Here is a 70,832-nt window from a genome sequence, read left to right on the forward strand (position 1 = left end):
ATGAGTAAAAAAAGAATAAAATTAATATATTTATTGGATGCAGAATTTGTTACATTTATCGTAAATAAAACTAAATGTAAAGAGTGTTAGACAAGCGAAAGCCACTGATTCCGCGGGTACTGGTTGCATCTCGAATGCTGGAACGATCATGGCCGCAGTGTGGAACTTGATTGGTTTCTTTTGCTGTATTCCATTTATGCCGTAAATCGTTTGGGGATTAATTTCGACTAAGATGACCATATGTAGTCATTACAATATAGTAGGAACGGGTGCAATCATCTGCGAAATAAGTATAATATGTATAGTAATTAAAAATACCTTTCAATATAAATCTTACAAGGTGGTTGACTCTTTTGGCCTTCGTACAAGTCTGGTCTGCAATTTTTCTGTTCAATTGTTGAACTGCTCCAGCGGCGATCCGGTGGCCATTCCGTCGCTAACAGTAGCAGTGAATTCATCGCCATTCAGGTCAACCGCATAATATCATTTTCCTCAGGAACCGATTAAACTCGAAACCTGTGCTACGGACCATCCTAGTCCTCATATCGCGCTTATCAATCACTTATCTTCGCCAATCCTCGCTGTGTCCCTGTGTGAGGGGTCACCCGAGATACTTGGCAGGAAAGCCTTAATTGTTGTGCTGTTCGCGTTTGCTTACCAATTTTTGAAATGCTTCCATTTTCCGGAAATAAATCAGTTATTTCATTCATCGTTGGCACTTTTTGGTGGAATCCCCCGAGGATTACATGAAATGTGACTTTTGTATCGAAACCGAGAATCGCTGCCGGGTTTTTAAATTAAATTTAGCCAAGAAAAATATCATTAAAAAAAACTGTCTGCTACTGGCGGTAGAAAAAGAAAAGAAATAACCGGTTGATTCGCGCGCATTTAATTAGGTCGAATTTTTTTGTTATTTTGAGCAATGGCAGCCAATTGGAAATGTCACTCTGGTAGCCGTCTGGGTGCCTTCTGGCTGAGGCAGCCATAAATCCTTGCGGGTTCCTGCAGGCGGTTGTTGCATTCGAGTTGGAATTCATTCAGGATCCTGAACCGGTTCCAGAATGGGTTTGATCGGTACTATGAGCCGGAGTTTCTACTGCATTGTGCCAGAAAAACGGCTTAGTTGACACAAACGATTCTGATTCCATCGGTTATGTCCCTTAAGCCGGAGTACCAGGGGGTTGCCACCCCTCCGGGTTTGACCCGGAGACTCCGGTTTTTGGGAGCGATCTCCGGGCCTCCGGGTTTTACATCAATTTCTCCGGGTGTGGTGGGAAGAAGCATAATTTCATTTATTTGAAATTAATTGATTCTGTGCAAAATATGTAAAACGTCTAAGTTAACTATTAGTCTGGTTCAGATTTATTTTGTCCGATTAACGCTTCGTTTCAAGGTGGCGAAGATGAGTTCACCAAATATTGCTAATTTCTTTCACAAAACAATGAAAATGAAAAACAAACCAAATTTACTACAAATTAAGGAAAGTAATATTTCGTTATATGCTACAATTGAAATGTAGCATCCCACTAAATCGCTCAAAATGGTGCAAAAAAGTTATTTTGCTGCAATTTTACCAAATTACTTCACTGTGGGGTGCTTGTCACCAGCTGCACCAAGGTATGGCCGATTTGTTCTAATCCAACTGACTAGGTCAACATCAAACGAGTTCTTCCCGTGTTGTTGCTGCTCCTGCAGCGACCCTTAACTGTTAACCGCTTCCCATGTGATGCCGCAGCCCTGCCTCCTTTGCTATCCTTTTCCTGTTAGTCCACAGCGAGACTAGCTGGTGCTTTTGTATTCTTGGCACTTAGTCAGGGAAGTGAAATACTACACCAGAGTAAACCGACAAAACCGTTCTCAAACGTGAAAAATTTACAGCTTTACTGTAACGTAGTAATAAAGAGATTAAAGTGCTCTAAAATACCGAGCAATCACTTTGATTCCAATTTCCGCCCCCCCAGGTCAGTGAAAATCTCCGGGTCAAAGCCTCTCCAGAGGTGGCAACCCTAGGTAGTATAAAAATGCGAGATTTTAGTGTGCGTATTTTAAACGTCACCAACTGTCATCGAGCTCAACAACGCGTCCCGTGATGTTCCCGTTGGTGCGGTGGACATGGATGTATTCACCATTTCAGAACAATCGGTTCACTCTGCAATACAAAAAACGAAATCGTCGTATGCTCCAGGACTAAGTGCTGTTCTGAAAAAATGTTCCGATATTTTAGCCACAGAGAACAGACGTCCATCTTCAGCATTCAACTTGTGTAAAATCTCTAACGGTTTCGAAGGTAGTTTGGACATCTAAACCAGGTGCGCTACTGTCGTCATGTTTTTTGTGGCTGAGTGCGACAGAATTGACAGCGGTTATTCCTCTACCCAGTCAAACTAGTCCGGAACCGATTCGGACTTCCAGCATGAATTCCAGCTCAAATGCGTCAACCGATAGAGTCGGAATCGGTTGTTTTCTTTGAGCTAGATTCCATGCAGAATCCATCCAGGATTTCGAACCGGTTCCGGAATCGATTTGACGGATAGTTGGGATAGGTTGGTGTGGCGGCGCTAGTGTTTTTAGTATATTAATTCAAATGTTTACACACGTTTTTTAAATATTTTTGTTCGATCATGGATGTCTGTTCTCTGTGTTTTAGCGATTCCACCGACGCACCTTTTCAATGTGTCACTTCAGCAGCAAAAATTTCCCGATGATTGGAAGTGTTCAGTCATGTTTCCGGTACACAAGAAAGGTGACAAAAGCAACATCGAGAACTACCGGGGAATCACTTCGCTGAGTCGAGTCAAAAAATTTCGAATCACTTATCAACGAGGTGCTGTTCTCTGCTAGTAAATATTACATAAGCACTTGTCAGCACGGATTCTTTCCCGGTCGATCGGTGGAGACGGTCTCCTTCACATCCTTTTGTACGGAACAAATGTCCAAGCAACTGCAGGTGGACACGATCTACACAGATCTTAAGGCTGCTTTCGACACTGTTAACCATGAGATACGGCTAACGAAGCTTGATAAACTTGGATGCACTGCCCGATTCTGCCGTTGGCTTCGATCATACTTTGTTCGCCGTAAAGTCGTTGTTCAAATTGGTGACAATGAATCTGAGTCCTTTTCCAACCATTCTGGAGTTCCTCAAGGTAGTACGCTTGGTCCGCTACTGTTTTCACTGTTCGTGAATGATGTTGTTTTCGTCTTAATGCGTGGAGGGAAATGAGTATTTCTAATTATAATGAAAGAAGCTGATTGCCGTGAGCTACAGTATCTCGTTGATACCTTTTATAGTTGGTGTAAAAGAAACATGATGGTTCTTAGTGTTGCTAAATGCTTTGTTATCAGCTTTCGTCGAACGAGGAACATGTTTACTTTCAACTACAACATCGCTGGAACTCAGCTGCAACGCGTTGATCATGTAAAAGATTTGGGCGTCATCCTTGATGAAAGGCTAGCGTATACCCATCACTTCTCAACGATCATTGACAAAGCTAACCGTCTACTAGGTTTTATGTTCAAAATATCCAACGAAATCCGGGCCCCTATGTGCTTCAAAGCGTTGTATTGTTCACTGGTGCGCTTACAGTTGGAATTCGCAAACGCCGTCTGGTGCCCCTACCATGCAATTTGGAGCCAAAGAATTGAAGCCGTCCAGCGCAGATTCATAGATTCATGCGTTACGTCAATTGCCTTGGAATGATCCGCTGAACTTGCCACCATATAAAGACCGTTGTCGATTACTAGGACTGCACACTTTAGAAGATCGTAGACACGCGTCGCAAGCCATCTTCGTATCTAAGCTTCTTCTCGCCGAATATGATGTTCCCGATCTCCTATCACAAATTAACCTCTACGCATCAACCCGTGTCCTTCGTCCTCGAACACTGCTGCAGACTAAAATGCGTAACATTAACTACGCTGCCAACAGCCCGATACTAGCAATGGTCCGTCGCTTCAACGATTTTACCGACATCTTCGACTTCGTCATTAGTTCTGCACAGTTTAGAAATCGTTTGTTATAACTTTAGGTTAATTATTTGTGATTTAGTTCATTAAGACTTATTGTCAGATGGACGTGAATTGTTAAATACATAAATACATATATTAATACTGAATGGATTCAGTGAGGGACTCAAATGCAACAACCGATTCCTAGTCAATCGGTTCCGAAATCGGTTGTTGCATCTGAGCTGGAATCCAATCTAAACCACCCAGTAAAGTTCAGCCGGAAATGAACTTGGAGTTCTGGCTGGTTCCAGTTCGCATTCCGGCTGCAGTGACACAACCGATTCTAACTAGAATCGGTTGTGTCACTGGAGCCGGAGTACGAACTGGAACTAGCCAGAATTCCGGTTAATTTGCGGATGAGCTTAACTGGGCAGCTCCGGAACGAGAACCAGCCCCCTAAGAATGGTTGGGTTTAAAATCGCCCAATGACTGACATTCGTTGGACGACGTCCAAATAACCGTTCAACAGACCTCCATCGTTGGATTCGTGTTGGACGATTTTGAAACATTGTATTGGGATTCTCAGTGGGAGTGAATCCCCACTGCGAAGCCCAAAAAATTAACTTAGAAAAAATGCATTTAATTTCCATTTTTGCATCAACTTTGCACTGCCTCGCAGAAAAGTTCACTTAACAATCGTCCTACGCTGATCTACTTTGTTCGATGTTTTGTTGAATGTAGGGCTGTATTTTTGTAGGGTTTTGACGTCTTACACGCAACGCAAAATGCATTACGAATTTCTATTTTGATGGATTTAATTTCGCTGATTTTTAAAAATGCATCAAACGTAATCTGCCCCTAGGTACCATCCAAACAATATGTAGAATCGTTGGACTATATGGGTTAAAGTTCGTGTATAATTTTTTTTAATATGGTAACTTATCTACGATTCATATGGTTTCACGTCTGGACGCTTAACAGCGACTAACCTGCCGAGTCTAGCATCCTACTTAACAGGGAGTATGGAATGTCGCACTCAAACTGATTTGATTTACACCAACTTATCCCTTGTTTGGCATTTAATAATCGAAAACTTTTTGAAATTTTGAATTAACGGTAGCTTTGCTGTTGTTTCGGTCCTAGCTCCACGATCGAGATATGGAGATTGTCACGTACTTATTTTTACATCAGGAATAGCGGGTGGAAGCTACTTGAGACTGTTGATGCTTCTGCTTTACTTTAATGACGTGTATTTAGTCCTCACCGGTCCAGTACAGACGATCTCCAAATATTTCGTCTCATCCGGTCAATTCAGGATTACCGATTTTTCCAAAAATATCAGGAAACCTTTGCTGAATGTGGTGTTGCAAGAACTGAGTGGTGTGTAAATCCAAAAAGGGCTCGGTGATTGAATTTTAATGGAAGACTTTCTGGCCTACCATACCCCAAGACTTTTAAACTCCTAAAAACCTACGAAGAAGGCACAGTCGATTGAGAGGTAACGATGGGAGGCAGCCCCCTTTCGGCTCTCCTTCCCTCTAAGAACGGTTGGTTTCAAAATCGTCCAATGAAGGGCGTTCGTTGGACCAATTTGGACAACGTCCAAATAACCGTTCAACGAACGTCCATCGTTGGACCCGTGTTGGACGATTTTGAAACAATTTTTTGGACGTTTCAGTGGGTTGTTTTTACTCGTCTGATATGGTCACCCTACGTTTACTGTAAAAGTAGAGTGGATAATTCTCAGCCCCGTGAAAACTGTTTGTTGCCTGAAGCTGCCACCAAATGCCAGTAGCGCTAGCTATGCTTCAAATGTTCAAGGTCTGTTCACATGAACTGTACGACACTGTTTAAAAGTTGAATTCAAAACAAGTAATTAATAACAATATATGAGAAATCACGCTTTCTCTTTCATCGTTGTTCCTCCACAAAATCCGAACGCTTTTATCACCTCAGTAACAGTTAAGCACATCAAAATGAAGTTTGTTTGTATTCGATAAGTTTCATTTCGAGTAAACAACATTGGCTCCTAGTGATGTGCACGTTGCTTAAAGCGCGTTCGCTGTCATTTTTGGCAACTATCCGAGCCAGGAAGCCAGCTTATGTTGGCTTCACTCATTTTTCAAAGAAACGTCAAAACATTCACCCTCTTGGTAATTCTGAATCCCTTCTGCACACTGAAACTAATCGACACGATGAAACCTTATGAAATTTAATATCAATTTTTCAAGACAATCGTTTTTGGAATCGGTAATTGCATTTAATTACGAATCTGTTAGGGTTTCGCTTCGTTAAGGCCAGAAATTTTTCAGGAAGCGCGAGCGAAATTGGAATTAGTTGTTAACTAGATGGACCAGCAAGCACTTCGCCTCCAGAATAACTGCTTATGGTCCTTAGGCGTAGGCTTCGATGCTGAGGTGCTGGGTAAAATGTTCTACGCTAGGAGTCCAACAGGTGCTTCCTTCGTTGGCGAGACGAGACCGACTTTTAGTATACTAACTCTCTAGGATAAGTATGGCTTTTTTTTCTTGGGAGTCTTCCATAGACTATAGAAAAAGATTTGATTTCGTCCTTTATTGAATTTCCTCCCAGACAAATCGTCTTCGCCGGAAAATTTCGGATCCCCAAAAGCAAACGCAGTGTCCTCTTCTTTGGTTATATTCAGTAAAAAATGCATGAATCTTTATTAAATCTCACGTTACAGAAGTGAAATAGCTTCCTCCCTAACTTGATTCTCTTCACTCACATCATCGATTGGATCATTCAATACGTTATAGGCGAGTGATTAGCCATGGTCGCCATATTTAGCCGCGCACCTCTTTTTCTTCTTCTTTGTTTCCCGGTTTCCCGTCAAACTTTACGTTATGGTTGTCAAAAGAAACGATCTTTTTTTTATAGTTCTGCATGAGTGAACCCGAAAGTGGTTTTAACACATCTTATCGATCAGTAACTGATCAGCTACAACTATTTCCTCCAATAGCCTAACAAAAAAAAATAAAACTACTACCAGAATTTGGTATGTAATTCGTTGATTCAAATATAAAATAGTGATCATCTGCACATCTAAAATAGAATGAATATAGCTCTCTTCGTTAAAATTATACAACAATAAGAACAAAGCGTCAGACGTGTCCTTTTTACGACAGTTTCGATAGGATCTGTGAGTTCATGCAGGTGCGTATCTTGTAAATGGTTGCTAGTTTTGTTTCTTAGAAGATGACTAACTACTAACTGGAAAAGTGAATGATTTTCTCGTGTACTATTTGAGTTTTCTGTTTTGCTCTATTTTTCGAACTAACTTTCTGTAAGAGATAAAATGTTTGGCCTTTCTGTTGGTCTTTGTTTCGTGTTTTTTTTTGCTGTTTGCCCCAAATCAGAGATATCATTTGAGTGATCTGTCTAACTAGCGGGTCTGTTTTTCTTTCTCTGTTGTAACTATTTGCAGTTTTGCAATTGTTTATTTACATTTAATGTTGTTCGTTTTTGGTTTTTGCTTGACACCTGGCGCGGCTTCGCAGGTGGGAAATAACAACCTCGCCATAAAAGAACATAAAAGTGCACTTCATTCTTGCAGGTGCCTTGTCTAAAAGTGACAGCCGTTATTCAACGGTCAAATGACAGCTGTCAAGCAGGTTTTTTTTTCTGTCTCTAGTCTTCGTTCGATCTTCCGCCGCCCCTTCTCTGTTTAAAACCATTCGTTTGGCGCTGGCGAAAGCAAGTGCGGTGCAAAGGTAGTATCACAAAGTACAATTGTTTTTTTTTAATAATCGATATTTTTTTTAAAGATAGTTAAGATGAAACGTCTACTACTAATCGGTAAAATACCTCTTTGTGCTGGCATGTTTTGGTTTTTGACTCTCCACTCTCGTACGTTCAGTTTGACAAATGTTGCTGTGGGTTTTTGGACAACGATGTGAACACACATCTAATCAATCGAAAGAAGTTGTTTTATTTTTGGTTTTTTTCTTAAGTGTGTGTTTGTTTATACTTTGGAGGTTACATTGAAGGTTACAAAAATGGGTTCCTTTTCCCTTTGATTGGCGAGCTGTTTCGCCTCAAAGTTCCGCACGATTCGACATCGTACGACAAAATTGTTACAGTTACAAATCAAACGCCATCTGCCGGCCGGATGACGTGGCAAGCGAGGGTTTGTCCTAAAACGACCAAACCGATACGGCTAAGTACACCTCTTATGATGCGTGTGTGTGTGTGACACATTTTGGCTTATTATGTTGATGTTTTTCTCACACTTATTATGTATTTCGAGGTTTTCTTTTGTTTCTTTTTTATTTAACTGTCTTCTAACGAAATTCTTGATTTTTTTCGATTTTATTCTACTGAAATGTATATGGGTTAGGGAATGAGATGTAAACACACCGAGGATTATGATGATTTTGTTACCTATTTCTTACATTTCGAATTCACGTCGACAGGATACGATGTTGAAAGACTGAATTTAAAAGGCTTATGCTTTTCTTAATATCGTCCGATATTTGTGTTAAAGAATTTGGACAGTCGAAGGTTAAGTGTTACAACTGAGCGAGAAGCTATTTACGCTTTGATGGACCATCCTCTAACGGCGAAAAGTCGCTTTCGTTAATAGTTTATTTTCTTGGCTCGTGCTAAAAAAAGCCAAGACTTAGCTCTTAGTTGAAGCTGTTGAAACGTTAGTATTAGATGTTGGGAAAATTTTTTTAAACGTGTTTCTGAATGGTTAAGTTTTAGATTTAAATGGGTAGGGAATATTATTTTCACTTAGGTTTAATGGTTTCTGTATGTGTTTTTGCTACCAACCCTGTAATGTTTTCGTTTCCCGAAATACAGGAAAATCGCCAATCAGAAATAATTTTCGAAACAAAGCTGTCCTCTGGCACAAATTGCTCGTTCACAGTTGTTTTTATTTACGGTTAAAGCATATCCGAAATTATTTATTTGTGTAAAGCTTTTTTTGGGCCATCTGGTAATACCAATTACAAAACTAAGTATCGTGTAGCTCTTCGCTAATTGTTAGTCAATGTAGATTTAATTCTCATTCTCATACCTTTCGTTAAGGGTTATCCTTAAATTTCATTATTACACAGTCTTTGACACTATTTTTAATGTGATACATCTATCTGATTCAAACTAATCTTTCACAGTCTCGAACGCAACGTTCGAGTTTCGTTACTAGCGTCAAACAATCAAACGGACCGATAATGATATGACGATGACGGTGCGACCAAGGTGGGACCAAAAAACTTTTTTTTTAACAAAGCGCGTTTTCAAACTTTGGTCATATATTTTCGAATACCTTTGTGTTATTTTTTTCGAGTGAGCCTGTACCTCCGGAAATGCTATTCCAATCTTCTTCTATACTGGGCCGACGCACTTGTCGTACAGAATATCTGTCACTCGGTACGTCAAATGACAGCCAGCAGCTGCCATTTGACGGACCTCGTGTTGGTATAAAAATACGCTGATTTATAGCTTTGTGTTTAGTTTTTTTTCTTGTTTTGTTTAGTAATATGTTTACGATATAATTTTTCATTAACATTAAATGTGTGTGCGCGATTGAGTTTACAGTAATTTCCTTTCAAAGGTACTAATTTTATCATATCTTTTTCGTGTCTCTTTGCCTAGCTTGGCCCTTATCTACTAAGCTTTCGCGGGTCTTCCTCGACTGCTTGTTCGTTTTCCTATCAGTATAAAATATAAGTTTTACTGATCCAATAAATATATTTGTTTTTTGTTTTCCTAAAATAGAAAACAAAATTGAAAATGGTCTCCGATTAGTATATTCTACCAATTATATTAATTTTTGTTTAGTTTTTCTTTTCATTCAAAATAGACAATGTATAGATATTTTGTTACCGATTCTTTGCTTTATCGCTTTTATAAAGGATACGTTGTATGATTTTTAATCTTCCTCAACCAACAAGGACAGAATGTATATATACGGAACAGGTACAAAATACGAGTAAGTAGCACGAATCACTAATTGTTTCTGATTTACTGTACCTTTTCGGGACGTTGCTTAATTTATGTATGTCGTTCCCAAATGAGAATTTCAACCGAAATTATTGTGGGAATAAGGATTATCGGCTCTGTACGCTATTTTGCTTGCTGCTGAGATTCTATTTGTAACCAAACGAAGCGTCAAAAGTGGTAATGTAATTTTGCCATACGATGAGGCAAAAAATGCGGTATACTCCTCTGCTCGCTCATCCTTTGTTCTGAGTTTTTTTCTATTCTTAACAAGCTTTTCGTGTTATTTATTTATATATAGATTTCGACATAGAGAAAATCTCTGTTAATCCAGCATTTTACGCATTGCAAACTCATAGCCTAGAAAACAGGCTTCCATGTCTAATCAAAGCAAAGCCTTGGTATTATATTCCGTTGCGGAGCTTGACCTTCTGTTTCGACAGACTTTGCAGCCGATTTTAAGCATACAGGACAATTGCAGGGCTAGTATTACAATGCGGCTGACCACGAAAAATTCTTACAGACTAGGGCTCGAAGATACGACGATGTGCTCATGGGACCCTTGCCCTTGGAACCGTCAGACCACGTCCAAATAAATAAGTAATAAATTCATTGGAGTGGAAAACACCAGCCCTTCCATACCTAGGAAGGGACTCATGAATTCGAAAACACTTAACGTCAAATGCAGCCAAGGTGAACTGTCAAATGCAGCCAGTCCGTTTAAAATATTTGAAGCAGAATCGAGGCAGACTGAGAGACTATGCGCGACAACAGATAAAATAAACAAAAATAAGACAAAGAAAGGTCGCGTCCCAGCTCCACACCAATACATCCAAAACTAGAGATAGGCCGAATTAAATTGTCCATCTGATTAGCTGTCAAGATCCTAATCACATTTCAGTTCACTATTCCCCTTCGAGAAACCAAAAAAAATACTAAAATGGAGCAACACCCCGGTCATTCGGAATTTGATTCGGAATCCTGAATGGAGTCAGTATGGATTCCAAATCAAATGCAACAACCGATTCTGAAACCGATTGAGTCGGAATCGGTTGTTGCATTTGATTTGGAATCCATAATGACTCCCCTCTAAGAACGGTTGGTTTCAAAATCGTCCAATGAAGGACGTTCGTTGGACCAATTTGGGCATCGTCCAAATAACCGTTCAACGAACGTCCATCGTTGGACCCATGTTGAACGATTTTGAAACAATTTTTTGGACGTCTCAGTGGGTCCATTCAGAAATCCGAACCGGTTCCGGAATGAGTTTAACTGGGACAGGTCAAACGATGAACGTCTGTTGGAACGGTTATTATTGAACGTCGTCCAGCGTTGGTCCAACGAACGTCCTTCATTGGACGATTTTGCCCGGTCAACGTGGCAAGCAGAAAGTTAGCAAAAGTTGAGCAAAGCGAACTTGATGCTAACAGAGTTTCTGCGAGCATTTTGCGCGATTTGTGCGACAACCCACTGAGACGTCCAAAAAATTGTTTCAAAATCGTTCAACACGGGTCCAACGATGGACGTTTGTTTCACGGTTATTTGTACGTTGTGCAAATTGGTCCAACGAAAGTCCTTCATTGGACGGTTTTGAAACCAACCGTTCTTAGAGAGAATTCTGGCAACAAATTCGCTCAAATGCAACAACCGTTTCTGACAGAAGCGGTTAAACCAACCGAGGCTGCTCACTTTTATCCATAATCCAGCCAGAAATGTATGGCCAAGATCTCTGCACGCTTCCTGCCACATCTTTGTCAGATGTTTTGCTCGATTCGTGCTAAATTCTACCAGTTGGGAATTGCCAGGATCATTGCACAGTTTATGTCCGAGCTATGCCAGGGTTTTGCTCGGTTCCTGTCAAAATTTGCCAGAAAACGCGAGCGAAACCGAGTTCGCCCTAGCTCAACTAACCCGACAGGATACGCGCAGAAATCTGACAGGGCTGCCAAACCAAGACTTACAGAAATCTAGCACAGCGGTCTCTGCCAGAAAATTTGCTCACTGGGTGAAACCAACCGTTCTTAGGGGGATACTGCCCAATCACCGTTTACCCTGACAGAAGTTGAGCAAAGCGAAATTTATGCTGGCAGAATTTTTGCTAGCATTTTGTGCAATTTGTACGAGAATTCTGGCAGTAAATTCGCTCAAATGCAACAACCGTTTCTGACAAAAACCATAATGCGTTTAGTCAGAATCCTGTCAGGAATGTAAGGTCAGGATTTCTGTTCGATTCCTGCCACAGCTTTGTCAGGTTTTTTGCTCGATTCGTGTTATGATTCTGCAAGGTTGGTGTCGCCAGAATCTTTGCACGGTTTATTTTAGAGTTCTGTCAGAATTTGCCTGAAGACACGAGCGAAACTGAGTTCGCCCTAGTTCAGCTAATCCGACAGGAAGCGCGCAGAAATTTGGCAGGGCTGCTAAAAGAATAACAGTTCGGTCTTTGCCAAGATATTTGATTACCGGGTGAATCCATTCAGCGTTCCGAACCGATTCTGGAAGGTTAGTTTAGCCAGCCAAACTAGAGTGATTTCGATCACGGTTCCTGGCGAAATTCTGACAGGAGCCATATGAAAACCTAAGCAAATAGAAACCCGGATAACTTCAGTCGGAAATGAACAGAACTCTGGCTAACCCTAGTTAGTATTCAGGCTTCAGCCGCAATATGAACTAGAACCAGACAGAATTCTGGCTCTTTTACTAGGAAGCATACAAAATCCCTAGCTATAGAGTTCTTCGCAAACGATTTCACTCACACTAATTGGGGGTTTGTTTTCCTCCCGCTGCCATATGTAAAACTGTCAGTGAATTTAAACATTTGAAATAGCTTGTTTGAAGTATTTTTCATGGTGTTTAAACGCTCTGTGTCACTGTAAAACTAATTCCGGAGACGTGCAAATCCGGTTGGTCGGGATTCATCATACAAATAATCCGACCGAAAAGCTATTTTAGTTTTGTTTTCCTCCTCCTATCAGAACATTTTGACAGGTGGAGGAAAACAAATAGTTTAACACACTAACACAGTTACAGATTGGCAAGTACTCTATATCTTCCTTGCAAATTATAGCAGGAATCGAGCAAAATGCTGGTCCGACATTCCTGGCATTTCCACTTTGTTAAACTTCTGTTAACTTACCAATCGTTCTTAGAGGGGGGCACGGTAACTGAGAACAAGGGTTTTAACGAGAATTCAACCAGAAATATACCTCCAAGATTTGGCTATCACCTGCCGAAATTTTGTTAGAATTTGTGTTCATTTCGCGCTGAGAAATCCGGTAGTGTTCCTGCCAGCACTAACCCAGTAAAGTTCAACCAGAAAATGAGCTTGAATGCTGGCTGGTTCTAGTTCGTATTCCGGCTCCAGTGATACAATCGTGTCTAGATTGAATCGGTTGTGTCACTGGAGCCGAAGTGCTGGCTAACGGTAGGCTATTTGCCAACTCGGATGCGCTACATGCCCTTCAATTTGTCGGCCGAATGAAGTGCACTAGATAAACAAAGCACAAGCGAGAGCATGCGAATTGCTTAGAAAAAGTTTTAAGCTTAAGCCAAACATGAAGCGCCATGTTCAAAAAATGCGAAAAACAACCATTTCAGCCGCCAGAACATTTGTCTAAGCATTGAAGTTGACTTTAAATCGTATTCGCAAATTACATTTGTTGCTTGCAGCAATTAGAACGTCGAGTAGAGTAAAAAGTCAAACGTATTCAATTCACCTGACCAAAAGGCCTTAGTATAAAGGTACGCCAAGAGTGTGCAGAAAGTGAAGCCGAAAAAAGTCTACCTATCGAGCAAAATTAGAATCCAACTTTGCTGCAGAGATATCAGAGATGGATTGCAATTGTGCTCGATAGGTAGGCTTTTTTTGACTTCACTCTTTGCGCAACTGTTCTCTATAGACTGTGGCCTGGCCATGTTCGTCCGCCGTTTTTGACTGGGATACTTCTGACAGCCGCAGACCCGCTTGCAAGAAAATCGGACAGCTAGCAGAAATCCGTCAGGTTTCCGGCAGCTGTCCAAATTATGAAAATGCCAGATTTCAGCTATGCTCCACACGCCACCGAAAAACTACCTAAAATTCAGTACTTTTGACTCAATCTCGTGGTATCGTACAGGAAGGTAAAATTAGGTAAATCGTGTTGAAGGTAGTTTCCACTTAACTACGGCAAAAATAATAACTTAACCTTGAGTTTAATTTACTTAAATTTAAGTTGAATTTACCTAATTTTGAGTATACCCCAAACAACTTATAAGTACCTTACTGCACGGAAGACCTCGGCTGAGTCGAATCTCTCGTTTTGTTTTTGACAACACTAATAAGTGCGAAAGCGACGCAAAGCTCAAAAGTACCTAAATTTAAGTTAAAAGAACTTATTCTGTAGGTTATTTTCTGGTAGTGTGCAGCCAGTTACGGCAGGCAGATTCGCCTCACCGGTTCTCTTTTGTTTATCTTTGTTTAATTTTGGCCATATTTACATTTTTGATATCATGTTTTCAAGAAGAATCGATTTAGCAGATGAAAAAAAAGAAGAAACAGAGATTTTGTTTTAAATACGGTAAGTAATATGGATTTCTTATCTCCAATTACTAAAGACATGTTTTTATTATAAAAAATACATAAAATTTAAAAAAAAAATAAAAGAATTCTGCCAGAAACGGTTGTTGCATTACAGCCGGCAGGCTGACAGAGAAGGCTGGGGAAATTCCGCCAGGCACGTCCGAGCGGGAAGTGAATTGACCACAACCACCCGGTCAAACCACTCGGAATTTGATTCGGAATCCTGGATGGAGTCAGTATGGATTCCAGCTCAAATGCAGCAACCGATTTCGAAACCAATGGAGTCGGAATCAGCCCCCTGCTAGGCAGCCATTTTGCCTTTGTTAAAATCAAAACAACCCAATGCTATTGCACGGGCGACATGGGCCTAGAAGCGGCTAGGGCCATCATATGTTGACTACTATCAAAGTCTGTATATCTCCATAGCGGATGGCAGGAGTGAGACCCCCCTGGTCAGAATCGATTGTGCATTTGAGTTGGAAACCCTATAAGAACGGTTGGTTTCAAAATCTGGCGTGTTTTTTGAGAAGGGCCAACAAGCATGCTGTCAAAATTCACTTTGAGAGAAAATTTCGGACAAGCCGTAACTCGCCGAGAATGGATGTTGACATTTTATGAAAGAAAAAAGTTTTCTCTTTCGTCTGTTGCTGTGATTTATAAACGGCGATTAATGGTTTGTCCAGAATTTCCTCTCAAAGTGAAGTTTGACAGTATGCTTATTCCTCCTTCTCAAAAAACACGCATGAAATAGTCCAATGAAGGACGTTCGTTGGACCAACGTTGGACGACGTCCAAATAAGCGTTCAACAGAGGTCCATCGTTGGACCCGTGTTGAACGATTTTGAAACAATTTTTTGGGCTTCTCAGTGGGTGACTCTATTCAGAAACCCGAACCGGTTCCGAAACCGAACCGGAACTAGTGAATCAGTTCGTTGTTTGACTCTATACAGCGCAAATTCGTTAGTTGGGAGCTCGTTAGATTGGTGGTCCGTTAGTTGGGTGTTCGCTAATTGGGTCGTGCCCCAACTGAAAAGCAACTGGATGTCAAAATAAGCATACAATAGGTAAAAATGTGAGCAGTTGCATTCAACACTCATCTGTAAGGAAGTAATGTGCTATTTAAATTTCAATAAAGAAAACTGGCAATTCTGTTGATGAGCAGGCAGGGATGCCAAGTGTTTTTCCAGAAGATCTGTAATATTTTTTTAAAAAGTGGAATTGTATAGATGGCCAATTTTTTGAGGAAGTTCCATCTATGAGCTGTATTTGGATATTTTTTTTTGTTGTCAAACAAATATGTCTTGACTAACTGAAAATTCCGTAGTTGCGCCCACTCGGAATTCATATGCTTAATTTTCGGCATAGAGAATCCGTGAAATAGATGAAATTTGAATTTCTGAGGTTTCAGCATTTTGGATAGCCGGAACTACCAGCTGATAAAAATTCAGAAAGTTTTGTTAACTTTCAGTGAATAAATTTTGATATGTGGTGTTTCCAGCTATTATCAAATAGTGGTTTAAAAATCAACGAAGCCTTCTTGTATTTTATTTTGTTATTTTTCATATTATCTGGATAAGTCTGGACAAAAACTCTGAAATCTGGATCAGACAAAAATAAATCTTTATGTCTGGACGACGCTAAAAAATCTGGAAGAATCCAGATAAATCTGGAAAGTTGGCATCCCAAAATCAGTTATTAGTCTAATCTTGACTCGCACAGATGCTCAGCTCTCAGGGGAAGCATCGTTAGATTACGACACTACCATTCTCTATTGATAGTTTTCGACATCTGTCAATCGAATCGCGTTCATTAGTTGGGACGAGGTCGTGACGAATCTGTGCTGTATTGGTTTTCAATTTATGTTTACAAAAAAGGAAAAGTTTTTACAATTTTCTTTTGTTTTTTGTATGTCTACGATAATGGAGGTGCGATCAATAATGCTGGCGCATTTGCAGACACAAAATTAGCCAGAAAAAGTGTCATACCTGTAAAACCGGTCATGGCCAGTGAGAAATCAATTATTAAAAACTGGGATATCTACCCTAGGACTACTCGTCCTAGTAGCAGGCGAATTAAATAAATTAAGTTTTTTTTTATATTTTGAACAAAGCTTCCAAACGGCAACTACACAATGACGAAGAAAAAAGTTATAACTTCGTGCACGTGGGCGAGTTTTGCTTGTCATTTCGAGATTTGATATTCAAAACGTCAGCCTAGCCGCTATGAGGTAGGTTCCTTCCTGGAGTGATATTTTTAGAAGCTGCGGAACCTTTTTGATTTGACAGTTTGGAGAGATAACGGGGAAAAGTTTTCCGTAGCCAACATTCAGTGTAAAATCCCAGCCCAAATCAGGGCCGGTGGAAAGCGTGGGTAGTATGGGTAGTACTACCCACTCGAAAATAACCGAGTGGGTAATTACCCACTCGAAATTTTGAACCATTTCAAAAAAATTAGATGTATCACGCACTACACACATTTGAAAACATCGATGTACCACAATTCCATTTGCATAAATGAACGTGACTTAATGTGAATGTAATGTAAGCGTGTGCATTGCGAACAGGGAAAAAATCCTTACTAATGGACCCCTCACTCTATGCTTTCTACCCACTCGGGCGAAAAGTGTTTCGCCGCCCCTGGCACAAATCCCGCGATCAATTTCCTAAGGTGATAAACTCATTTGAGACCCCTGCCTTGTAATTCCTGCCACATAACAATAAACTCCTTTGTATGTTTTGGAAAAATAACGTGTTGACAATTAATTCGTATTTTGTTCACAAGAAATTTGGAATGGATTCATATAGAAAACAAATAAGAATCTTGTATTGTCAAGGGTCCAAAAACGACTCAGGTGACACAACACAAATTAACCAGAAAACTAACTCAAATACCGGATACTCTTCTCATTAGGTAATTTAATTTTTTACAATCAATATCTCAACAGCTCGAATTAATTCTCATGCCGTCCTTTTCGGTATTATCGAATTCCGCACAGCGTTGTTCGCGAACAAGCTCGATCGATCAACATTTCTAAAGTGGCGTTTGTGTCAAACTAGCGTTAGCAACTAATGTCAAAATAGGGGCTGCATCAATATTGCGAACAAGACTAATATTCCCGCCGTTATGAGGCATTTCCTATTTATCAAACCAAGGCGTAAGCGTTTAGGAAAATACCGAAAATGTTGATGAAGCAGATATGAAATGGATGTGCTCTGATTCGATAGAACTTGGGCATAATCTGAATGCGACATCAGTTTCTCTTTGTTGATGTTTGGTTATAAGATAAAAACCGTTCTCGGTGAAGCTGGTCGGACTATGACAACAGCAGAATTTTTTCCAATGACAACGCTAGTGCACTTTTCCACTGGTTCATTTGGTTAGTAACAGAATCTCTCGCTGGATAATAATAACTCACTGTCCATGGAGCAAACAAGTTTTCTTCTTAAAGATGAGGCGACAAATGCATATAACAATTTGGATGCAAAGCAAACCTGTGTAGTCGGTAAAAAATAAAAAATTTTCCGTGGAATTTGTAGAAATATACGGAACTGAAGTATTCATCATATTTAAATATATATCTGAAATTTAAAAAAAAATCTTTATAGCACCTGATTACTCTTAGATAAAAAACCTTTCGAAATATATGTTCCAATTCGTACTGTTTCTAAATTTGTGCTTTCAGTTTCCTCCACTCCGTAAAATGACGCTATATGCTTATATAGCACTACCTAATCTGTCCACTCTAAAGTTTCCCCCGCACTGGTGGTTCAAAGTTTCCTATCCAATTATCGAACTGCACGCGATTCTGCAGCCCACTTTTTTTTTGGTTTATGTCAAAAACACCTAACGCCAGAGATTGAATCTTATCTAAAATTGTGAGTTACAATACGATTAAAACATCCAAAATGGTTTGGCTAAAACTAAAGCTTTCACGTTGATCCAACAATCAGAACTGAATGTCACAACTAGATTGGGCACACTGAAACATCAAACTTTCGTATCACTTTCACACCTTGCATTCACTACACAGCTTCAAACAAACTCTAGGTCACTCCCTGGCATCAGCAAGATATCGACGGCTACCGAGTCCCGATTACCTCTCAGCTCCTGCTCATGCTCCTGCTGCTGCTGAAACGGTACGACTGATTCTCCACCAGTAGGAGAAGCTAGCGTTCCGCCACCAGCACTGTAGGAGCTTCGGCGCATTTTTTGACTCTTCGGGCGTCCACCGCCTGACACGACCGCCACTTCGACGATATCCTCGCTGACAACCGTACTCTGCCGAGGGGAGAGCCCTAGCTAGTTAAATCAGGAATCCACCAGGACGTGCCATCGTGTCACCAGTTCCGAGCGTGGATTCATCGCATCCCGCATGTCGCCCCAGTGGGCGTTCTCCTCCGGTCCGCTGGAATTCAACCCCAGACTGAACCAGCCGACCATCTCGTTGCGTTTCATGTTACGCTTCGCGTACACCGACACCATCAGGGTGACGTCGTTCAACTGGAATAAGGCCACCTGAAAGACAGGGGGGGACAGTTCGAATTAGAATTATTCAGTGGGGGAAGTGTCCAAGTTAACCGAACCGAACCTGAAAGATAAACGTCTCCTTGAACAGCGGATTCGGTTGCCCCCGACGAGTCGACGTCTTTGCCCTAGCCATTTCCTGGCCCATACTGCTCACCAGACAAAGTTTCACGTACGTATCGGGAACCTTGTTCAGGGCTAGGTTCCGGAACTGACTGCCTTTCACAATCTGTAATAGAAATGGATTAATTTCGAGCTAAGTTCAAGAAGTTTCATAACAAACCTCCACCGTTAGCCTTCCAGTAGTTCCGTTGTAGCCCAGTCCAAGCAAAAGTTCGGAAACACCTCCATGTTGCATGGATGTCGTTGAACCCGTACTATCCGATCGCGCCAGACTCAGCAAGTCACTCGTAGATCCGTTGTTCTGTGTGATTAAAAATCAAAATTTAGTACCCAAAATAACCCCCGAGAAACCCGACTTACGGCAGCATTCGCCCTCGGTTCCAGGGGCAGCCACAAGTTCGTTTCCAGCTCTAGATCAATGTTGGCAAAGCTGATGATCGCTTCTCCGATCAACCGCTCGCGTCGCATTCGTTCACACCCGTAAACACGAATCCGCAAACCCATCGAATTGACCTCCTCCGGATTGACCCGATGCAGCAGGAAACTCTCCATAAACTGTGGATTCTCTCCGGAACGGATCTTAGTCTTATGTTTCTGTTTTTTGCTAGGTAGCATCAGTAGCCGCACCTGGGTGTGCGTTGTCGACTGGCTGGCCTTGGCGTTGATCTCTCCGGTTACGGGTACCGTACTCGCACTGCTCCGGGACGGAATTCCTCTAGCCTGTAGGACGTGAACGGTCATCTTGCGCATCGGTGCATCGTACAGGAGTGAAACTTCCAGCACTCCGTTCGGACTGCTGGTTGAGGTTGGACTTTCTGGACCGGGTCCGATTGTTCCCGTGTCGGATTTAAGCGACTTCAGATCACTGGTGTCAAACAGAGGTTCCTGCGAAAGTACCACAATGCACTGAGATAATGTTTTGTTATTGTTTGTAAAAGTTATCCCTGTTGTCTGGGTGTTTACTCACATCTTGATTACTGTTGATGTCCGGCACGTCCTCCAAACTGTCCTGATGCTGAACTGGTAATCGGCTGTACTTCGTGGACTCGGACGTTACTCCAGCATTGTTATTCCCAAACTCCTTACCATCAGTAGAAGCCTCTTTCACTAGACTATTGGCACTGCTAAGTGGCCTTCCAGTGGGCGACGGCAGAATTAACCTTCGATCCTTCTTTTCCCCACCAACCAAACCCGTATTACTCTCGACCGAGGCTTCCACGGAGCTGTTCGAGCTGCACTCACTACTGGAATGCGGCATACCGACCTTACCCCGTTCGGCCAGCGCCAACGGATCCCTCGATGAAGCATTTCGATGATCGTGATGATGACGCTGATGATGATGATGATGGTGGTGACCATGCTTCTTACTATCCTTTCTACCCAGGTTGATCAGTTCCGGTTCCTCACCACCCGATGCCCCTATGGTGACATGCTGCAGACCGGTAAGACTGGGTGCTAGATTCGGATCACCCCCCTGAGGACTCAGGGCACCGGCACCGTACCGAGAAAGTTGACCACTGTGTAAACTACAGGATTGCTGTAGCTTCAGCCGTCGTAGAATCTCCTCCTCCGAATCGGAGCTGGAGTTGCCGTCGTAAGCGAAGCGGCTGCCTGCAAAGGGAAAGGGGAATTAAAGGGGGTACAGGTTAAACGAGGGGCTTGTCCGTATAGGAAGGTGGTCTTCAGTACTTGAAGCAAATAGGCACTGCTATCTAGTGTTAAACGACCAAAGAGAAGAAGTGAAATAGTGCAATCTAGTCGTGATAGATGTTCCCCTGACTTTCAAGCTATTACACGAATATATGGTGAGCTCCATGGACACAGTCTGGGCTCTTTCCCATCTCGGGTGATTACTAGAAGGGTGAGGGATAAACTAACAAGACATTTGAGCCGCTCCCTTTCTTGTGTGGGACTTGTTTATTAGCAGTTTGTTTTTTTCTGACTTCGGGGAACGGAACTAACGAGCATGATTTATCGTTCCTATCAATCAATTTAGTTTCTCTAATTACTGCAAAAATGACGCTTCTAGGGTAAATAATGAGCTGATACAGCTAAGGTCACGTTGTTAGCAACCAAAAAACATAACTGACAAGTGATTTGACACACACACTCAATCTGGCTCAGGAATATGAAATCCGATAACTCAGCAAGTGACATTTGTTTATTATTTTCAGCGAAATATTTTACTCTCAGTTGACAGACGTCAATTTTACCGAGTTTTCAGCAAAAAATGATTGCTGCGATCTCTGCTATTTAAAGCCAAAGTGCTAAACCCAAATATTTATCCTAAATCGAGAAATTAATAAAATACAAAATGGGAAAATATTCAACCCAGAACGACTAGTCATCAAATCCTCTATGGGGGATATTTCTACCACATGCCACCCATTCAATATTGATCATTTATGCAGCAAGTGGCACTGTATCAACTCAGCTTTCCCGAAACAGCAAATAGAAACACAAAGCGCTCACATGTAACACTCAATGCCGGAGCCACAATTTCTCTTTGTTATTTTTTCGGCAGCAGTTCGCTTTGTTCGCAATAACAAAAGCGTATTATCGGCGGAAAGGCGAAAAATAGGCAGCGTATCGACATGCAAACTTGCTAAAAGTATCACCGGGTGTAGGCTGGATTGGATCGTGTGTCACGTTTACAAAACCGACCCGCTGTTGATCCCTGGCCGCACTCGGGATCGTTTTTGTACACGTGAAAATTTACACGAGTTTACTCGCCCGACATACAAACGGCAGGGGAAAAAATGCCAGGAAAAATTCAACATGGACGCTCGCACGTTTCGAAACGGGTGGATAAGCGTTTTTTTCTCTTCTTTCCTCGTGGCCTACTGTTAACTTTCGTTCAACAAATCACACAGCATATGCGGTGGTGGTCTCGGTGGTCGCACCAAAAAAGGTATAGTCGACATTTTTCACGCTAACATCTGGCGTCGGTATCTACGACAGCAGTGTTTGCACACCTGTGGGACCCTCGTGCTGTCACTGGGAGAACTGAACTCGAACGTGCTGTATCACAAGTGGGGGGTCAGCTGCCAGAGGGTATAAATGCAAATAAACTATTATAAAGAACAGTAAACAAACCGGATACTGCAGGCAATAACGCGAGCGTAATAAATTTATTACCACCGCTGGGTGAAAAGCGAGATAGAATCGAATGGCTGGAGGTGGTTAAAGTGTGTTTTGTAGGGGTAAAAGCTACGGTGTGCATAAAAAACAATATATGGTACTTTCACAGAGAACAGACATCCATGATCGAACAAAAATATTTAAAAAACGTGTGTAAACATTTGAATTAATATACGATAAACACTAGCTCCATCAAACCAACCTATCCCAACTATCCATCAAATCCATTCCGGAACCGGTTCGAAATCCTGAATGGATTCAGTATGGAATATTGCTCAAAGAAAACAACCGATTCCAACTCTATCGGTTGATGCATTTGAGCTGGAATACGAACTGGAACCAGCCTGAATTCCAGCTGAACTTTACTGGGAAACAAGAAGGGGCAGATCACAGATTAAATCCGGTGATTATAAGGCTGATAAAATTCGGGAATTAATCAATCCATAAGACGTTTGTTTGACAATTCAGCGGTGGGTTCTGTCAACAAATCTACTCCTGCGAACAGGAAAACTCGCCCGACAAATGTCTTTCGTTAGTCCTATTCGTTTGATGTTGTATCGAATCAACGATATTGTCGGACGTCGCACCCCTCTGAGTAACGCCAGAAAAAGTAAACAAGAAATAATCAGCTAATCAGAAACATCTCATGGATTGTCTAATCAACGAAACTCAACTTAGTCGGTTAATTAATTGGTCGACATCGAAGCACTCAATTTCGTCGAACCACTGAGAAATTTTACTGGCGTCAAATTTTATCTGGGATGGTGGTGCATTTTCGAGCAGACTGCCACTGGACGTGTTTCATTTCCATTTCTGCTCGCAAGCGCAACGACACCAGTGCATTTCACAGCACCGGTGATTTTCTATTACAAATGGATAAAGCCGACGGGAACAAACAGTTCGCGTATGGACAAGACCGAAAGACTGGCTCTTATCGTTCATGACAGATGAAAATTAAAAGCTGGAGTACATAAAAATTAAAGAAAACCCAAATATAGAAAACAACTCCGCGAAGGAAATCGTCAGAACTGACAGATTAGAGAGAAGACAGTAAAATAGGTAGAAAGTCCTTCAAGACGCGAAAATTATATTCTGTGATTCTTTTTATTTGATTCTTGGAATTCGCCTGACTTTTTTAGCTGTACCTATCCACTGAGAAGCCCAAAAAATTGTTTAAAAATTGTTCAACGCGGGTCCAACGATGCACTTCTGTTGAACGGTTATTTGGACGACGTCGTCCAACGAACGTCACTCATTGGACGATTTTAAAACCAACCGTTCTTAGAGGGTAATCGGTAGAATTATGACGGGCCAAGCAAAACCCCCCGCTCGGTTTAAAGGCTGCCTCAACCAGAAGGACACCAGAAGGCTGCCAGGGTGACGTTTCCAAAGGCTGTCATTTCTCGAAATGACAAGAAAATTCGCCCGATCTAAATGCGCGCATATCAATCGGTTTTTTTCATTTCTTTTTCGTCTGCTCTCATTGGTTGCTGTAGCATAAGAATTTATTGGATTTTTGTGTGGAAAGTGCAAAAAATTATTTAATTTAATTTATTTTAATTTTATTTAGCACGAATCGAACAAAACATCTGACAAAGATGTGGCAGGAAGCGCGCAGAGATCTTGGCCGTACATTTCTGACTGGATTCTGGATAAAAGTGAGCAGCATCGGTTGGTTTAACCGCTTCTGTCAGAAACGGTTGTTGCATTTGAGCGAATTCGTTGCCAGAATTTTCGCACAAATCGCGCAAAATGCTCGCAGAAACTCTGCCAGCATCAATTTCGCTTTGCTCAATTTTTGCTAACTTTCTGCTTGCCACGCTGACCGGGCAGGTGAGGTGCGCAATTTCGCCGAACCGGTTCAATTTCGTTTTTTTTGTATGAAATTTGCGCTCGACTTTGCCATGTGTGCATTTTTAATGCCAACCATAAGAAGGAAATTATATTTTGCTTAAACTACGGTATGTGGTATGAATTTTAAGATTCTAATTGAGATATCTGATGTTTGAAATAGGCACACTTAGATCTATCAATTATTTACTACAACCCTACCATTAAGCCCAGAGGTTTGGTTACCTCTGAATTCGCCGTGTACATGATTTGCTTTCCTCCAAGTTTAATCGTCAAAACGGTTCAATACCAAAAAGCAGCTACCTAATATAGTCATGATTTCATTATAAATATAATTGGCCCCAGTTAATATAACCGACAAATGTGTCCTGGGAAAATATCCGACAGGAAAAGCAAAACAAAACAATTAATAACCGTAAGTCGAAGACTTCCCACTAAGAAGCCCAAAAAATTGTTTCAAAATCGTTTAACACGTTTCCAGCGATGGACGTTTGCTGAACGATTATTTGGACGTTCAACATTGGTCTAATGAATGTCCCCCATTGACCGATTTTGAAACCAACCGTTCTTAGGTGGTGACTACATTCGGAATTCCGAACCGGTTCCGGAATGCGTTTAACTGGGCTGAAATCCAAACCCCCAGAAATTTTCAGAGTTTTTTGGGCTTTGACCGGGAAAACCTATTTGGAGACAGGTTCGGAATTTTGAAGATTCTATAAGGATTCTAATTCAAATGCAACAACAAAATGCAAATGCAAAATCAAATGTAATTTTGAGGGGAAATTTCGGACAAACCCGTACCCGCCATTCACAGCGATTGATAGTAAACAAACGAGAAATGCGATCTTTAATCGTTGACTGGCATGAGCTGTGTTCGTCCAATAATGGTTTGTCCGGAATTTCTCCTCAAAGTGTATTTTGTCAGTTGGCCCACAGAGAACACACGTCCATCTTCAGCATTCAACTTGTGTAAAATCTCTAACGGTTTCGAAAGTAGTTTGGATATTTAAACCAGGTGCGCTACTGTCGTCATGTTTTTTGTGGCTGAGTTCGACAGAATTGACAGCGGTTATTCTTCTACCCAGTCAAACTAGTCCGGAACCGATTCGGACTTCCAGCATGAATCCCAGCTCAAATGCGTCAACCGATAGAGTCAAAAACGGTTGTTTTCTTTGAGCTAGATTCCATGCTGAATCCATCCAGGATTTCGAACCGGTTCCGGAATCGATTTGACAGATAGTTGGGATAGGTTGGTGTGGCGGCGCTAGTGTTTTTCGTATATTAATTCAAATGTTTACACACATTTTTAAATATTTTTGTTCGATCATGGATGTCTGTTCTCTGTGGTTGGCCGGTACGCCTTAAATATAAGTTCGTTGAGTATAAAAATTGAATCAAAAAAGAGTGTTGTATATTAATGAAATAATTTCTGAAATTGAAGGTCCCCCATAAGCAAAATTAAGGAAACTATCCCAAAAGATGCACAATACAATTTGACGGAACTATCTTGAAGGCACATAATTATGAAATAACCATTTTTTTATTTGGGCCCACTCTAGGGCAATATGCAGCCGCAATTTATTTTTATTTCAGTCGAAATTATCCGACGGTAGATTTGGCAAAATACTGAATTATTTGCCTCTATTAAATCTCATTTAACGATTACGATTCCATAAGAAGCGGGTTTAAATCAAGTTAATAATGAGTTACCCCCTAGCCTCTTCATTAATCACCGTAGCTGTCACAGGTCAGTTTGTACAACAGGCTTCAAAATGCAATCCTTATTCAACTTTCGTCACAGGGGTTGGTAATATTTGGGTGACCGAATATCAATGTCAGAAGGGTCGACCACTCAACTTCTAGCGTAAAATTCGGATTTCAATTCTTCAATGTAAGGGAGTTGGTTTAGAAGAACTTCCACAGTAAAAACCGAACAAAGATAGCCAGTTTTTACAGAATAATCTATTTCAGTCATGTTTGGTGACTATGATAAGGTTGGACGTATTGCCATTCAATGCCAGAACATACGCCGTCAACAATTGCGTTTTTTCTCTCTCTGAATTTATGGAGTGATCCCTAATCTCATGAGGATACCCACGCACTCTGATGTATATAAATAGAAAAAAATACTACAGCCATCCATGGCTCCACACGTTAGTCTTATGTCTTATCAATTACGCTTAAAATAGTAAATGTTCACTAAAATGAATGGTTTAGCTTGGATTGGAGTCTGCAGATCTATGAGCCGAATCCACTCATAATCCCCTCGAGAATTGTATTAGTGCGACGATTGAGGTTAAATTTGGTAGTTAAATTGAAATTTAAATATCTCTTTTTGTTTGCGTTTCATTGTCGTCACGTGACTCAATTTAACGAGAATTTTTTTCCCATGAAATAATTTATAATATGAATTTGTAAATTCGACGGCACAACATAATCCACCCGAATTCAGACGTCCCTCACTCTATTGGCTAGTGATAAAATAACAGAAATGAGTACCACTATTCGTTAGTCACATGAAACCTAACCTCTACAGCGCTACTGTACACCACAGTAACGGATCGGATCGTAAAAACTAAGCGCCCAGACTGGAACGGGACCGCTGCATTCGGAAATTGGATACCGTATCCTTTTATCAATCGTTAAGTGTGCCTCGCGCCATATACCATACACTAACCCGGGGTAGCATCGCTCTATGTAGGAAACAACATTCCGCTCGGTTGGTGACATCCTACAATTACACAATAAATATTTCCCAGAATCACAGCGAAATCCACGGGGTGGTCGTGTGTGTGTATCAGGAGAAAAGAAAATCAATTATAGTATCGGAGCCGGTTTCATGCTACGAGTAATATGGAGGTTATGGCGTTGTATCAAATTTGCTTGCTGTTATGGCGCCGGTTACAATAACCTAAATACGGTTTTTGTAGGTTTCATGAATGTAGGTTATTACGCTTTCTGGGTGAGGATTGTCGTTGTGAGTTCATATGGCAATGATACATTTGTCTGAAGCTATTTACTCCAAAAAGATAGTACTTTGAACATCAGATTAGCTATCGTAGCGAAATGTCACTTCAGATTGCAAACAAAGACAGTTTACTCACAGAGAACAGACATCCATGATCGAACAAAAATATTTAAAAAAACGTGTGAAAACATTTGAATTAATATACGATAAACACTAGCGCCGCCACACCAACCTACCCCAACTATCCGTCAAATCCATTCCGGAACCGGTTCGAAATCCTGAATGGATTCAGTGTGGAATCTTGCTCAAAGAAAACAACCGATTCCGACTCTATCGGTTGATGCATTTGAGTTGGAATTCATGCTGGAAGTCCGAACCGGTTCCGGACTAGTTTGACTGGGTAGAGGAATAACCGCTGTCAATTCTGTCGAACTCAGCCACAAAAAAACATGACAGTAGCGCAGCTGGTTTGGATATCCCAACTACCTTCGAAACCATTAGAGATTTTACACAAGTTGAATGCTGAAGATGGACGTCTGTTCTCTGTGACGATAATGTTAAAATAATATTTACGCGGCTTTTTAAATGAACTACCCTCATATCGCAGCCCTCTAAGGCTGTGAACCATTTTGCGATTTTCTTTAACTTTTAGTTAAAATTTGACAGTTCGAAAGTTATTTTCTCTTGAATGGAAAAATTTAATCGAGAGAGCGAACCATTTCAAAAGTTGACATATGGATAGCAAAGAGAATAGGGAAAGAGATGAAGAGTGAAAATCAGTCAAAATGGCAACACTCCCTTTATGATGATTTTAACACTAGATTTTTGGCAACCGCTTCCATAGGGAGCACTTTAAATGACTCCTATTATATTTTGAAAACAAACCGTACGTCGATTGTTGGATTTGTTTATCAAAAGATGTGCATTTCGAAACAAAGAGATGAAATAATTCTAAAGCTTGTTTTTACTCATAGATATACTCTATAATGCACCTTACAATCACGATTGAACTAAATTCTGACGAAAACTCAAATTTCTTTTTTGATAGATGTACAATACTTATCTCCTCTAACTCAGGCATGAGTAATGTTTATTTACATTGCACGATTGGTCTGCTCAATAAGGTATTTTTGGCTTCACACTATTCGTCTCTTTCCCTATTCTCTTTGATGGATAGTTATTTAGAATTGACAGCTGCGATGACCACAAATTGGTAGAGGTGTGAACATTTGTCGATATTTTAAAATTAGTATTTTTTCTTATTACATTAAGTATGACAGTCATAGCCACGAAAAGTAAACATCCACATCCTGAAATAACTCAAACAAATCTTAACACAACACGTTAGCGTTTCCATTTTCATCCCTTAATTTTGTATTGAAAAATATTGACAAGCTCAATTAGGTACAGAAAATGTTTCCACCTTTTTATTCTGCATCATGGGAAAAATTTTAACCATCGAGCTGTCAAATTTAACTATCGCTCTGTCAATTTTAACCATGCTCCAGAGTAGGGTTATTTTGCAAATAACTTTCGAAGTGTCAGATTTTAACCAAAAGTTAAAAATTTCACCAAATGGTTCACAGACTAAGAACGGTTGGTTTCAAAATTGTCCAATGAAGGACGTTCGTTGGACCAATTTGGACAACGTCCAAATAACCGTTCAACAAATGTCCATCGTTGGACCCGTGTTGAACGATTTTGAAACAATTTTTTGGACGTCTCAGGGGGTTCCAGCTCAAATGCAACAACCGATTCAGACTCAATCGGTTTCAGAATCGGTTGTTGCATTTGAGTTGGAATTCATACTGACTCCATTCAGGATTCCGAAACAAATTACGAATGGTTCGATCGGGCGTTAGTCGGAGTCCAAATAACCGGTTCATGTATGTGGGTGAAAGTGTCATATTCCCCAGTTAATAATGAGTGCCCAAGCATTTTGGCAAAATATTTCTGAGTTCGAAAATACGACTATCAATAGAAATGGAAAAATAAACGCATTTTTTTCAATTAATTATCTATATGTTGTTATGTAAAATACTTACGAATCGTATGTACCGCTTTCGCCGATAGTGCGTTCTCGTCGCAGCAGGGAAAACTTCCGGGGGTTGCGAAGCACCACTTCCGATTGATGTACAGGAACAGGACCAGCAGTAGGGCGACGAAGCCGAAAGCTGCTCCCAGGAACGTTGTGGTCTCCATGGAAACTGGTCGGTTGTGTGAGATGGGAGGTAAGAAAACAGTAAACGATTAATGTAATACTTGGAAAAGTATAATAAAATCACACTGACGATGGTTATTCGTTGGTTAACCAGTGTCAAATTCTATTAGCTGGACGTGACTGTCTAGACGATGGGTTCATTCTGCTTTTTTGGGTGTTTCATTAGGTTCGGAAGATTGAAACACGCGTACATTCGGTTAGGCCAAAGAGTGTGATAGCGTAAGTGTGTCTATTTATTGCACAAGGAGTGGCTTTTGACAAGCAAAACATCAAAATAAAATAAAATTTAGCATCGCGCTTATTTATTCGTTTACGTGCACTAATGGCGTCCAACTACGATTTGTCTATAGAACTTCAACAGCTCTTGTTTCGGCAATCCATACTCATTTATGCCATCTTTGTCCGTTAGGTTTGCCCTACGTGTCTATCAAGCCACCGTAAACGGTACCACCCTCATGATGCGTAGAAAGCCGGATAAGTGTCACCATTAATGGTTAAAAGGGTAACCATATAATTTGATTAGCAACACGTCAGTGAAAAATGTTTCACTAGCTTCGCCGGTTGCATTACAAATAAGGTTCAAACGGGCCGATCCGCCTACTGTGATGCGACACTCTTGACCGACAGGCGATTATAACTTCTACTTTTCCCAAGCCGCTTGCTTGGCGATTGGTCAACAAGCGTTTTGTATCGATTATATCCTTGCTGCCATCGGATGACGAAACAAAACGCCACACCGAATGGACGCACGTATGCACGAATACATCAAACGGTAGCCGCATCAAAACTAGGCTTCCCATCGTGAAATGGGGCCGGTCGGGAGGTTGGTAGCTGACAGCAGAAGTCATACATATATGCATATAGTCATTTATTCATGAAAATATGACTCATATCATGGTGATAAACTTTAATATTTATACTTGAAAGGAAAGGCAAACGACTCAAGGAAATGACGAGAATATATAAAGTTCAGATAAGGAATGTCGTTTCGTTTGTTTCTTTGCTTAATTGACAGGTGCCTGTTAGGTTTGTCGACGAGTTTTGTGCATCGAGTGGGCAGTTTTAAAACTGCAATCGGCTCTAACAGTGCCTTGGTCCGAGAAATTTCTAGAAATCGATCAAATTCTTTTCTCTTCTTAAAGACAAAATGTCCGTCACTATTACAAGCGTATGTTATTACTCAACGAAATCGAAGTTGACGGAGTAAATTAACATGCAATACGGCTCAATCAAACTGGAAATTGTTGACATTTGAAAACAGTTCATAGTTCAATAGATTCTAGAAAAAATGTGAAGGACGATAACATAGTCGAACCATCCGGAATTTAATTCAGATTTTCATCTGAATTCTGTAAGAATTGGGGCTCAAATGCATCAAACAAGTCCGAACAGGATTGAGCCGAAAATGGTGTTTACATTTGCATTGGACTTCTGGCTCAATTTCGAATCGTGAGTAGAACTGGGAAAAAACACCATTCATCGGATAAACAACCTTCGCTAAGTGGTATAAAATGGTATAAGACAATCAAAGCAGGCTGAGCAAATGATTCAGAAATCAATCATCTGTCAAACCCAAACATTTTTTTCCGCTTTCACAAGAAGATGAATTTCGAAAATATATCCCAAAACTGCATGCCGGGAAAGACCCCGAACACCGGTCACCACTACAAGACCGAGCAGAATCTCGCCGCTGGATGTCCTCAATTCTTGAAGCAAATGCCCCCAATCATGCAAACAAATTACTCCATGGTTATAACATTCCTCGCACCGCGTGAGTTATTTGTCCTTCCGACAGCGGCAACGGCTCTGCAACAACAAAGCCGTCCAACATATATACATTCATACTCACCGTTTAGATAATTATCGACACCAGCTATCAGGATCATGTTTCTACCTCTTCCAGCTGGCTGCTAGCCTTCACCCCAGTTCGTCGATATCGGCCGTCGGCGGTAGTCAGTACTCCCAATTGTGGAATGTCACTCAAGGTAAATTGCATTAAGAATTCAAACATGCAATCCAATACACACACACTCACACCCCCGAAGTAACCGGGGCCAATTTGTGATATTCTCTGTCGCTGTGTGTAAGTTTATCACCGAACTTTTGTTGTTTAAAACTAGTCGTATCGATCGACAAGTCTGAACTGGAATGGTTCAGACGCGGCACCACACACGTGTTTTAACTGACTGGAATGCGCTTTGTCAGTCACTTGTTCTGTCTGAGAAGGACGTTTCTGCCACTCTCCCTCTCTCTCGGCAAAAGGATGTTTCAGTCTTGTCAGGATTTTAAAAACAAACACACTTCTTCTCCCGCAAACTCAGGCGCTACACGGTCGGGCCTCCTCTCTGGGTAGCCAGTCGCACACAGACACAGCCAAACACGTTCGGTCTAGGGGTTACGCACTTTTGCTCTCCCGTTTTCGCACTCACACTACACCAGCGAGGAAAATTTTCATTCAATTTTTCCACTGTCACTGACCGATCAATTTTTCTAGCTACTTCACCGATCAAAGATCTTTGACACTTGGACTAATCACAAAAACAATAGGCACACCCAATTCAGCACCAGAATCACCCAGATCTATCCCCCGGGGTCACTCTCTAGTCGGGTTTACGAACCTCGAAGAAAATCCAAATATGTCGCATTTGTCTTTAATCGATTCAATCTCATCCGATTTGTTCGGACGGACCAGTCCAAGAAAAATCCAACATCATGCGTTCATCGCTGCTCAGCTAGTTCAGGATCCGAGGAAACAACTTTTCTTTGTCTAGATTATCATCGCACAGTTCTTTTCCGGGCTTGTTGCGAAACAGAATTTTACTCTAAAAAATCTACAACTCCCCTGCTTGATCCGAACAGCTTCAAACCCACAAATCAATCTAAAACCAAAAACAGTACCAACGACTTTAATTTATCCTCTGTCCACTGCACTGCTTATATTTTTTTTTCGTCCTCCGTTCGGTCAATGGTGCAATGAAATATCAATTGTTGTGCCACCCGGAGCTATGTGGCTCCATTTAGGATCCGCAGCTTGCAGATGGCTGCGCTGCTGGTAGGATGATGTTACTTTGAGAAAAGGACTTTTAAAACTGAATGGACTGACAAAGCTTCTACTCTCTTAGCTCCGAATGGATATACCAACGAACCCCCCCCATTGCGTTACCATCGGCTACCATTTCATATACGCGAGTACATGGTATACCACCCCACGAAAGCTGTGAGAGAGAAAAGCTTCGATTTTGTGCTATGATGAGCGAGCTTTTGGTCTCTCCAATATATACAAAGCGGTGGAGGTGTGTAGCCCTTTGTAGATCATTCATTACTTTTCTCTCTCGTCATCGGGAAAACCATACCCTTTACTGATGAGAATCTATCGCTTTGTCTGTGGATTGTGTTGCGAAACGACAACGTTTTGACTGTTTTGAATTGCTGATCGGAATGTTAGTTAGAATGTTTTTATTCAACAAAGTTTTGCCGGTTTGAATGTCATTTTTTGCGTCGTTTTATTGAAAAGTCAGTTTACAATAAAATTTAAATATCAAAAGATCCTACGTACGTCACTCTCTAGCATACTAAAGAATCAATAGAATTTAAGTTTATAGCTCTAGATCAAAATTGGGAGAAAGAAATTCCCGACTGTTGACCTATTCCAAAAAAAATTCTTTGCAGGAAAATGCTACACAGTCGCCATTTTGTGAAAAATCATTTTATATTTTTTTTTTGCTTTCCACAGTCATTATTTATATTAGTATTCTAAATTCCATTTTTCAGGTTCTCGATTCTACTTTATATTACATCAAAAAATAATTTAAAATTCCGACAAACATATGATTAGATCATATACGCCAACTGTCATAATTCTCTTTGAAGGGAAATTTGCCTGACACAGTTCACAGCAGCAAATGAAAAAAATAAAACTTTTCTATTTTGTTCACTACCAATATCTGTCACTGGAGAGTAATGGTTTGTCTGGAATTTTCGCTTTAAATGAATTTTAACAGTTGGCTTAAACGCCTTAAGGACGATTCAGACGATACATCAGCTTCCGTCAGGATAAGTTTAATACTTTTCTCTTGTGCCCGTTCACACGTGCCGTACGTCGGAACGTTCCGTGCCGTTGATGTTGTGTGTGAATGCCTCCATTTAACTGCATGGCGAACTTCCGCAAACGGATCCATGAGAAATACTTCAACAACATCTTCACAGACGGATCCAAACTAAACGACGGGGTACGGGTAGGCGTCAGCGGTATCGAAGCTGGCCTAAACCTTCCGCTAGCCTTCAACCTGCTCTGTCTTTTCGGCGGAAACGGCAGCGGTCGCTTTGACCATCACCCGAAAACCATAGGATATCCCGACGATCGTCCTCTCTGATTCACTATCGGTCATCTCGGCATTGGAATCCGGAGAACCTCGGCACCATCTGCGACCCGCTGACCACCATATGTTGGATACCTGGCCACTGCGGGATCAGTGGCAATGAAAACGCTGACCAATTAACACTGACCATGTTACACCAAGACCACTGTAGAGCACATCTTGACAAATTGGTTAGAACTCTAAGATCTCCGCTCGCAGCATCAACTCCCTTCATCAATCCGGGAAATCCTTTCTAACTACCCGGCACGCGAGGAGGCATTAATCTCATTTTTGAAAAACGCTGGACACTTCAACCATCTATAAAACAGCCGGCTTACACGAGGACCCTCCACTCCACCCTACTGGGTGTTGGAGAGGTGCCCCGCGGTCCAATATCGCTCACGTCAACTCCATCGAGCTGGATTTTGGGAGGTCACCGGCAGCCCCGCAACACTATATTGAATGACATATAGATGTTAAATGACATGTGATTATCAATTTCTTTTAAGGCGAATGACCTCTAAGATTAAAGCCTCGCAAATAAATAATAATACATATTTGTCGACGTTTTTCAGCATTTATTACCGAATGCGCCAATTCAATTCGTCGCCTCAAAATGATAGAATGGCGCGTTTCCAATGAAACGTACAATACTGCCCAGTCACCGCAAGCAGAAAGTTAAGCAAAGCGAAATTGATTCTGGAAGAGTTTCTATCAGTATTTTGTGCGAGAATTCTGTCACAGAATTCGCTCAAATGCAACAACCGTTTATGACCAGCCAGTTTTAGCCAGAATCCAGCCAGGAATGTATGGCCAGGATTTCTGTACGCTTCCTGTCACATCTTTGTCAGATGTTTTGCACGATTCGTGCTAAATTCTACCAGGTAGGAATTACCAGGAGCTTTGCACGATCGATTTCCTAGTTATAACAGAGTTTTGCTCGGTTCCTGTCAAAATTTACCAGAAAACGCGAGCGAAGCCGAGTTCGCCCTAGTTCGACTAACCCGACAGGATGCACGCAGAAATCTGACAGGGCTGTCAAACCAAGACTGACAAAAATCTAGCAGAACGGTATCTGCCAGAAAATTTGGTGACTGGGTGACTCCATTCAGAATTCCGAACCGGTTCTGGAATGAGTTTCACTGCAGTGTTTCACTGTTGTCGAACTATCTTGAAATAATTTTTTGGCATCTCAGTGGGTAACCAGGTCATTAAATTTTGCACACTTTTTTACGTCACGGGAAATCGAAAATCCATATCCCATGTGAAATCCCACTGAGACGTCCAAAAAATTGTTTCAAAATCGTTCAACAAGGGTCCAACGATGGACGTTCGTTGAACGGTTATTTGGACGTTGTCCAAATTGGTCCAACGAACGTCCTTCATTGGACGATTTTGAAACCAACCGTTCTTAGAGGGATGGTTGGTGAACAAAATCCTGTGATCAAATTCCTGAGGTGTAAGTAACCTCTATTGGACGATTCTGAAAACAACCGTTCTTAGAGTGTACCCTCTAAGAACGGTTGGTTTCAAAATCGTTTAATGAAGGACGTTCGTTGGTCGACGTCCAAATGGCCGTTCAACAGATGTCCATAGTTCGACCCGTGTTGGACGACTTTTTAAACAATTTTTTTGGGTTTCTCAGTGGACGCCTATGTTAAACTCCCATACCCGATCAAATCATTCGGAATACTGAATGGAGTCAGTATAGATTCCAGCTCAAATGCAACAACCAATTCCGAAACCGATTGATTCGGAATCGGTTGTTGCATTTGAGTTGGAAACCATGCTAGCTCCAATCAGAATTCCGAACCGGTTCCGGAATTGGTTTAACTGGGTAAGAGTCGGTGCATCAATGGACCGATTAATCGGTTGCCCAGTCGGCCGATTGCGTCGATTTGAACCGATTTAGTCGATTGGAAAATCTGGAAGAAATTAGCTTGTGCACGCTGACGAAGTCGACTAAGTCGACATAAAATGAAGTTTACCATTAAGCTGTGAAGCAATGTTTGTAAACACGGTTCACAGTAAAAGTCATTTTTATGTCGATTTCGTCAGCGTGCACAGCTTAATTACGAATACTCCGGAAGAAAACACGGATCGGAACAAGCGCAAAGACCCAAGCGAGAAAAAAGGACTACTGTTGGAGACTTGGAACACGGATCTGAAAGTCGTTTGGCTTCCTCCGGTTTGACCAAATCCTGTACGACTAGCTGGAAAAACGGGCATCGATCGGATACATTCCCAAAAAGCGGCGACATGACAAACGAGGGAACCGGCTTTATAGTGCTGGACAAGATGCGCCAATGCGTGCTCATGTGGCCAGCGATCATCGAAATGTGTGTGTGTAGTTAAGATAAAAGATTTCTTCAACTACAGCATCATCAACGTGCGTTGCCCTCACGAAGTGAAACCCGAGGACAATCAAGAAGTATTTTACGCGCAGTTGGAATGTGTCAATGGCAAATTCGTTCCCAGCCGACGACAGATTGCTATAGCACCGGATCTACCTGAGATTCATCGAACGGTCGGGAGCTCGGACGGTTGAGCTTGTGCGACCACTCCTGGCTGCTACTTTGTTATCGATCTGGGCTAGCTGAAGTTACACTGGTAATCAGTAGATAATTATGCCGAAACATCTTTCAATGTGCAACTCCTGGTAATCCTCAAGTGTTTATTGATCAATACCGGCGCCAGCCAGGCCCGAACGTAGATCGCGGAAGGAAAGGGAAGGGGTGGTAGTCCGATACTTACTTTTGCTAGAGGCCGTATATACTACTGCGCACTCCACAAGTATCACGGGAGGAGGGATTTGTTAGTAAGTATAGAAGTTGGATTCTACTTCTTCTTTACCGACGTCAGAGAGGTGACTCTACTATCTGGACTAGATAATCGATCCATCAACTCATGGACCGGGGACCAACGGATTTACTTCCCTTCTGAAGGAAGACGTGACCTCAGATTTTTCACCCAGAAAAATCTCAACGGCCTCGGCTGGAATTGAACCCAGGCCACCTGGGATGAGTGGCGGTCACGCTTACCACTCAATGACTCAACCACCGGCGCCTTCTGGTCGGGAGCTCGGACGGTTGAGGATTAATAAAGCTGATGGCAGTGATCAATTGCCATGTGAGCTGCTCAATCGAGGAAGAGAGGCATGGCCTAGAGCAATTCACTGGGTGACTTTGAAGATCTGAGAGCAGGAGATTACCGAAGGATTCGATTGAGAAAGTAGATTACCCATCCAAAAAATGACTAGCAAGCAATGACACTGCCCACTCATCGCCTGTTTATATATTACAATCAATCAAGATCAGTTAGCTATACTTCATAGCGACTAAGTTGTGTTACGTTCGAGTATCAGGGACAGTCTCTAATTCTACTGAAACTCGGAAAGGGCTACGGCAAGGTAATGAGCTCCCTTGTCTACAGTTCAATATCGCTTTGGAAGGTGTGATAAGAGCGAGGATTGGCATGAGTGGTAGATTTTCTAGAAGTCTTTGAAGCTTTCTGGGTCCACCAACGACGATGATATTATGCCTCACACCTAGCGTATCGATTGATGCCGGCGATATTTGTATTTTAGCTCACTGGTAATGCCACTAGCAGAGAAATTCAAAAACGTATTCTAGTAGGCAATCAGGTAATTTTGCTTACTTCTGGCTCCAAAACCCCTTCTATCGAACAAAGTACGCTACCGTACGCAGTTAACCAATACAAACCGTTCATTATGCTGGTGAAAGATCAACGCGCTCTTGGTGTTTTCGAACGAAAGGTGTAGCGAACGATCTACGGTGGAGTTCAGACGAAAGGCGGAATGACGAGACGGGAAATTGCAATAGTTACGTTCGAACAGCGAAAATTAGCGACTGCGGTGGCTGGTGTCAAATATGTCCTTGTGTTATTGTAGATTTTAGCGCCTCACATGGACTTTTGGTGACTTTCTCAATCAAACACGAGGCAGCAGCCTTCCCAGAAACCCATCGTCGGTGTTAGCTTTTTTGAGAAGCGAACGTTAGTTCATCAATGCAATTTCGAGTTTTGCGACACTCATGTAATGTATTCGATGAAAATTCGGCTGTATTCCGAAAATATACAATTTGATAAGAATTAAACCGTAAACCGGTAGCATTCGGTTGGTTATATTTCACAAATATAACAAGAAACAACTGGTATTTCATGTGATATGTTGCATTCAACCAGAAACTACTGGAAAATCATTTTTTGTAATTTTGAGTGAACTTGGTCTTGAAAATTTTCATTCTTATAAATGTCTTCTTGACTGTCGAGCTTCTATTATGAGGAGTTTTTCGGCTAATCAGTCATAAATTAGACAGCGAAAACAACAATATTGCTTTTACTTCCAACGTTTCAATGGATTTATTCCACCTTTATCAAGGATTAAAAACATTGTGTTTTCTTGTAAAGTGTAATGTTGTGGTAAAACATGAATTGTAATCCTAATGTATACGCGTCATCTAATGGTGCTATTGTTCGCATATTAATGCACCTACTGTATTTTGTGAATTTTTTCTGCGTTTTGCGTTCTCTACCCGCGAAACAATCGTTTCAAACGCAGAAAAATTTCACAAAATACAGTAGGTGCATTAATATGCGAACAATAGCACCATTAGATGACGCGTATACATTAGGATTACAATTCATGTTTTACCACAACATTACACTTTACAAGAAAACACAATGTTTTTAATCCTTGATAAAGGTGGAATAAATCCATTGAAACGTTGGAAGTAAAAGCAATATTGTTGTTTTCGCTGTCTAATTTATGACTGATTAGCCGAAAAACTCCTCATAATTTCATTCTTATATTTAATTCGTATTGTCCTATGATACTCGGTAAATATTAGGGTAATTTATTTGAATTAGAAATTCTTTTACAACTTCCATTTGAATTAAACTCACAATAGTTGAGGATGAAATGCAACGCAATCCAGTAAAGCTCAGCTGGAAATGGGCCGGAATTCCGGCTCGTTCCAGTTAGTATTCCGGCCCCAGTGACACAACCGATTCTAGTTAAAATCGGTTGTGTCACTGGAGCCGGCATACTAGCTGAAACCAGTCGGAATTTCGGAAAAGAAGTTAAAATTGGTCGATTCCCGAATATAAAAATACAGTACCATTTACCCTACAAGTGTTCCCTAATAAAAAAAATTATACACAAACTTTAATCCATATAATCCAACGATTCCACATATTGTTTGGATTATACCCTGAACAGGTCGTTAGGCTCTTGGATCATAAGATGTTTATTACACTGCCTTCATCATATATGACTGCTGATTATCTAATAAGAGTTGCTTAGGAAGTGGTAAGTAGGAATTTATACCAATCCGATCCATATTAAAACCTCAACACATGATAACCATCATTGCCGGCCGCCACCATCTCCATCGTTCACGGGGAAAGATAAAGGATAAGGCAGACGGGAAGTGTTGATGCTCCACCTACTTAACGGAAGGACGACGATTCATCAGACTCTTCCATCGGTGTCGCGGAGTTGGTGGTTTGGAAGGGTATAAGGTCTAGGATTCGCTCCAAGCAAGCGATGCGACCTGTAAAGAATATTTTATTATGTAGTTGTTTGGTTAGTCTTCGAGTACACGAACACTCGAAAAGGAAAAGATCTTGTTTGGTTTTTCGTAAAATCTGGGCAGCCGGCTACCGAGAGTATCCTATGTTTCCTAAACTAAAGCAATTTGAACTCCACACAGCCGACCGTGGGAGTAATGGGCCTGTATCTATTGTAACAGTATTTAGACAGAATTCGCTACTTCTTCTCAACGGTATATTTATTTGGTTGAAAACTACTGAGTTATACAGACAAAGGATTATGATAGCGCGAGATGTTATAAATCAAGGTATGAATACCATTTACCCTACAACCATAAAGCAAGAAATATTATGGTTATTATCGTTTTATCATTGTTCCGTGCAGTGTTCTCGCAGTAGATTTACGTGAAAACTTCATGTAAAAATTAAATTTACACATTAAATTTTACTGCTACCGAGAAAAAAATGTATGGAAAAAATCGAGTTAAGGTTAAGGCATACCGCTGTTAACACCGATGGTTTATTATCTCGCTCTTACATATGCTAGGCCCATTAGTTTGACACATATTGCCCCGGATACACACATGTCAAAGTAATGGTATACAATATGCTGGAGCGAGACTACATGTTTCAATCAGTGAATACATGGATACAGTAGCGCTTCCCCTAGAAGTTATAATCTCTTTTGTAATTACCCCCGTTTTCTAGTCGATTTATAATTAAATGTGCTGTAGAAACGTTAAATTTTATTGTTTTTGCATGATCACATGAGACTTTACTGTAAATTATTGTAAAATTACTGTTCTGTCACGGTGAAAATTATGGTTTTGTTACTGTACATTTGCATTCGGGTTAGTGCCTCTTGTAACGTGAGTAAACACATTCAATTTGAGATTTTTGACTCAGGTTTTGAATAATTTACTCCTCTGTGCGACATACAATTATTTTTGCTTGAGGATTTGTAAACCGAATTCAAATCCCAGGTTCGAAAGGGTCGAAAATTGACATTTGCTGTAACTCCGACCTTCCTGCGGGAACTCACACTACTCTCTCGCTCAACACCGATTTGATGCACTGAGCATGAGTACCCACCATGCAGGGTAAACACAAAAATCCCTCCCGTCAACAACCTCAATCATGCGTCAGCTGTTCGACAGAACAGAGCGGTTTTTGTATTAACGGGAATTTGTTCACTGAAATCGAGAAGCTTCAAGAGTGAAAGCAAACTGTTTTCTATTTATGTTTGCAAAGACTGCCGGTCAATAAAAATATAAGCGATAAGCACGGTGATAGTTTGTATTTTTTAATCGTCGCTGTAGGCTAGAAGCTGCACTGATTTGAGGTAAGTATAAGTTAAACTTGCTGCTAAATTAGTGAGTAGAAATTTTTAAAATTACAGCAAAAAACGCCCCCATCATGATGCACCGCCGGAACAAACAGCGCGAGCTGTTGTTGATGATATTTGTATTGTGCTTGTTTGCCGCGAAAACAAGTTCCAAATACAACTATCAAACGAAATATCTGGACGTTCCGTTGGACCATTTCAACTACGTCAATGAAACTGTAACCTTCAAATTGAGGTGAGTCACCCGTTTACTCAATTAGTACGGTTTAATTTTCCCTCTTTTTTTAGATACCTCACAAATGACACCTACAACTCCGACGGTTCCGGTCCTATCTTGTTCTACACTGGTAACGAGGGCGACATCGAACTGTTTGCCCAGAATACCGGCTTTATGTGGGAACTGGCACCGAAACTGAAAGCTTCCCTAGTTTTCGCCGAACATCGATTCTACGGAAAAACACTTCCCTTCGGCAACGCTTCCTACGATTCCCCCCGTAATCTGGGCTACCTAACCTCCGAACAAGCGCTGGCCGATTTCGCTTATCTCCTCGCGGAGATTAATCCCTCCAATCGGACCACTAGGGGGCGTCCTGTGGTTGCTTTCGGTGGATCCTACGGTGGAATGTTGGCTGCCTGGTTTCGGATGAAATATCCCCACCTGGTGCTGGGAGCGATTGCCGCCTCCGCTCCGATCCGACAGTTTGATGCCGGTTGTGGTGTATTTAATCAGATTTTGACGTCGGTATTTACCGTGGCGTATACCCGGGAATGTTCCCAGAATATAGCGCGGTCGTGGGAAACGTTAAAGAATTATTCCTCGACGGCGGACGGATTGAAGGTTCTGCAGGAAAAGTTCAAGTTTTGTACGAATGTGACCAAAGCGGAAGACATTACGGGAACGTTCTTCGATTACTTGGGTGACGTCTACGGCAATTTGGCGATGATCAACTACCCATACAATACATCGTTTTTGGCTCCGGTTCCGGCTTATCCTGTGCGTGAGTTTTGTGGCCGATTGGCGGAGAATTACACGGGGGTGGAACTGGTTTCGAGACTGCAGGAAGCTGTTAGCATTTACTCGAACTACACCGGTACGACCAAATGCTTGGATATCAGTTCTTCGTATGACAGCAGCATGGGCGACAAGGGTTGGGAGTTTCAGACCTGTACGGAAATGATGATGCCAATGTGTTCCGAGGGAACGGGAAAAGATATGTTTCCCAAGAAGCCTTGGGATGAGAAGAAATTCTCGGATGATTGTTTCAAGAAGTTTGGGGTGCGACCGAAACCGAAGGTGGCCTTTACCATGTATGGGGGGTTGTATTTGGAGTAGGTGTTTACGGTTCTGAGAAAGGGGGACGGTTCTAATGAAGCTCTTTTCTTTTTAGCGGTGTATCAAATATCATCTTCAGCAATGGTTTGATGGATCCTTGGTCCGGAGGAGGTGTGCTTCGAACTGGAAACAGCAAGGTTTTGGTTGTGCTTATCCCCGAGGGTGCCCATCACATCGATCTGCGTGCTTCCAACGAAAACGATCCGGGATCGGTGGAAGCCGCTCGTCGGATCCACGTGGAAAATATTCAACAGTGGCTTAAGCAGTACCGGAAGGCTAATAACTATCGTTAACTGGAGAAATGAACAGATTGTTGTTGAAATTATATCAAGCAAATGTTTTTTACTAGATAGGTTTTGTGAGGTTTGATAATAAAGTTGAATTTTAGATAACTTTCGGTCCAAACAGGGGCGATTGTTTCACGAATTCGTCCAGCTTAGTTTTGAACAGGTCCGAAGTTACTGGGGTTCCTATGGTCCACAGGGGGTTGCGTACGACGTATTCCACCCAAATCTAAAAAAAAAGGTAATAACTTATTTTTCGCTCAATCGGAAACAAATTGGATAAGTTTATTACTTTACTGTACAGTTGCAGTAGAAAGTCTTTGATCCCCGTCGCTGTCGTATCCGTGTTCATGACGAATTTCAAACCGGAAGATACCTCAACAAAGTGCAGTGCGTATTTGTTTGTTTTGTAGTACAGGAAGCCTTCCTTCGGATCGATGGGAGATATTTTGTTGACGAAAGATTTAAGGGAATACAGCATGCCGTACATAAGTTTGGATTCCTAAAAAAGGAACATTTCCCGGGTTGATTGGATTATTGATAAAAATGGTTCGATTTTAAGACAGCAGTGTGGGGTTTATTAAAAATTTCTTACCTCATCTTTGGTGATTCCAGATTGCTTCAATCGGTTCCACTCGCCGTAATACAAAAGAGTTCCAAATTTGTCGAAAATATACAAATTATAAATCATTTTAGGAATCAAAACTTTTTAACTCGACAAGTTGTTTAGCTTGTGAACTGACCACTATAAACAAACGTACGAGAGAGTGTGAAATGAGTGTCCAGCTGCAGTAATATGAAACATAACAAATCACCACTCAGTTTTTTGTCACGCAACATTCATTTGACAGATCTATTGAGTGACTTATACCAGCTTCTTGCTTCCATCGCATGTGTTGAGCAAGTTGTAATTATATTAAATTTTAGTCTTATTTCTCGAAAAGTTTTTTTACTTACAATGCTTGCAAGCATCACCAAGAGCCTCGCTGGCATCTCCCTGTGTTCGGCAAACCGAGTTCTCAACCAGCAAACACGGGTAAGTTTACGATTTTTCCATTCATCATCCCAGTTAAAACTCACCGGAAACAACTTGTTTACGCAACGCCCAACCATAGAACACCTTCATCCTAAAACGCCGCACCCCACCAAATTTGCACAAGAAAAACCACAAGCCGGGAAAACTACGCGGCCGTCACTTCGTTTACGACCTGATCGAGGACACGACCACCAAAAAGAAAGCAAACCTCGAAGTGGTACTAACCACCTTCGTCGACGGGATCGGCTCCAAAGGCGACGTAGTATCGCTGAAGCCCCACGTTGCCTACAACAAACTGCTGCTGCCGGGATTGGCCGTGTACAAGACACCCGAAGCGATCGCCAAGTTTGCTACCGAGCGGGATGAACGGGAAAAAGAGCTGCACAGTTCGGCTCACGCTCAACGGGTGAGGAGTTACGGATCTGTTCTTACGCGTCGATTCCTTATTAGTTTTGATCGCTTACTTTCAGACCGTCAACAAACTGGAGGAAATAATCCTTGCCGTGGTCATGAACAAAGACCAGCCGTGGGTTATCGAGCGGTGGCACATTAAGGCTTCGCTGCGGAAAGCCGGTTTCTATGTTCCCGAAGAAGCTATTACTCTGCCGGAGGACCCCATTGCTGGACCGGATCTGCTGAAGCAGGGTAAGGAATTCTTCTGCACGGTTACGGTAAACAATCTGGAGAAGGCACGGCTACGCTGCCGGATTCATCACTGGAGTACGGATCCTAGCGAACGGTTGCAGTACTTGTTTGAGCACTGGAAACTGCAGGCGGAACCACTGTTCGGGGATGGTGCACCGGCGGCGGACGTGAAACAGGAGTAAAGAGAGTTGATTTGGGTAGTATAGCGTATGGATAGTTTATGGCAATAAACCAGTTCGTTTCCATAAAAAAATAGATTTGTAAACAGTAAAATTTAACGATATATTAGAAAAGTTACAAGCAAAAACGGAGTTTTTCGAGTGGACAAAATGGGAATGTTCATCTAAAAAAATGTGTCACTTCACGAGCTAACAGTTTGGTTGGAAACATCTCATTATTTCAGATTTATCGGTAGATTGATTCTCGTACGCCGAAAAGGAACTTTTCATAAGTAAACTGTTTCGGGATAGTCAAGTTTAAAGGTCAGTGTCTCACAGAGGTCCCATGTCGAGTTTTCAAGAAAACGAATTGCGATCAATGGCAGGTTAGATTTATGGAGTTTTTACTTGATCCCGAAACTGAGTCAGGTTCTAACCACAATCGCTATCAGTTCATACATTCTGACAACAGTTGGGGTTAGCACCTGACTCAGTTTCGCTTCAACTAAAAACATTCGCGAGAATCAAAGGCCTTCAACTACAGCATTAACGTGCACTGTCCACACGAAGAATTTTATGCGAAATTGGAGCATGTTTATGGCAGTTTCTAATGGCGAGATGTTAAGATCATTATCGGCGTTGTACACCGTTAAGACGTCGACAAGAAACTTTCCGTTGAGGCCCTTCGCACCCACAGATAGCTGTGCTCACAACATGGATGCAGACAAGTTGATGGAAACCTTGGCAAGGATCTGTGATACAATAACCTCAAAACTGGAGCCAAAGAACAGATGGAGTCTAGTCTAGGGGCGGAACGAAACACTACGTACTACCCGTGCTGCTTGTTTTGAAGCCAGCAGAAGAAGTTTCCAGCGAACCCGCACCGAAAAAGATAGAGAGGTGCGTAATGTAATGTTCCATGTGATTAGAAACAGATTCAAACGGAAGATAAAGCAAATCTGCCGAGAGGCTGATGTCAATTTTTGGGGTAACGCTTGTCAAGTCATGATAGCAAAGATCAACGGTCCATCGACGCCAGTTGAAACGTACCTGAATAAGCTGTAGGTAATCATGAAGGGTCATTTCCTGAAGCATGATCCAACGACGTGGGCGCTGACTTCGTACGGCAAGGTAGAAGCAGCAATCGCTGGACATATGCAGGCCCTCAATGTCGAGCTTTTTACAGTGGTGAAGGGTAAAAAAGTGAAGAAAGCTCCCGGATCGTATGGAATTCCCAACGAGGTATTGAAAACTGAAATTCTGGCGTTTCCGAACTTTTTCATAACGGTAATGAAACTTACAAAGCAGCAAGAAAGTCGACTACTTCCAAGACAGATGGAAAGTCCCGAAGCTAGTGCTACTGACCGAACTAGGGAATCCGCCGCCGTGACAACCTGCATCATCCATATGGCAACTGGCTAGTCTCGGGAAGCTCTTGGAGTGGATTATCCTGCATCGTGTGTCGAAAGGTACGGAGTTTTAAATCGGTCTGCCAAAGAGGCATACGTGATTCCGGAAAAGAAAATTGACGAGGGACGAAATTCGGACAACCGATGAGCAAGTAGAGAAGGCGAGGGGTAATCGGTTCTGCGCCATGATTGGTGCCAGCTGAGAAGGATAAAGCCGTATGCTCAATCTTATCAGTCGTATCAGCTGCAACTGCCCTGGGACTAGCTGGCAAACCACCGCATCAAGCAACAGCGATTTTTTCCGACTCTATTGGTGATGACAGCTCTCAAAGCCCAGAGCTGAGGCCATCAGTTTGACAAAATCATAATGCGCTGTCACGATTCAGAAGACGCGGACCACCGGATCCCGGGTCATTGCGACATAAAGAGTAACGAGGTCGTGGATCTACTAGCGGCTATTGACCGCTCAAACATTTCCCAGAAAATATCGACTGAACCACTAGGAATTTCAATAATAGTGCAACACAACGATTCACCAGAATTAAAAGAACCATTAAGATATACAAAGAAATTAGGAAAGCCAACGATGGCGTCTCTGAACCGGACACTCCAGGGTGGCCCAATTCCATACTTTCTCGTTAACTGAACTATTCGGCGAAATCAATTTTTGAGCGTTTTTTTTTCAAAAAGACATCTGCAATGAGTTACTCTCTTTGTTTACTTCCTCTTCTGTTAATAATTCGGTCACTTTAACATTTATCCCTCAACTCTTTGCCTAATATGCTATTTAAAACCACCGTCTTTCGATCTGTACTGTAAAACAAGTGAAAAGTGTTGTGGTGACGCCGTGAAAATCGAAAGAGAAAGTAAACAAAGAGAGTAACAGCTCATTGTAGGTAATATGTCGTTTTGAATAAAAGCTCTATAGAATTACGCGAGAAGAACCGTAGAACATCTGATTCTGTTTATCAAGTGTGTAGAGTTACATGATCTCCCGCCATCCATAAAAAATGTTCAGACAAACGATCCAACAACAGGAAATAAACTTACCACTTGAACATGAACTTCAATTTCTGTTTTTCTTAAATGCAATATTGAAACGCTGAAATAAACAAAAAACGAATTAGTGTTTTGATAACATCAGAACAGAACGAACAGAAACTAAAACAAACACAGAATAAATACAATATTAATTTCAATCTATTCAATTTGTTAACTAATATATTACTGGGCACCCTATTCGCATTTCAATGGTTCATCCGCATAGATGAGTGCTAGTGCGGGTAGAGCACACGTAACCTTTCTTCGTTCAGTTCATCGGCGATCGCGCACCGGCACGGTTTGATTGTCGAGTTCACATCGTTCGCGGTCCGCGTGTGGATTAAAAAATTAACATTTCTGTAATAAATTTATCACTGAATCGGTAGTTCGAAATGTTTTTATGCGTCGAAAAAAATCCGTTTCGATCGCGAGAATTTTGCCCGTTTACGTTGCGGCATCATATTGTAGTGCAGTGAAAAAAATATGTCCTTAATTTGGGATCAAAGAAAAGGCCACTTTCGGGCCAAGAAAGTTGTGGAATCGGTAGTTCTATCCCGAGTAAAAATAAGTGCATAAAGCAGAGCAAAAGTGTGGTGTTTCGAAATCGGGTAATACGGTAAAAGCCCATCGGAAAAGTAGTGCAAATATTGCGGCGGAAGCAATTCGAGACGCGCAACATGTTCGATCGTGCAAACAATATTGTTACCGGAGAAGTTAGCGGCAAGTTATGAGAAAAGAGCGAAGCGGTGTTCGTTTGGTGAGTGAGCGGCCGATTTTTAGATTCGATCGTAGTGAGCGCTGATTAGCCGTCATTTTTATTAGCCAATTCGATGGAGATGAGTGCGGCGCGGGCGTTCGTGATTGCTGTTGCCAGTTGTATAGGTAGTTTATTTGAAACTACTGGTGGAAAATATTCAGCAGATAAAGCGAAAAATCTTTTTCTATTTGAAAGGCAAAAGTGAATGTGTTTTAAAGCAGAGATTGTGATAGTGCTTGTGCTTAATTTGTTGTTTTTCTTAAAGAGAAATATGTAGAGAAATGCTGATCGACTTACTAGCTGTCATTGCAGGTAAAAAATAAATAAAAACTTGAAATCTAACCCCATCAAAATATGTATCACGTTTCATTTTTGAAGTAGAATACTTCTAACGTTTCAATATGGGGTCCCGTTTCAAAAATTTCAGTTGAGAAATTTTCCCAGGTTTGAAATGCGAGTATCTTCCGTTCTACTGGACGAAATCGCAATATTTTTGCACTATCTGATCGGAAATTTGTGCACGTATATCGTATTAAATTTCGGAATTACTGCGACTACTATAAATAAACCAAAACAAGGATTTTCAGAAAATCCTTCGGAAACAGCGAGGAAAATGCGCAATTTGTCAGCATATCCCACGCAGAGCCGTCAAAAAGGAGCATGTAAGCGTTTCATTACATACGGGAATGTTATATATACAGGTCACGCGAGCTTGTTTTGTATCAGTGGGTGCTCGCTTACCACACGAGCAACATGCTCGTCCGGACGGTACAATGAGCGGTATCATGTTTGCGTTCCGGTACCAAGCGTCATCGCCAGGTTCTTCGTGATAAAATCCAGGGAATCACCAAATCTGCCAGTCGGCGTCTGGCTCGTCGTGGTGATGTAAAATGCATCTCCAATTTAATCTACGAATGCTGATGGTGTGCAGAAAAATGTCATCCGAGATGCCGTGACCTACACTGAACACGCCAAGCGCAAAACCGCAATGAATGTCGTCTATACTCTGAAGCGGCAGGGACGCACTTTGTATGGATTTGGAAGTTGAAAAGGTAGAACTCACTTGTATCATTATAAAAAAGGCCCTTTTCAGAGCCACCAAAATCATTTCAAAGAATGAGTTTGCATTTTCTGTTTCATGGACTGTTTCTCCCTGGAGAGCTATTTGGGTTAAACCCTAAATTATGATTTATTTCAGTACGCAAATTGCAAATATGGTCAGAAACAAACTGGAGTGAAGTGAATTTTTACTAGGCGCATTCAAAAAAGGATTCAATTCTCAAACATTTTACAAAGGTGCCGTATTACATTACTCTCTTTACCCTTAGTGTTCGATAATCTCCGTAGTGGAAACACAATTTCAATTTTGTTCTTTATCAAAAATATGTGGTCGACCAACCAAGGGGTGGAGCTACGACGAACACATTGAGGACAACACAAAAAAGGACGAGTTTACGTTGTGCTGTAGTCAGGTATAAAAACTCAGCATGCTGTTGCTTACGCTCAGTTCGTTTCCAGCATCAGCATGCAGCAGTTCGTTTGCAGCATGTTCCGCGAAATTCAAACCGCCGTCCATTTGCTGCTGTCACAGAAGAGTTGGCCAAGCACGCCGTCTTCGATGGCACCAAAACTGTTACCATATACACCAGCACCAAGTAAATTTCGAAAACTGCCCAAAGAAAAGGCCCTTTTCAGGGCCATCAATTTATCGACAAAGAATGAAATTGAAGTTTTGTTATTACAAGCATCAGCTTGTCAAGAGCGTTGGATGGTAAGTGAGCCACTTGTGAACAATACCGTCGCTTTCACGAGAATGGCACAAAATGAAAAGTTATTTGTGATTTATAGACAGTTTAGTGTAATGATTCAATTTACAAAAATCGAACGTTTCGATATAGGGGGTCCGTTTCAAAATTTTCGGCCAGAATGCTGCCTGTTTTTTCAAACGTGAAAATCTGCTGTTGTATTGCATGAAAACCTTCGATTTTTGCGCTGATTGGAAATAGTTGTGACTAATTCTGTAGAATGTACAATTACTGAAAATAACGGATTTTGTGAAAGCAGTGGTTGGTCCATACAATTCGATTCCAAGCCAGACTAGTTTTCGTTGGAAGGTCCACCTCTGACAATAGAAGTAAACTATTTTACTATGAATTCAACTACAACTTCCTTGAAAACAGCACAGCTAAAAAACTTTTGGGAAAAACGCGCAAACCTAAATTTTTCACTATAATGGAAACTGCCTGTGCCCAGCCGCACAGCATCATCAAGATTGATAGTAATTCAAGCCGGGAGGAAAGAGGTTGTAAGGCAATGAAAAACGAAAATTTCATTTATATCTTACTGGAATATAATTGGCTGGTCCTGAAAAGAACTTGTTGGTTTGTGGTTTATTTTGGGTCACAATTTAGGCCTGCTCGATTGCTGATAGCTGTGAATTTCTCGCAGGGCGACAGTTTCTGTTCAGTAGTGATGAGGCTTCCTAACGCCAACCGTGACTGGGGCACTTTTACACGGCCTTCGTTGCTTACTGCTTGCGGGGAGGCTTTCCTCCGGTGGACTTACGAGCGGTATGTTTGGTACGGGCCATTTATCAACAAAGAATCGAATTGAAATTTTGTTATTACAAGCATCCGAAAGTAGCTTGCCAAGAGCGTTCGATGGCAAGTGAGCTACTTGTGAACAATATCGTAGATTTCACGTAGAATGACATAAAATAAAAAGTTATCATTTGTGTGTTTGTTTACAGTTTCGTGTTTACTAGGCGCATTCAAAAAAGGTTTCAATTCTCAAACATTTTACCAAGGTGCCATATTACATTACTCTCTTTACCCTGTGTGTTCGATAACCTCCGTATTGGAAACACAATTTCAATTTTGTTCTTTATCAAAAATATGTGGTCGACCAACCAAGGGGTGGAGCTACGACGAACACATATTGAGGACAACACAAAAAAGGACGAGCTTACATTGTGCTGTAGTCAGGTATAAAAACTCAGCACGCTGTTGTTCACGATCAGTTCGTTTGCAGCATCAGCATGCAGCAGTTCGTTTGCAGCATCTCCCGCAAAATTCAAACCACCGTCCATTTGCTGCTGTCAGAAGAGTTGGCCAAGCACGCCGTCTTCGATGGCACCAAAACTGTTACCATATACACCAGCACCAAGTAAATTTCGAAAACTGCCCAAAGAAAAGGCCCTTTTCAGGGCCATCAATTTATCGACAAAGAATCGAATTGAAATTTTATTACAAGCATCAGAAAGTGGCTTGCCAAGAGCGTTGGATGGTAAGTGAGCCACTTGTGAACAATATCGTCGCTTTCAAGTAGAATGGCACAAAATAAAAAAGTTATTTGTGTGATTTGTAGACAGGTTAGTGTAATGATTCAATTTACAAAAATCGAACGTTTTCTAACATTTCGATATAGGTGCTCCGTTTCAAAATTTTCGGCCAGAATGTTGCCTGTTTTTCTAAAAGTGAAAATCTGCTATTGTACTGAATGAAAATCTTCGAATTTTGCGCTGATTGGAAATAGTTGTGACTAATTCTGTAGAATGTACAATTACTGAAAATAACAGATTTTGTGAAAGCAGTGGTTGGTCCATAAAATTCGATTCCAAGCGAGCCAGACTAGTTTTCGTTGGAAGGTCCATCTCTGACAACAGAAATAAACTATTTTATTTTGAATTCAACTACAACTTCCTTGAAAACAGCACAGCTAAAAAACTTTAGGGAAAAACGCGTAAACCTAAATTTTCCACTATAATAAAAACTAGTGCCCCCGCCGCACAGCATCATCAAGATTGATAGTTATTCAAGCCGGGTAGGAAAGGGGGTGGGAGGTTGTAAGGCAATGGAAAATTTCATTTATAATAATAATACTTTATAATTGGCTGGTCCTGAAAACAACTTGTTGGTTTGTGGTTTATTTTGGGTCACAATTTAGGCCCGCTCGATTTCTGATAGCTGTGAATTTCTCGCAGGGCGACTGTTTCTGTTCGGTAGCGATGGGGCTTCTTAACGCTAACCGTGACTGGGGCACTTTTACACGGCCTTCGTTGCCAACCAGCCCCTGTCAAGGACGACGTCTCTGTACAGCCAGCATCACTGCCATGAAAGACAAAACATTGATTTTGAGCCGAATGATTAGAAGCTGTATTTAGTTACAAAATGTCGATTAAATTAAATTATTAAATCATCCCACAAGAAGCAAAACGTCGTGTGAAATGCTTGAATATCGAGCATAGTGCCGAACATAATTCTTTGGGGCTTTATAGCTATAACGCCCCATATATGTCGGTCGCTGTCAAACTCCATATGATGGTATAGGGTTGCCAGGGAGTTGTTGCCAACTGCTTGCGGGGAGCCTTTCCTCCGGTGGACTTACGGTTTGTTTGGTACAGGTCATGTGGCGAAAAATGCTGATCTGCTACTTCTCTGATGCTGGTAGTAGGACGACGGTCAAACGCTCGTTTGCGTGCCTTCATTCATAAAAGTTCAACAATATTTTCAAAGAATGTTGCAAATTGTCAACTTGATAATTCCAAAAATACTCCAAATAAACTATGAATGTGCTAAAGTCGACAAAATCGCATAGAAATTGCTTATTCCAGAGCAGAATTTACCGGTCTAAAGTGTATTCTACTTCACTCCGGTTATGTCTCTGACATTACCCACCCATCTTTTTCAATAGAAGCAGAAATGCAGATGACATTTATATTTCAAAAATGTTTTGCGCATATCCAATTTTTTATAGGTTTCAAGCAAATCACCCTAGGAACCACCCATAAATGACGTAGCATTATATGGGGGAGGGGGAGTTCTGTATTTTGTGATGTGTGACGACAGGGGAGGGGGGAGCGGCCCTTACACGTTCAATATTTTCGTCAATACTAGTATTGACGATATTGTTACAATATTTCAGTCCCGTTTGAAATCCACATCGTCAATAATTTTTTTTCCATTACACGCACAATACTTTTGTCAATACACTCTAGTATTGACAAAAATATTGAACGTGTAAGGCCCGCTATAGATTCGGGTTCCAAAAATCCCAATCTGCTAACTTGCTAAGGACCACCATTTTAAAAAAGCCCTCGGTACAGTAGTGATAGATAGATCAATTACACAATTATTCTGTCAAATGCAGTCCTAACCGGAATCGGTTGTGATATCTAAGTCAGAATTTAGACAGAAGTCTACCGAAATTCCAGCTCGTTTAACTGAATTTCTTCACACTTCCGCTAGAACTCGTAGTTATTCGATCTTGTTCGAAGTGATATAAGAGAACAACTTTCATAATTTCACCCTAATCCACCGCATTAGATACCGGGGTGGGGTTCGCTCAATTTTTAATATTTAGCAATGCATATTGTGACACTATAGCCAAACAATTTTTTAGGTAAATATCTTGCACGTTTCTAACTCTAGAAAAAAAAAACTGTGGAGACTTTATTTTGTATCCTTTGGACCTATCAAAATGGGAATCCAAGCGCTTTTCTGTCTGTCGGTATATAGCATTGTTGCAATACAATGGGGGGCAAACTTTGCCAAAAATACTGTGTTCTATCCGCAATTCTCTGGTTTAATGGCAAAACACAGTAGGAGGTCGAGGAGAATTTTGCAAGGGTGATAATGCTACCACATGAGTGGCGATGTAGACAAACAGGGAAATGACAAAACTCGGGTTATAGATGGAAAAAGCACCTACAGGGAACTGAAGATAACAAGGCGATGAAAGATTGCTATAAGTCGACATGCGTATAGAGGGTAGTTTAAACCTCATCAACGTGTGAGGTGATCGATAAGTGGCTGCAGATTAATTTCCAAATGGCGAAACTAATGATTAGAACAGTTCAGTAATCAGTATGGGGACGCGTAAAGCGGACGACTAGTAATAAAATCAAAGTGGAGATCAGACAGTTCACGATTAATGAAGCCGCTAGCTGTTCAAGCATTGTCTAGAACACTTCAGTGGCGAATTTCAAAGATAGGAGACTTTTTCGGGAGATTGGTCGAGAAAAAGGTTGACCCCACATTACTGAATGCTGCTTACATGATGCTCTCCAAAATCTAACGCCTACAGTCAGATTCTGTGCTAGACCTGTTTGCTGACGTGAAAGCGGAAATGTGCTATTGTTGTTTGGCTTGGGAGCCAAACGTCTGACCCCGTACAAGGTTGATTCGCGTAATCCATAATTGGATCCGATCACGACGACACAAATTACAATCGAACGGGACAATGAATGTAGGATCACCTATCATTCATCCTGTTTGGTGGAACCATTGGGTGCAAATATAGGAAAATTGCTCCCAATTGTGACAGTATTGTTCGCATCACACTCATCGCTAGTCTCATTTACTGAAACCTTCGGAGTGCGAGCTCGACGATTACGATATTTTATCATGGAGGTAATGGTATGCAAAAAGTGGAACAATCTTTGAGCAAGTCTCTGTCTTCTCGAATTATTCGAACCTTGGATTGTTCTAGGTTCCAAACCCACCGGCCTCGAACGAATCACATAATCTGTCTTCTTTCGGGTCTCGAGGACAACATGGCAGCTTCTCCGAACTGTCACTGTCCCCCAGGTCGTGCGGAACCCCCTAGTCATTTTATCATAGTCGAGTCATTCTAGCAAGTTACTGGCAACCGTTCCAGTGCTGTGTTTGAGTTGGGAAAAGAAATCATCCGCAAAGCTGCTTTAGACAAGTACGATGTGTTAGTGATCTGCTCTCCGCCTGTAAGATCTTCGAGTCCTAGCCTTAATTAACGAAGTTGTATTGCCAAAGTGTTGGAGGCATTAATTCAACGGTTGAGGCATATTGTATCGAAATATATGATCGGAACTTTGAACATAATTTTACTCGTCGATACCTGGCTGAATGATGACACGTTGTTACAGTAAAATGTGTAATTTAATTGTTAAAAGGGAGGAATAAGAGATTAGTGTGTACTGCGAGAGGTGGGCATTTGACAGCCCGCTTGAAAGCAAAAGATTGCAGCACAATTTGCTTGAAAACAAATCCCCGGAAGAACGGGCGACAAAATAAAAATAGGCAGTCGGAGAAAAGAGTTGACCGAGTACGGTCGGGAGCAGCTTTTTGGCTTCCGCGGGGAAAAAGGGTTGACCGAGTATGGTCGGTGGCGGCTTTTTTCCCGCTGAGGGATTAAAAGAATAAATAAAAAAAAGTCCGTCCGATGTGCCCCGATCACAAAAGAGGAGGACTTTGAGTTTCCTTTGGAGTCGGCGATTGAAAGGCAGACGTGTCCGTTTGCAGGCGATAGGCGCGTGGAAGTGCTCGCGGACAGTCACAAGGAACCGCGAAAGAAGGGACAACCAATTTGCTCCCTCGACGTCAAAAGCATTCTCTGTCGCGAAGTGTCTGGGCGTGAAATTTTAGCCGATCAGTTTTTGATACTCCTCTGGCCAGTGAAGGTGGCAATCGCACCCGCAAGAGAAGGCGAGCCGAGTAGTGTTTCTTTTCATGGCATTCCGCGTGGTCGTTTTGGAGTGATTACGCTGCTGGCTGCTTCAGGGGTTAAAGTGAGATTAAACAGTCGAAACTCAGACAGTGCCTCTTCCCAGCGGCCCCAAACACGGAAGGCCTTGCATCATACGTAGAAAATCAGCTTGGAAGTAAAACAACCGTTTGTGGGCGACGCGCGGCTACGGAGGAAGCAGAACCTGAATTCTAGTGTCGGACGGAACGCATCGGACGATAGAAAACGGCTTGCTAGATAGCTTTTGCTCGTCGTGGCGCAGAGACACGGGTGAAATTGAGAAGCTCGCCATTTTCGGAAAGCCACACCGGCGACGTGCGCATTGGCCTCCTGCATGGTCTTGTGATGACGTCAGCGATTATTAGCTAAGCATGCACACCTTGCATAATCTCACCTTCCCTTATTATCCTTTACAACTAAATACATGATTAGTGACTATTATTTATTCATATTAGTTTTGGGTTGAAACCCATTTTTGTTACAATGTGCCACAATTTTGTTACAACGTTTTTATGTCAGATGTTCGGTTATGATTACGAGGTTTTTTGTTGTGACAGGAACGCTGACAACAGGCGAAAATCGACTGGAGGTGATTATTACTTTTAGCTTAAAGGCTTGTGTTGTGGATATTGTCTCTTGGAACTGCCTTGAGCTTGGTAACGATAAGTTGTTTTTGTGTCCAATGTATATTTCACCGTATCGCCTTCGTGACATCGAATATGAATTTCTGTTTCTAATATCCTCAAAGTTACTAACGCTGTTGAGTATTATGCACTAGGCGATTTAACTCTAGCTAATATCTCGTGGAACTGTTTACGGTCCAAACTTTTGGTCCAATCGACGTCGACGCAGTGTTGATTTTTAGAGCATCTTCACGGTTTCAATTGCGGATTCCCTACAGTACACTCAAGTTTTTTTTTATGCTGTTTTTTTTTGCGCGGTATTTTTTTACGCGGTTTTTTTTACGCGGATTTTGAATTTTACGCGGTTTTCATTTACGCGGATTTTGAAATTTACGCGGTTTTCATTTACGCGGATTTTGGAATTTACGCGGTATCCATCTATGAGGTTCCCTTTATCGCGGATTCTTAAATTTAAGTGGTCTTCATTTACGCGGATTTTGAAATTTACGCGGTTTTCATTTACGCGGATTTTGAAATTTACGCGGTTTTCATTTACGCGGATTTTGAAATTTACGCGGTTTTCATTTACGCGGCTCGTATCCCCCGCGTAAAAAAAACCTGAGTGTACTTCTGAAAAGCCAGATCGACGTTTTGACGACTCTGCTACTTCACATCGTTCGAGCATCAATTTAGCACTGGGGGGAAACATACCTATTTGTGGGTATACATTCCGTAGAGTGTATTTGTTGACATATAAAATAATGCTCACCGCTGTTCGGTACCGTTCACTTTTTCTTGTAGATTTTGTTCATTTTCGCGTATGTGAACGGTTTTGTTCGTGCAACTAGGTTAGATAATTTTTGTTTTATGTTTGTGAATAAGTAAAATAGGATGGCGAATGACTTACAGAGGTTAAAGCCACAAATAAACAACAACGACAAGTAACATAGGGATTAGATAGACCACCGCTCTCATTTTGCTGAAAAATGTGTGCTGATAATGCTACGGATCAGAAATGACAGCTATGCGGCGAGGTTTGTTTTAGTCGAGGTGGATAGGCGGTCATCGTAGTTGTGATGAAAAGTGACGGACCACGGTTTAGAACAGACGTCTGAAAAATAGTCCTTTTTTGGGACAGTTTTCCGCCACCGTAACAGTTTAGTGCGCGGGTGCGACAGTGAAAAGTCCTGGACCGTGGTCCGTGTACTCAGTAGAGTGGTCCTGGATCGCCAAAGTGTGACAGTTTAGTGCCAAGGAGTTTTCGCTTCCCCGGCTAATCGTTAAAGATCCTGAGCATCCGCTTCTCTCGCTGTAGAGGATAAGCCGAACGAACCTTGCTCTCCTCTGCAGCTAACAGCCAAGGAGAGGGAAGCAGGTAGGACAACGGCCCGCCTGGAAAGAAAACTGTGGTGTCGAGGATTTCTTGTGGTGAGCAAACGAATCCGACGATACTTCGTTACCTAGGGAGGTTCCAACAAAGGAGCAAATCTCACCTCCCTAGCCAATTGTTAACGACAGCTGCCAGAGCAGCCTAAGATACGACAGAACGAGAACGCGGCCGTTGATAACCCGGCCGGTCGGAAGATACCGCTCGTCGCCAGTAGCAACAGATCGAGTATCAGCGCGCAGAAAAGTTGGAGGACAATAAACACGGTAAAAATCAGTTTCTATGTTTCCCTTTTTATTTGTTTTGATACGAAAATCCCTCATTCCGCTAGAAGCACCTAGGCCGACCTGAAAAGAAGGGTCCGCCGGGCAAACAAGAACCAGAGTAGTAGGCAAACCGCTACTTACACAGTATCATTTTTCCATTTTACTGGTAATCCGGGAACATGTTTCTAATCCATTGAAAGGAAAATAAGTGAAACCTCAATAACTATCGTAGGATGACTTCGTTAACTGCTGTCTCGAAGCTGTTCGAGCTGATGATTGTGAAACCTCTTCAGGGTCATTTGCAAGCAGTACCTAAGTGACAATGAACATGGCTTCACGTCAGAACGCGTATCAGAGACACTTTCGAGACCTTTTGAATTTGAGAAAGAGCTCCACGCTAAAGCGATGGGATACTGTTCAAAATTACCTTGAAATGTGTGATAAGAAGAGTGAGGATTGACATGATTTTCCAGTTAGTTCCGCTTATTGGCTTTGTCGAAAATATTGTGGCACGTTACTTTTAGACGTGATATATATCCAACTGAAGGCTTATTTTTAATCTTATTTCTAGTCCAGTGAAAGTTGAATCCTGTGGCAACTATTGAAAACTTGGTGAAGTCCGGTCACAACGCTGTGTCGACCGTAGATGATTCTCCTAACAGGTAGTCGCAGTAGAGAGTTAGTACACAGTGTTCGAATGCGGGTTTGAAGATTCAGGCGTTCTAAAATTGTAGTTGAATCCACTTTGGCTGAGAGTAAGTCCGAGACCAACAGTGCTCGAGAGCAGTCCCTCCGACTGCTGAGCGTATCGATGTGTATTAACTGGCCACGGTTTTCATAGCTCGGCAGTTAGATTCCGTTTTGCCATGGGAGATGCCGAAGGGCGAAGTGTATGAACCGGCGTTGGACAGCCTCGATACCGTCAATCTCGTTCTGAGAGTACGGATTCCAATCAGCAGAACAATATTCTAACGTTGAGCGGACCAACGCGCAATAAAGCGATTTAAGAATGTCCCTGAAGTTTTTGCTATTCGGAAGATGAATCTAAGCTGTCTTTAAGCCTTTTCTACGATGTGTGAAGTATGTGGTTTGAAAGTGAAAGCCGAATCCACGATGACTCAAAGATCCTTGATGTGAGAGTGTCTTAAAGTGCTCGAATCGAAGAATTGGTAGTTAAACGTTTCCGTGTGAACGTAACGATTGAGCATTTACTCGGGTTTAAAACCATTCTGTTTAGATCACATAACGTACCAAAGTTCTCCAGACCTCTCTGAAGAAGCTCGGCATAGGTTTTATCCTGTATTTGTCGAAAAAATTTCATGCCAGTGAAAGAAAGGCCTTGTAATGTGATATTGACCTCATTATAGTAGAGGAGGAATATTACTGGACCTAGATGGCTTCCTTGTGGGATGCCGGATGTAGCAAAGAATGATGCAGATAGACAGCCCTTAATGCTGATTTGGAGTTGCCTTCCATCGAGGTAGGAACGAAACCAACGCTGAAGTTGTCCATGAATACCGAGTTTGTCCAGCTTCGCTATTGAGATACTATGGTAGATTTTGTCGAAGGTAGTATTTGGAGTAAACCAATAGGATCTGAAACGACCAGCTCGAATAGTTTTGATACAGCACTTCAACACGAGATTCCCCAATAATTGTGTTCGATTTGTTTTTATGAACTGGTAACATGTGCGCTGCTTTCCAGTAGGAAGGTATTGTTCCAGTAGAGAGTGATAGCTCGAAGAGTCGCCGAAGTGGTTCAAGAAGTCTGCTGATGCACTTTTCGACAAAAATCGAGGGAGCGCCATCTAACCCCGGGGAACTAGATGCTCTCAATTTTAAATTTGCTGCAAGAATGGCAGCATTATCGACGCTAATTCGATTGATAGTTCTTCCTAGAGAAGGAGTTAAATCAGCGGCGGTAGCGACTTGTTGTGGTAGAAGGCGCTCGTTGGAAAAAAACGTTTGTAAATTTGTCGGAGAACAATTAACCCAGAAACGTCATCATATTTTTGTCCTGTTACAATCACACGTAAAATAATTGAAAATTTATTGAACATTTTTACGCTTGTTAGTACACCTTAGATACTAAATAACATGCAGTTTGATGTTAATGAAAGAAAATTGTATTTATTAAGTAATTGTTTCGTCAAAAATGAACAGTCCGACTAAATGATCGTTATATGTACTCGGATCGCAGGGCTTAGCCACTAACATTAGACACGGTGATATAATCTACTAATCCCTTCCCACGACGCAACGCAAGGTTGAACCGTTGGTTTCCTATTGAGCTTTACGCAGAGAAAAAAAATTGTCTAAAATCCGTCCGCGAGGGGCGCCACGTCGCACCCCACACCTACACATACACACATTCGATGACTAGATGGCAGTTTTGATCGTTGTGATCTCGAAAGTACCAAATCACTTCTTCAATCCGCCATAGCTCTTGCTACTTTTGGCCTGGATTATTCGCGAGATGTACGGCGTCCGGGTGTCGATGTAGCTCAAGCTGCTATCTACGTCATCATCGTCGTCATCATGGTTTCCGTTGTTATCGTCGCCGCCGTCGTCGTCCTCGTCACTATTGAAATCATCTTCGTGCTGATCGCTGATTAGGTTCCCACCCGAGCCGGAGGAAAACTTTCGCTCCAAGGTGGCACCGTGGAAACGCGAATGTCCTAAACGTCGCGCTTGTCCGTGCATGTACGATGAGCGTTCCAGTGTCGTTTCCTTCTTGCGATACAATCCGTTAGTTTTCGGTAGCTGGATCGTATCGTCCGCGTCCGGTTCACCGCTACGCTTGGTTATCTCAACAGTCTCGGGTGAAATAGTAAACAGAAAAAGTTAACAATATTCATCTGCTATCAGTGGGGAGAATACCCAAACTTACCTCATCCTCCTCATTGCCGTCGTACGGTTGTCCGGTTTCTTCCATCGTAAACAGCCGCAGCTGGTGTCTGATGGAAGCCTTCTCGCGGGCTCGTTTCTTTTGAAACTCTTCCTCAACTCGTCTCATCGCTTCCAATTCGCTCAGTCGCATGGCTTCCTTGATTTCCGCTTCCCGCGATAACTTCTCGGCGACACGTCGCTTCTCGATCTGCCGAATTGTACTCTGGAAGGTAAAGCGATGATTCTTTCGGTGAGTAATCTTTACCGGGAAACTCTCGACCGGATCCTGCACAGGATCTTGCATATTTTCTTTGCTTTCTTTTCGCTTCTCCGAATGTGCATGGGACTTGGTGGCGGTTACGACAGGTGTTTCTGGCACATTGTTATTGTTTTGGTCGTTCTTCCCGGTGGCCGTGATCACCTTAGTTGCTTCCTTTGGCAGATACATCATGTGTTTACCGCTAACAACGTACGTAATGGCGGAATGCTTCACGGGTTTGGTGAATTCGTCTTTCTTGGTACCGTTGGATGGAGTTTCCGGCGGTGATTGTTTGGGAGTTGTTGGACTCAGTTGCCGCTTTTCGTAGGCATTGGTGATAGTCGGTGTCTCCAGTCGGGAAAGAAACCAATTATCCCCGCTTTCCAGCGGACTCACGTCAGCATCACTCGTGAATGCATCCGATACCGATTTACGTAGCTTTTGAAGACTATTGAACATGTGTTTCTCAACCTGAAATGATGAATGTGGAAATCATTTGACCAGATTTGAACAGAAAACTTACCTTTTCCGCGGCTCCTGCTCCCGGATAAATCGACAGGTGGCTTTCCCTCGGAAGCGACAAGCTAAATAAGTGTCCTTTGCTGGAGAAATCGTTCGGTCCATTGCTTAGCGGAGTTTCCTCGATAAGTTGCCGGTTGTCGCAGCTTCCCGTCGTGTCATCATCATCCTCCAAATCCTGCTGAGGCGTCCACGGCGTTAACCGGATTGCGTTCGAAGACCACGCATTATTTCCACTATCGTCAACCGGTGAACTTTCCGGCGAATCACGTTCCTTACTAGAAGCCATCTGTGCCTCTCCAATATCCGGAAGACCAGCATCCCCGGATATCCCACTGTCTCCGCTTTTGTTGTCCTGCAAGCCAGGGATCGGTTCGCGATAGATACGCTCGATTCGATCTTCGGCAGCGTCCACAGTCTCCATACTACGCAGCATTGTTTTCTTCTCCACAAATGGAAACAGTTCCGTAGAATCGCGTCCAAAGTCATCCTCAGTGGTCAGCAAACGCCAAGCCGCCGCCGGACTAAAGCGTGGAATATCGAACTGTTTACGCGGCAGCGTTGGACGTAGTTTAAGTGAAATCTCCTGACCTTCCGATTCGACGTCACCGGAATTGGTTCGCATATCTACTTCCGATGAAGCGGCGGAATCCGAGCCGGACGGTTGGAACTTGGACCCATTCAGAAGGCTGGCAGCGAAGCGATCGATCGCGTCCAGCTGTGTTTTGTCCATTTCGGAGTCGTTCATTTCGTCCTGATGATAGTTGTTTTGAACGGGGGATCGTTCGTCATCTTCGGAAGAATTTGGACTCGAGTCAACGCGCGTTTCGACCATTTTTGCTTTGAGGAGAATGGTCGGTGAAATTTTCTGTTGCTCTTTTGATGCTGCCTTCGAGGCGGACATTCCAAAGTAGAAACTGCTTTTCGGTAAAGGTGGAGGAGGGGGTGGTGGACTGTCGGAGCATGTTTTTCGTTCGGGTTCTTGCTTCGGTGCCACCGAAATTATGAGGCTGTTTATCGGCGCATCCACCTTGGTGCTTTGTTTCACTTCCGTACTTTTGCGATGACCTAAGGAAGCTTTCGGCTGTGGTTGACTTGGTTTGGAATCTAAAGTTGATTTTTTTCTAGTTGCAAGCTGAAGTTCCTTCTGGAAGTCAGTGATGGCAGGAGTGATCGCCGCTGGTTGCGATTGCTTTCGTCGATCTTCCTGAGCCTTTGACTTATATCTGGGTTCGGCGGATGAAACTCTACCCAACTGTTGATGCTGATGTTGCTGCTGCTGTTGCAGTTGTTGTTGTTGCTGCTGCTGTTGGACGCTTTCCTTTTCCAGCAATGACTTGACGATGGATTTTCGTCGTGAAATCGGTGGCGACATGGTCGGCTTGATTTCTGGCACATGTTCAGTCCGTAGCATTCGGTCCCGATCAAGCACTCCGATGTCAAAAGTTTTCTCTCGTCGGAAAAATGAAGTTGGATTCAGTCGGGACTTGGGTTTATCCAGAGTGCCTATGCTGAAGTCAGTCTCCCGACGATTCGTCGGTTTGTAGGTACTGCTGTTCGTTGGTGATACCCGAGGCTTGACTTGAGCGATGTTTTGAGCATTTTTCGATGAGTATTTTGCATCTGAGGCTTCCGGAAGTTTGGTTATGTTGAGATTTTTCTTCGTTTCAGCACGTGTCTTAAAGAGCCGCAACTTACGGCTCGGGTTGTTACTGTTGCTGTCCGATGAGGGCAGCGTCGAGGATGCATCGGAGTTCGTTTTCCGTAGTGGTGAGTACGCGATGATGCGTTGCTTCTCAACCACCTCCGGTTCTCGCTGAAAAAACACAGAAGAGTATGAATAAATTTTCAACAACTAAAACATCGTTATGATTACCTTTTCTAGTACAGGTGGAACAGGTGCCTTCTTCTTGTTCTTTCCCTTGATTATCTTTGACTGGACAGGTTTGCTGTTCCGGTGTCCTTGTGCTGCTCCTCCCCCGCCAGACTCATCCTGCAGTTCAGGTTTGCCCGTGGAAATCCTTAGATCCGGTTCCGATCCAAAGCGTTTCGAGTTAAGCGTCCCGTGATCGTAGCTCGGTTTTCTTTGGTTGTTTGCGAATCCTCGTGATCTCGCGGGTGACTCCTCAAAGTCACGTCTCGCTGACGGCATCATCATATTGACCTGCGTCCGCGAGCGGGTCATAAGCATTTGCGGTGGCAGAGAGTTCAGAATTCCATTTTCATCCGATTCGTCGAAGCTCTGCTTCTGATGTTGCTGATACGTTGGCGACGAGATACTCTTCGATCGCTGAAGATTATTGTTTTTGCTTATAGTTCCACCGGAATGCAAAATGTTTCCATTGTTGGTGGGACGTAGCTTCGCTACCCTACCGGGAATATCCGGCAGGACCTTCATTGGGGGTGGTAAGCTGGGACCACTGCTGGTGGACTCCCGGTGTCCCAACGGTTCGTGGTTATGTCGGTTATCAAAGGTTCGATGACCTCCGCCGCCATTTCGTAGGTCTCTCTGGTAGGACTCAAGCCAACCGGGTGGTACACCATGATGGCCATTAGGACCATTTCGAAGCATCTCGTGGTACCGCTGGTGGTGCTGATGGTTGTGATACTGAGTATGATGATAGCCATCATCGTATCCCGGTAAACCGTTCATGCTGCCAGAGTTACCCATTTTTTGGGATTTTTTTTTTCAATTTACCTAAGAGCGGTGATGAGGCTTCGTTTCCTTCAAAGGTTTTGAGTTTAGCTCTGGTTCTGTAGTCAATTCACTTCATTTCATCTGGAATTGGATGGAAAAAATACTCATTAGTGCTCTTGTTTCTAAGAAGATACTCTAATAACTGAATCAATCTGATTTCGAAGAATACTCTTTCAACAACGGATTGGCTTGGTATTTTGTACAGCCCCATAGAGCATAGGATAGTTATGTGTATAACATTTCTAGTCTAGGACAAGCAAACGTATTCTTTTAAATTTTGGATTCGGTTACAGAGGTTTTAACCTTAGTGTTATTCAACTCATTTTCGGGTCAGAAAATTCTCTTTAGAGGTTGGGAAACCAACCCAAGAGAGCTGTGTACAAAGCAATCAATTTACCAACTACGCTATGCCCGCCCCCTTAATAAATTCTTTTTTCCCCTGCTTTCTGAACAACGAGATACTGTTTGACTGCAGGCATGAAATTGAAAAGGTTAATCCCAACTTATTCACTTTTCGATTCAACTAGTCGCAACATTTTAGCCGGTCTTCATGATTGCCTATTGGCGTCTGTTTCTTGCATCGTCGCTACGTTTTTGAACATACATGGCCCTTAATTGGTACCCATAGAAAGCGACTAAAATACTTATATGATTGATGGAGTAATATGTGATCTAGCAGATTGAAAGAAAATGCAAAATCACGACCGTTTGTCCCATTGTTGCTGTGTACATTTCGAACTACGTCTTTGGAAACATTCATTTCTATATCGCTATTGTACACTTCCGTGTCATCATTCAGATAGCTGCATTCATATTCGCGATCGGATATTCTCCCTTGTTTTTTTCCCCTCACGAATCACGATTGTGAGCTTCCTCACTGATGGCACTGGCTGTTTATTTTGAGGTACTTGACGCAGCTTGTCCGTATCAACTGAACAGCTGCCACAAATTCGACAACCATTTGTAGTTCAGGTAAAGGTATTGGAGGCTGGGTTGGAATATATTTCCGTCGGTGAGTTTTTCTTAGCGATTTCTGAACAGGCATAAAGTGCCAGGTCTTATCACTGAACTGGTACGTATTGGTTTGCCCTTGAAACGTGCAAATAATTCTCTGCGTAACTGTACAATTGCATTATGCTCTGTACTTCTCAAGGCAAAAACCATTTGAAATATCGGAAAGTAGTTCCTACATTCCCTTTAAACCCCAAATGTAGTCTGATTCTTTTAATGGCCAATGTGCAAATAAGTGGTGCCAAATCTTGTAGCCGAACCTCAATTTTGCCATCGTCCATATATATGGGGATCTGTATTATAGCGTGGTCACATACAACCACGTATTTTAAGTTGTTATGTTAAATGAATGTTTTCGCATGGGCCAATTTGTTGAATGAATGCCATGGTAGAACTCGACAAAGACGACTTCGGTAAGCTTAAGCTCCATTTTCAGCCGGAACTATGACTGGCATCTCCGGCTAGTTTGACTGGGTGGTTGGATTGTTTTAATCAGTTCATCCACTTGATAGAAAAGTTTGCATTAGTTTGACTGCGCCCATTTTTTTTCGTTTTAAATATCTGAAAACTACCCGAATACGAACCCGAATTTTATTTTATGTCGAACCAGGAAAAACTATTTTACAGCTTTACCGTATATATCTCCTTAGCGGAGAAAGGCTTAGTAAAACTATTCTTTCACCACTAAGGAGAAAACTTTAAAATCACATTTGCGCAAAAAACTGTAACTGAATCAGTTATAGAATTTGTGTCTCGGCTCATCAAAATCTGACACTAACTTAGTGACATGACTAAGCTAACGCCAGATTTCAATCAGCGTAATCAGAACTCCTTTTTCTTGCGGTACATCACGCAGAACTAGGGGTTTGTTCAGTAACACAAATCGTGTTTTCGTTATTTGGAGCTAGCGTCAATCCAGCGCTAGTTTAGTCATGTCACTAAGTTAGTGTCGGATACTGATGAGACGAAATCGAAACGCAAATTCCATAACTAATTTAGTAGGTTTACCCACAGAGAAACATTCAAAGAGGGGTAAAACATCTGGTTGATCTCGCTTCAAATTTCGGTTATACAGGCCCTTAGTATATTTATCATTTTTATTACAAGATAGATTAGGAACATATAGGGAAAAACGTCAAGCTATCCTGAACTAGATCACGGGTTCAACTGAGACCGAGCGTCACAATACCCGGTACATACCCAGGCAACGTGATCGATGTCGTGATAGCATTTGTCCCAACCATACGATTACGCTCTGTAACCTCAACACGCCGTTGCGCATCCAACGTGAATCGGGACATTACACAAAGGCTTGCCACCAATTGAGTGTCCTCTGACGACAAATACTGAAAAATGCATTGAATCAGATTGATCTTCTAATGCGTCCACAGTTCGCAGCTACTTCTGTAATTTGTCCGGGAAATACGGGAATTGCTTTTTGGGCTTCATCGCACGAAGAGCCTCAATAGAGCCGAGGTTGTCCGAAATGATAAAGTAGTAATCTGTGGGCCAAGTATCGGTATACAGAATAGAATCTAAATCTGCTACGTAAACTGTTCCAGGATCATTGAGCTTGAATGAAACGGTGTCATTGTCATTAAAAACACCGAAGCTAGTGAACCCATCGAGATTCAATCCGTCAGCGAGGAACATTTGATTATAATGGATTTCTCTGAATTTGTGGGCGTATGGGATCTAAAGTTCCAAGGATGTGTCAAAGAATACAACTGAGTTAGAAGTTAAAAAAAAAGTTATTTAATGAAAGACCATGCTAGGGCAGCTTATCTGAAAGAACGTTGATAGAAACCTAACCTACTTTATTTTCAAGAACATTGATATCTGCTCCTTACTAGTATAAGCCATTTGAATTTCTATCGAAAGCAACGCAAGGTAATCGTTCGTCCCTTTGCCTTTACGGAAGCCAAATTGTCTTTCTGACAGCAAGACATTTTCTTCGATTCAATGGTCGAGGCAAAACAAGATCTTCCTCTCGAACAGCTTTCGTGCGCAGGAAAGCATACAATCGAACGATACGAATTGTGATCGGAGGCTGGTTTTCGGATGCCAATGACTCTCACTTGCCTCCAATGAAGAAGAACCATTTTACCCTTCCATTAAGCTTCTTTTGGTGGAGTCTGGCAGATTCTTCAACATGTCGAATGTGATTCCACCTGGCCCTGGGGCTCTAATTGTTACCTAATAAAAGATGTTCTATTCGCGCTATCGCGAGGGGACGCGGCTCTGGAGGTCTTCTGTGGCCTTTTTTAGCGAAATAAAATATTCAGCGGTTAGAATATTCCACGCTTTCGTTATTATTGTTTCGGTTGTGCATACGCCAGTATTCATCGATGTTTCTCTCGTTAACCCGCCGACGAACCGGCACCAGTATCCACGTTTTCTGGTTTTCATCAAACTCTTCGTTTGCATTTCTAACGTCGCATACTGTCGATAGCTAGCGGGCACCCCATGGTCCCGGAATGCCCTATACGCGATGGTCTTCTCCGCGTATAAATTTGAGCACTCTTTGTCTCATCACGAATTCTGCAGCTCCACTGTAAAACAGTGATTAAATCCCTCGTTCAATGATTTAGCCAGCGAAGGATACAATCGCAGCGCGGAAGGGTCATATAACTGTAAACTGCAGGAGCTACTTATTTCGGGTTTCTTGTAGCATTTCCGAACGATTTTTTTTTTATTTATTTGTTATTTTAGGAGCCTTCAGTCCTTTACAAGGAAGATTAGGTGAAGAACTGTTTCTTCTCTTCCTAAAACTTTTAGGCACTTAGGTACAGACTTAGCTTTTTTCAGCATTTCTGCAAAAGATCGCTTGGAACGGAACGTTTAAGTTTATCTCCGCATAATTTGTATGCGGGGCATGTTGAGAGATGCAGATTCTCCCCACAATAAGGGCACTGTTCAGGGTTCCTACTTCGAGATTCATCTTTATGATTCTTGCGACAGCGAGCCTTATTGCTTCAATAGGTGACTGTGTGACCCAATTGTTTGCAATTGAGGCAGTTCATGACCCGCGGTACAAATAAACGGACAGGTAGAGCGAACCCAGCTAAAGGAACTCGATAAGAGTTTGATTGGGGGTATGTTTTTGAACCATTCCCCGCGACTAATACTGAATGCAATCGAATATTTTTACCGGTTGTAATCGATTTCTTAAACAGCCAATCCCGTACTGAAGCAGATCGCATGTCTCAAACTCTCGTCGTTGACGAGGCCTTCAATCTCCACCCTTACCGCTGGAATATACACATTATAGTACTGTGTAAAGTGCTCGCAGCAAGCAATGTCGTTTGCATGCTGTGAGTTGGCTAACAAGACCCTGACCTTATCCGGGTAGACCTTTGATATTTCGGTCACAGCCGAGAAGCGTTCTGTCAGACTTCGGCCGGAAGAACACCCCCAATGGACCGGTGTTATGGGTGATGTTTTAGTCGGAGGAAAGCCGTATGAGTTGAACCTGAATTGACCATTCGGTGACGGAACAATCTAAACCGTTAACGTACGGAGTATGCGCCCGCGCATACGGGAAGCTGTAATAAATATGTTCAAAAAGATAAAAGTTAACTTCAAATCAGTAGCCGATAACACACTGACCCAGGCTAACAATCGGCGAGAAACTTCCTGACAGCCGTCCGTGCTTTACATCAGCACGCAGAAGCAGCTCCAAGCTGGTCGATCAATCACAGCAACTTATAATTTCTTGTTGGGATAACGTGGACAAAATCTTCCCTGGAACGTTGCGTCTAGTAGTTTGCTCGTGATTCACTGACGGAATAACGGCACCAGGGCTGAAAACAAATTGTTTTTATTCAATGAAAAGGAACAGCAGAAAACTGACTGCGAAAAAAGTGTCCTGCTCCAGACCAGAGCTCGCCTACTATGGACACTCATCGATTTTTTCCACTGGTTAAAGGACGATTCAGACGATACAGCGGCTTCCGTCAACGTGAACGGAACGTCACCGTTCCGTCAGGATATGTTATATGTAATTAAATGGAGGCATTCACACACAACATGAACGGTACGTAACATTTTGACGTACGGCACGTGTGAATGGGCACAAGAGAAACGCATTTAACTTATCCTGACGGAACGGTGACGTTTCGTTGACGTTGACGGAAGCTGATGTATCGTCTGAATCGTGCTTAAATCACTACAACATAGAAAGGAAATATGTAACAAATTCAATGTTTTTGCCTTTCTCATATAAAGAAAGGCTATGCAATCACTGTAAAAATCGACTTTTTAACGGAGGCCCGGAGGGCCGAGTGTCATACACCATTCGATTCAGTTCGTCGAGATCGGCAAATGTCTGTGTGTGTGTATGTATGTGTGTGTGTATGTGTGTGTGTATGTGTGTGTGTCATTTAAACTCACACAATTTTCTCAGAGATGGCTGAACCGATTTTCGCAAACTTAGTTTCATATGAAAGGTATAACGCTCCCATAAGCTGCTATTGAATTTTTAGTTGATCCGACTTCCGGTTCCGGAGTTACGGGTTGAAGAGTGCGGTCACCCAGCAAATACCCATACAAACTGGTACCACCATGATGTTCAAATGATGTAAAACATATTAAAATTGATGTAACATTACTCTAGTTTGCGGGTCTGGATCACTAATGATCAATCAAAGCAGCTTTGACCACATTGGCCACCTATGACAGTTCATGACGCCCCCGGGGAACCCGCCAAGTTCCTAAGCTAATATCACACCCATTCCCCAATGAATTCTCTACCGATTTTTACAAACTTGATTTCAAATGAAAGATACAGTAATACCATTGACTGCTGCTGAATTTCATTCTGTTCTGACTCTTGCTTCCGGAGTTACAGGGGTGTTAGTAAGGATACACTGGAATTTCCCATATAAATCGGTACAATCGTAATACCTCAGAGGCTAAAAACTATTGAAATGGTCACCAAATTACTTCTAATCGCAGATCTAGATCACTGATTGCCAATCAAACATTCTTTGAATATATTGTCCACTATCGACGATTCCGGAAGTCCGGAATTCCGGGCATATTCCACAAATAAAGTCACATTGGTTCTTCGGTGATGACTGAACCGATTTTCTCAAACCAAGTCTCAAATGGAAGGCAAAATATGCAGCTGAGTATTGCATCAGAGCCCCTCCGCCCCCCCCCCCCCCCCGCCTTGCCCTTACATCTCCCTCCTTCATCACTACCGTCCCCTTGGACCACCCTCACGCCCGCATTTCCTTCATCCACCCCGTATACCAAAATAAGATGAAGGATTTCTGACGCATCCTCCACTCCCACTCTACTAACCCCCCATTCCCTCCACTTTTAAACCCATTCCACCAACATTTCAAAATATAATCACATGAAGATAACATTGAACTCATGCTGATTAAGCTAATTAAATACTATTCTTTTGCCTTTCTCATATAGAAAGGTTACGCAATTGCTCCAAAAACCGACTTTCTAACCGAGGCCCGGAGGGCCGAGTCTCATATAACATTCGACTCAGTTCGCCGAGATCGCAAAATATCTGTGTGTATGTATGTGTGTATGTATGTATGTACGTATGTATGTATGTATGTATGTGTGTGTATGTGTGTGTGTATGTGACCAAAAATGTCACTCATTTTTCTCAGAGATGGCTGAACCGATTTTGACAAACTTAGTCTCAAATGAAAGGTGCAACGTTCCCATAGGCTGCTATTGAATTTCTAATGGATCTGACTTCCGGTTCCGGAATTACAGGGTGATGAGTACGATCACGCAGAAAATGTCGATTTTAAGAAATTCTGCAATGAATGTATAATGGTGAAAATTTTTCCAAAATGTGACCACAACTGCTTCGATTTGTAGTACTAGGTCATTAACAGCCATTCAAAGTCTCTTTGGTCACATTGGCCACCATCATCGGTTCCGGAAGCCCCGGCGGAAGTATCTAAATTCAGAATAACATTCACATCGGTTTCTCGGAGATGGCTAGACCGATTCGGCTAAACTTGGTCTCAAATGAAAGGTATTGCGTCCTCGTAAATGGCTATTTAATTTCATCCCGATCCGACTTCCGGTTCCGGAGTTACAGGCCTGGGCGTGCGATCACAGAGCAAATTGTGATTCAAACCGATACTCCGATGAAAGCAAAAAAGGTAAAAATTTCGCTAAAATGTCTCTCAAACAACTTAAATTTGCTGTTCTCGGTCACCGACGGCCAACCAAACTTTCGTTGACTACATTGACCACCATAGATGGTTCCGGAAGTGCCTGGGAAAAGCGGCCACCTTTCAAAATTTACGAACTCACATCAGTTTCCCGGAAATGGTTTGGTCGATTTTCACAAACTTAGTCCCAAATGATAGCTATAATATCCCCACAGATGTCTATAAAATTTCGTACGGATCGCTTATATGGGTCCGGAAATATAGACTAAATCGTCCGGTCACATATGAAATTCC

The 70,832-nt window shown here is 42.0% G+C and overlaps 6 protein-coding genes across 8 annotated transcripts in view; 2 read left to right on the forward strand and 4 right to left on the reverse strand.

The window, feature by feature from the left end:
• Positions 1–6,595: 6,595 nt before the first annotated feature.
• LOC131690588 (synaptotagmin-16) lies at positions 6,596–32,393 on the reverse strand. 2 transcript variants are annotated; one of them, XM_058976496.1, is made up of 7 exons: positions 31,145–32,393; positions 29,120–29,281; positions 20,082–20,725; positions 19,475–19,999; positions 19,275–19,415; positions 19,056–19,220; positions 6,596–18,982 (listed from the first exon to the last, which is right to left on the reverse strand). In XM_058976496.1, the coding sequence occupies exons 1-7, from the start codon at positions 31,179–31,181 to the stop codon at positions 18,776–18,778; spliced, it is 1,881 nt and encodes a 626-aa protein (XP_058832479.1). In that variant the 5' UTR covers positions 31,182–32,393; the 3' UTR covers positions 6,596–18,775. The 2 variants fall into 2 exon arrangements, with proteins under 2 accessions (XP_058832479.1, XP_058832470.1); XM_058976487.1 differs by having other exon boundaries at positions 19,475–20,020.
• Positions 32,394–40,368: 7,975 nt separating this feature from the next.
• LOC131690602 (lysosomal Pro-X carboxypeptidase) lies at positions 40,369–42,328 on the forward strand. 2 transcript variants are annotated; one of them, XM_058976515.1, is made up of 4 exons: positions 40,369–40,566; positions 40,606–40,804; positions 40,858–41,898; positions 41,958–42,328. In XM_058976515.1, exons 2-4 carry the CDS (start codon positions 40,641–40,643, stop codon positions 42,193–42,195), a joined length of 1,443 nt encoding a protein of 480 aa, XP_058832498.1. In that variant the 5' UTR covers positions 40,369–40,566; positions 40,606–40,640; the 3' UTR covers positions 42,196–42,328. The 2 variants fall into 2 exon arrangements, with proteins under 2 accessions (XP_058832498.1, XP_058832490.1); XM_058976507.1 differs by having other exon boundaries at positions 40,624–40,804.
• Positions 42,276–42,937, reverse strand: LOC131690616 (trafficking protein particle complex subunit 1). Its single transcript, XM_058976529.1, has 3 exons — positions 42,782–42,937; positions 42,479–42,688; positions 42,276–42,415 (listed from the first exon to the last, which is right to left on the reverse strand). Exons 1-3 carry the CDS (start codon positions 42,875–42,877, stop codon positions 42,287–42,289), a joined length of 435 nt encoding a protein of 144 aa, XP_058832512.1. The 5' UTR covers positions 42,878–42,937; the 3' UTR covers positions 42,276–42,286.
• A 119-nt stretch (positions 42,938–43,056) lies between these two features.
• LOC131676491 (large ribosomal subunit protein bL9m) lies at positions 43,057–44,111 on the forward strand. Its single transcript, XM_058955555.1, has 3 exons — positions 43,057–43,222; positions 43,302–43,628; positions 43,693–44,111. The coding sequence occupies exons 1-3, from the start codon at positions 43,145–43,147 to the stop codon at positions 44,047–44,049; spliced, it is 762 nt and encodes a 253-aa protein (XP_058811538.1). The 5' UTR covers positions 43,057–43,144; the 3' UTR covers positions 44,050–44,111.
• A 14,966-nt stretch (positions 44,112–59,077) lies between these two features.
• Positions 59,078–70,832, reverse strand: part of LOC131690621 (uncharacterized) — a 117,359-nt gene continuing 105,604 nt past the window's right edge. Inside the window, exons 3-6 of the mRNA XM_058976542.1 lie at positions 62,551–63,453; positions 60,679–62,490; positions 59,898–60,626; positions 59,078–59,824 (exon numbers count right to left, since the gene is read on the reverse strand). Coding sequence (XP_058832525.1) covers positions 59,429–59,824; positions 59,898–60,626; positions 60,679–62,490; positions 62,551–63,345 — 3,732 coding nt within the window. The 5' untranslated portion in view covers positions 63,346–63,453 and the 3' untranslated portion in view covers positions 59,078–59,428. The remainder of the gene's footprint in view (positions 59,825–59,897; positions 60,627–60,678; positions 62,491–62,550; positions 63,454–70,832) is intronic.
• The window catches only part of LOC131676205 (ectopic P granules protein 5 homolog), a 16,943-nt gene continuing 13,936 nt past the window's right edge, over positions 67,826–70,832 (reverse strand). Inside the window, exon 7 of the mRNA XM_058955326.1 lies at positions 67,826–67,928. Within this exon, the coding sequence (XP_058811309.1) occupies positions 67,826–67,928 (103 nt within the window). The remainder of the gene's footprint in view (positions 67,929–70,832) is intronic.

The sequence above is a fragment of the Topomyia yanbarensis genome, chromosome 1 (genome assembly GCF_030247195.1).
Source record: "Topomyia yanbarensis strain Yona2022 chromosome 1, ASM3024719v1, whole genome shotgun sequence".
Taxonomy (NCBI): Eukaryota; Metazoa; Arthropoda; class Insecta; order Diptera; family Culicidae; genus Topomyia; species Topomyia yanbarensis.

Coding starts and splice junctions, on each gene's coding strand:
- LOC131690616 (XM_058976529.1), bottom strand. CDS start 42,877: ATGATTTATAATTTGTATATTTTCGACAAATTTGGAACTCTTTTGTAT. Junction 42,689..42,781: donor CTGGAATCACCAAAGATGAG/GTAAGAAATTTT, acceptor TTCCTTTTTTAG/GAATCCAAACTTATGTACGG. Junction 42,416..42,478: donor TACTGCAACTGTACAGTAAA/GTAATAAACTTA, acceptor CTTTTTTTTTAG/ATTTGGGTGGAATACGTCGT.
- LOC131690588 (XM_058976487.1), bottom strand. CDS start 31,181: ATGATCCTGATAGCTGGTGTCGATAATTATCTAAACG. Junction 20,726..29,119: donor GAAAGCGGTACATACGATTC/GTAAGTATTTTA, acceptor TTCCCTTTGCAG/GCAGCCGCTTCGCTTACGAC. Junction 19,416..19,474: donor AACCGAGGGCGAATGCTGCC/GTAAGTCGGGTT, acceptor TTAATCACACAG/AACAACGGATCTACGAGTGA.
- LOC131690602 (XM_058976515.1), top strand. CDS start 40,641: ATGATGCACCGCCGGAACAAACAGCGCGAGCTGTTGTTGATGATATTT. Junction 40,805..40,857: donor ACTGTAACCTTCAAATTGAG/GTGAGTCACCCG, acceptor CTCTTTTTTTAG/ATACCTCACAAATGACACCT. Junction 41,899..41,957: donor TATGGGGGGTTGTATTTGGA/GTAGGTGTTTAC, acceptor TTTTCTTTTTAG/CGGTGTATCAAATATCATCT.
- LOC131676491 (XM_058955555.1), top strand. CDS start 43,145: ATGCTTGCAAGCATCACCAAGAGCCTCGCTGGCATCTCCCTGTGTTCG. Junction 43,223..43,301: donor TTCTCAACCAGCAAACACGG/GTAAGTTTACGA, acceptor GCCCAACCATAG/AACACCTTCATCCTAAAACG. Junction 43,629..43,692: donor GTTCGGCTCACGCTCAACGG/GTGAGGAGTTAC, acceptor GCTTACTTTCAG/ACCGTCAACAAACTGGAGGA.